The sequence below is a fragment of the Pinus tabuliformis genome, chromosome 7, assembly GCF_031772625.1.
Source record: "Pinus tabuliformis cultivar Carrire ecotype Pingquan chromosome 7, CPIR1, whole genome shotgun sequence".
NCBI classification, from domain to species: Eukaryota; Viridiplantae; Streptophyta; class Pinopsida; order Pinales; family Pinaceae; genus Pinus; species Pinus tabuliformis.
Genome location: NC_142293.1, coordinates 1,454,615,452 through 1,454,687,540, shown reverse-complemented (window position 1 = coordinate 1,454,687,540; position 72,089 = coordinate 1,454,615,452). Strand labels below are relative to the sequence as shown.

Below are 72,089 nucleotides of genomic sequence, written 5' to 3'. Positions count from 1 at the left end.
ATATAATTAATAATAATAGTAATTGAAGTCGAGGTTGAAAAATTATCAATTCACACAAGTGACTCGTTGCGTGGTTGATGTAATGATCACAATCACTTGAATTGTCTTGAATTCTAAAATTGCAATGCCTCATAATATTATGATAAGTATAATTGTTATAGTGCCCAAGTTGTCATAATAATTGTCCATAACTACATTTCCCACCTTCAATAATATTATTCTTTTACATATGTAAATGTGTATCTAAATCATCTGCATTAATAGAGATTATATTTATAGAAAGAAGGGTTTACCATGAACCTTTTCATATTTATAAATGGCTTAGACTTTCCTTTGTTGTACTTGTATATTTTTTTTCAAGTTGTGAGACATAATTTCATGTATAAACAAATAAATTAAGATTTTTTAAGATGAATTTTATTGTTGAAAACATAATGGCAAGTGCAAATTATTCTTCCCAATTATCTCAGATAAATACAATTGAAATTTTGTGTTTTCAATTGGCACTTTAAAATTCTCTCAGCCTCTTTAATTTGATGATTAAAGACTATGATAGACAACATTTTTTTTTCTAGTTAAGACTAACCTAAGTACCTACGGGGATTCGAACCGGTGAGCTATCGCAAAGAGTGCCTTAACAAGACACCCATTCACCGTCAATCCAAAGCCCCGTGGGCGACTATGATAGACAACATTATACAATAATTAAATTTGTATTATTCCAAGATTTTACATTTTAATTCAGAATTTCAAGTTTTTTGTCTATTATCACCAATATCAAAGCCATGCCCCACTCCATATTTAAAGTGACTCCTCACTTGCATAGCTCTCACCAGTAAGATACAATTTTGTGTTTATATGAGGAAACCTTTCAAACCAGTTGATGAGAAAAGAAGGAAAATGTGTAATTCAGATCGATGTATTTTTGCAATAACATTATATAATTAAGTAGATGGATAAAATTACCAGTTCATTTGTCTCCAGTATATTTCAAATTTGAGCTCGTGTTTGTATAAGAATATCCCACTCCAGCAAGAGACTCTAGAAAAAGTAAATTTGCCACTGCTAATTTGTTAATTTACCCAAACGAATGGTTATGTAAATGAACAATAACAAGATAACAAGATAAATATTTTTTTTTCTAGTTAAGACTAATCTAAGTACCCACGGGGATTTGAATCGATCACCTATGCTAGGAGTGCCTTAACAGCGCACCCATTCACCGTCAATCCAAAGTCCCGTGGGCATAACAAGATGAATATTATCCAAGCATGAAATTCTAATTTTTATTGGAGATTTTGGGAACATTTAGAATTTGATGAAAATGAGCAGAGTTAATTGTTTGACGTCGTTTTTACTTTTATCTGTTGATTTTTGAAACATTACTTTTTCTTTTATCTATTTTATTTTGAGATATTTTTAAAACTCAGTAAAGTTAATTATTTGACTTAGACTTTGCTTTTGCTTTTATATATTTAATTTTGAAACATTTTACTTTTATATATTTAATTTTAAAATATTCATAAAATCTATAATAAAAAAATTTATCTTTCTAATACTCATCATTCCATAGTACTCATCATTCCAAAAGCACATCAATTTCCTAACAGGGTTTCAATAACTTACATTTATTTCATGTGAAAGGATTCAAGTGCAGACCGACACATGTCTTGTTTATTTGATATGTGCCTATCTCTTTTGATTCTCCATAGGGTATTGATGAGCATCCTAGACCTACAATCGAACAATATTATAATTATTATCGCCATAATTTAATAACTCATGCTATGTTTGCATGCTATGTTTATTCTTTAAATTGTCATTGTAAATAGTAGGAATAATATGGCTCATTTATGATTAACAAGAAATAAATAGATATGAATATTGATTCTTATTTTAAAGTGCTTTATGATGGGTTTGACATCACTATTGTTTACATGTTCATTTATAAGGAATTTAGAAAATGGAGCAAAATAGACATGAATGGGATGTAGCTATCAAAGGAACCAAGAAAGTGTTCACTTGTCTTGCTAGTGATTGTGTTGGGATCGTGAGTTGATCTAAATTATCTGGCCTTAATCATCATCATGCTATCATACACAATCTCCCTCCAATTCCTCCATGTCAAAGAGGTTGCGTAAGAGATGCAAATGCTAAATGGGCTGCCAAATCAACAAGTGTGGTTAAAGGACAAAATGCAAAAAGAAAATATGATTTAGATGCAAGGTTATGTCGTGCACACCAACAAGCATATAAAATATTTGCCAATACATAAATTATTTTAGCTGTAATTATTTATTGTTATTTATGTGCATATTGTTTTTAATAATATAAACTTTTTGTTGTGGACTAAATTTATTGAAGCTTGTTTTCGGAGTTAGTTTCTACATTTGATCAGCTTAGTGATACTTCAAAGCAAAAAAATTGTGAAAAAATTCATCGTTGCCATCAGAGTCTACCTCGTAGACATATGGACACAATGAAGTACATAGATAATGCTTTAAAATGGAAAGTAAGGACGACAGTTTCCTGATGATGTAAAGGAAAAAGGATTAGATGGGAATACCCATATATTAAACTTTGATGAAACTAATAATAACAATGAATACATAGTTGAGTCCACTTTTTTGCATGTATTATTTTTAAAGACATTTTAATATTAAATGATATTTACTTTTACTATAAATTGTATACTAATTTTCAATTGTTATTGATTTGCATAGTCTAATCAACAAAATTCCCTAGACATATCTCCATATAGTTTGGTTGCTAATTATAGATCCATAGACTTGGATATACAACAAACTTCAAGGTACCAACCATTATGACACTCACCAAGATTTCAAGGGGTTATTGAAACACTAAGTTTTTAATCCATATAACTTATTCCACAAAAACATTAATATATAAATCGTTATGTTTTACTATAATGATGTGATGAGAAATGGATGTTCTATATTTTATATTGTTATCCTTGATTTGTGTTGATTATATATATTTAGCTTTTTTTAATCTATATGTTGTTCCTTATTTATGATGCAAGTGTTGCCTTTGGAACTAGTGCAATCAATGAAAACCCCACAAGATGGTCAAAGTCTTATGAAAGATGAAAATGAAATGGTTCAAATACTACAACCATATCACGTCCAATGTCATAATGTAAAGAAAGTTTGTCTATTTATTTATCCATAAACTGTTGTGGATATTCCACTCGAAAGTTCATCACAACATATATGATAATAGTATATTAAAATTCTGAATTTCTACACTTACAATTTTATTAAAACTATAAATCTGTAAATTTAATTGTAATTAGTGCATGCATGCAAATGGAAATTATGCATAAAAATAGATAACCACAAAATAATATCGCACACGCATAAGATACAAGATATGTTTGGGAAACCCTTTCGAGAGAAAATCTAGCTGAAAGGTGAGGTTGCTTCACTCTCATTCTTTGTTTGGAATTTTGGATGCAAGTACAAAGAAGTAAGGCATGTGGCTCGTGGACTGATATAGTGCACAAATCCTCCCTGTGTGCTCTACCTCCTATCTCTCTTGGATATCTTTTCTCAGCGATGGAGCAAAATGATTTGGAAAGGATGGAATGTCTCTTCCTCCTAGTGGCCCAGTTATAACATAGCCCAATAGCCTAATAGTACTTAAATTTGACTACATAAACTCGAGTTACAATCTAGCCTCTACTATAATATTTTACATCACAAACACATGTCTAGTCCATTTTACATGAATAATGGGGGCTGACGTGACATCTTCCCAAATTATAGGTGTGAAAATTGGAAGGTCAACTTCCAAAGGGCATAACTTTTTCATATGGACTCCGATTGATGCGCTTCTTACGCCATTGGAAAGATCTCTTTGTGTAAATAGCATAAAAAAATGTGGTGCTAAAGTGGCAAAATTTTATCCCCAAAAAATGTTGTTTGGTGCCTCAAAACGCTCCTGGAAGGTTTCAGACCCCGTTTCACCAAACTGGGTCCCACCAGTAAAAACAATCCCATGAGCTGATTCATCCACTTTTTTGAGTATGAATGCATCGAAATGGATGACAAAAAATATAATGATCCAATCTAGATCATTTATACTCTTATAATATTATCATATTTTTACATTTAATTCTTTTTGAGTCACATACTTATATCTATGTATTATCTAATGTTCAGAGTAATGAATATACATCTCCCAAAACACGTTTTCACATATATGGTGGTGGAAATGTCAACAAAAATCACATTTTCCTCAACCATTGCAACATTCATCTCGACTTCAAGATAATTTAACAGAGGTAAGCTATATACCATATATCTTAGCTCGTAATAACATTGACACAATTTATTATAATTTGAAACTGCATATCTAGTTAATACATTGTCTTTTTGCTTTCCATACATGGTCCCCATATTTTCATTATATCTATGTGGATTTTGATATTTATTGATAATGTTGTAATTTTGACTAAAAGCAAAAAAAAATGAGCGTTGGTGTTATGGTTAAAAGGACAAAAATCACACAAAAGGACTTGAAATCATGTGGGTTCAAGTCACACAAACAATACATGGAGCATATATGCTCAACTAAAATTTCTCTCACTAAACCCACTAGTTTTTCTACTTTGAAGTCTAAACATTCCAACAAGTTTAAAAAACTTGGGCATCACTAGTATTATAGGGACCTAACATGCCCCTCTCCTTCAAAAAAGTGTTGTCCTCAACGTTTGAGTAGTTTTGGATGCTTCTATATAAAATTCTCATCCTCCCATGCGGAATCTTCAGCACATAAATTATTCCACTTGATGAGATACTCTGAAATGGATCGATTTCGTAGTTGTCGAGTTCTTGTTTCTATGACTGCTTCCAGTTCCAATATAATTTTTCCTTCCTCGTCAAATTCTGGCAATATTGTTTGAACTGGGAGCTTTTCACCTATAACCTTTTTTAAACATGAAACATGGAAAACTGGATGCACTCGAGAAGCTACAGGAAGCTCCAATTTGTATGCCATAGTACCAATCTTTTGCAACACCTTGTACGGACCATAATGCTTTGGTGACAATTTGTTATCCTTCTTAGCTTGCTTGAGGGATATTTGTTTATATGGTTGTAGCCGTAGGAATGCCCAATCACCTACATCAAAACTTCTTTCACTGCGATGTTGATATGCCTGTTGTTTCATTCTATTCTGCACCAACACAAGGTTATCCTTTAAGAGTTGGAGAACTTGTTGTTGATGCTCGATGTGATGTTCCACTGCTTGAACCTTAGAATTTTCTCTTAAATATAATGTGATGGATGGTGGCTGATATCCATAAAGTGCCATAAAGGGGGTCATTTTTGTTGCAATATGGAAGAAAGTGTTATACCACCATTCAGCCAGAGGCAACCATTTGACCATTTGTGTCTGTTTATCATATACAAAGCAACGAAGATATCCTTCCAAAAATTTGTTTACTATCTTCGCTTTCCCATCAGATTGAGGATGATAAGATGAGCTATGAGCTAATTGAGTACCAAGACAAGAAAATAATTCTGTCCAAAAAGTTCCTGTAAAAATGCGATCTCTATCACTTACAATAATCTTTGAGTTTCCATGTAGCTTTTGAATTGTTTCCATAAATGCCGTAGAAACTGTACTGGCTTTAAATGGATGTAATAATGCACAAAAGTGTGCATTCTTGCTAATTCTATCAACTACCACCATGATGACACTCTTTCCCTCAGACTTGGGTAAACATGTGATAAAATCCCTTGAAACCTCCTCCCAACATTGGCTTGGAATGGATAAAGGTTGTAATAGACCTGGTGTCTTAATTGTTTCAGCTTTATTTTGTTGGCATACCAAACATTCTGCCACAAACTTTTGAATATCTGATTTAAGGCCATCCCAAAAAAATTCCTTCTAAACCCTCTGGTAACTTTTTAAAAATCCTGAGTGCCCTCCTAAGGGAGAAGCGTGCAATTCTAGAAGAATCTTTTGTTTGAGTTGGGAATTCTTACAGAGGTATAAGCGATCTTTGTACCATAACGAATCATTTTTCCAGCTAAATGTATCAGATGTACTGGAATATTATTGTAACTTTCGAATAAGTTCCCACACTTCTTCATCATTCTTCCATTCCTCCCTTGCTTCGTTTATCCAATCTGGTTGGATAATAGAAATGGCGCAAAACAATGCTTCCACATCCTCATCCTTTCTTGAGAGTGCATCTGCCACAACATTTTGCTTCCCTTTTTTGTATATGATTTCAAAGTCATAACCCAACATCTTTGTGACCCATTTTTGTTGTCAGAGGATAATATTTGTTCTAAAAAGTATTTAAGGCTATCATGATCCGTTTTTACCTTAAAGTGTCTTCCCATTAGGTAGGGTCGCCATTTCTTAAGTACATGTAGTATTGCCAACATTTCCTTCTCATAAATAGCTTTGTGTAAATACTTTCCCTTGATTGGCCTACTTTCAAAAGCAATGGGTATTTCATCTTGCATTAAAACAACACCAATTCCATTTTCGGAAGCATCAAATTCCACAATAAATGTTTTTGTGAAGTCTGGTGTAGCTAAGACCGGTGCTTGGCACATTGCCTCTTTAAGATATTCGAAGGATTTTGCTGCTTCTGGAGTCCATGAAAATGCATCTTTCTTCAACAATGTTGTTAGAGGTGTTGCTATTTTCCCATAATTCTTAACAAAGTTGTGATAATACCCTGTCAACCCGAGAAATCCTCGCAAATGCTTTATGGATGTGGGAATTTCCCATTCCTTAATGGCTTTAATTTTGCTAGGGTCTACCTTAACTCCTTCATGAGATACAATATGACCCAGATATTCCACCTCTTGTACTCCAAAGAAACATTTGGATCTTTTTGCATATAATTGTTTCTCCTCCAATAATTGTAGCGCCTTGTCAATGTGTTCAACATGATCCTTCAAAAAATCGTTGTAGATTAGTATATCATAAAAAAATCCTAACACAATTTTTCTAAGGAAGGGTTTGAAAATGGAATTCATCAAACCTTGAAATCAGCGACACCAGGTGCTACATTTTCACCCAAAATAGTGTTACTCACTAACATCTCAACTTTCAATACATGTTTACAGATATTTCCATTCAGGGCCCAATTGCAATTGGAGAAGGGTAGATTAAAACCCTTATATATGACATTTTACCAAATTTCACGAGTATCCTTATTTTGACTACAAGCCCAATAATCATTACTCTTTTCATTAGGCACACAATCTTCATTTGGGGATTTCTTAGCTTTACACTTGGATGAATTCAATTGTCCCTAGATTTTTCTGGGTCGTACAAAACCAACTTCTTTTAAACGGTGCATATGATTGTAATAAAATACAACCTTTGTCAAAAAAACATAGATTAACCAATCAACCCTTCTATGGTAGGCATTGTTCTTCTCACATAGATACCTTCCCTTGATATACCGATGGTGCGATTCAATTGCATTGTTCGTATCCTGATTGGAATGTGGAAAATTTCTCTATGCTTTTTCCCACATATTTGTAGAAAGAAATTTATTAGTTACATATTAATAAGTATACATATGACATGAAAAATAGAGTCATTAAAACCACCAATAAGAAGCTTACATATTTTTTCGTTAGCTAACCAAGTAGTTATAAAACATTCCAAAAACCTTTTTTGTTCACTGAATTCTTCAAATAAGCTTTTAACTTTATTTTTCACAGATTCATCATCTTTACACGTGTGCATGATTTCTCCTAAACCACGAAAAATGTGTATTTGGTTTTCCCTCCCTTGGACCTTGTTTCCAACATTCTTCAACCATGCATGACGAACATGCCACACACAAAATAATACTTTACACTTGATTGACGACCTATAATAACATAATTTTTAGAGAGATTATACATTAACAATATTTTTTATGCCTCTTATAAAAATAATAAACACATCACCTCAACGCTTCAATTTCGGCAGTAGCATCATCTGTGATGAAGGCAAGAACATGCCAATCTGGTCGATTTTTGTTTCCAATTACAAATAAGGCCAACATCCATTTAGAAAGATCAACTATAGTATTGCGTGATGATATCACCCAAGCTACTGGAACCCCATTGTGATGTTCATCGAAAACCATTAAGGTGTAAAGTTGATACTGCATTACAAAAAATGTGCATAATTATATTTATATAAGATACATGCATTAATATGAGGATAAATAAATGAATCAGATTTAAGATAAATATATACTCACCCCGTACTTATTTGTACTAAAGTTTGAATCCATTGAGATAATATTATTGTGAGAGTATTTAAGCATCATTGAACACATCCACTTTGTTTGTATGCCTATGATAAAAGGGATATTTTCAACAAGATCTTGTTTTTGGTAGAAGAAAAAACTCTCTGGGTGTTCCTTATACCAGGGTTCTACACTATTTGGATCACTTTGATCTTTAACATACTCTAGCCTTATGGTATCATTGTAAATGTTAAATATATATTTTCTTGTCATGTATGTATCTCAAGATATCCCTGTGTATAACTCACCAGATCCATCCTTCATATCAGAGATGAACTTGTCCCATATCATTGTAACATTAAAACCTCTTTTAATAAAATGTTTGACACTAGATCGCATATCCCTTGTTAAATGTGGTGCATAATTGAATATCATGGGCTTACTGATTGCATCTGTCCCATGACAAATAACATTGGATTTATTAATATGCCTACATGCAGTATATATCATCACAGCATCATTTGGTCTCATTTGAAGTCATCGCACAAAGAAGTGACATTGGAAACCAACTTTAATACTTTCATGTTAATTGCGGTTTGTCTTTGGATCTGATGATGCACTCCTAATTCTCCTTTTCGACTGTGGACCATATGAACACCAATAATTGTACGTAAAAAAATTACTACAAATTAGATATAATATGCATATCTTGAAAAAGCATATAGAGACTCACACAACATACTCCAGATATGTTGAGTAATTGGTGTGTTTGATATCCTCTATTATTTTACTTCGATGATTCTGAAGAAGAAATTGAGTGGGTGCACTTTCATTTGATTCCTCTCCACTTATGAAATCATCAAGTCGACAATATGGAATAACTGCAACTTGGTCCCCATAAATCTCTGTCCATGTTAAGTCTTCTGCTGAAAATTGTATCATATCTTTAGAGTCTTCAACTTCGAACTCATTAATCCTCTCCCACTTAGTCATTCTTAAAATACCTATACAAATTGCAGTGAAAATAATTTAGTTTGAGTAAATATTATGGTCTTAATCAATGCATAGCGTACTAAGCATGGAAGTCTCATTTTTAGGTAAATATTTTATACATTTCACGTAAACCACTTTGGGATTAAGTAATATTGAGGGGATCTTAGATTGCATTGTACGATAAGTAAGATCATAAGATATTGGGTCATTAATAAGCTTAAATATTTTTGACAAATCTAGACTAACCATGTATGACATATGAATTCTTTTTGGATGTGGTGCCACCATGTTATTGTCAAGGGGCGACTTGTGATGAGTCACTGAGCTGGAAGGGGTCAAAGGGAACTGCCTAACACTGACACATGAGATGGTGCGCTAATGGGTCCCTTCAAATAGGGATGAAAGGGAGAGACATAAAACCTCTCCCCAACAAACCCCCCAATATTAAGAGTAAAACCACTAAAAAACTTTGTGAATTAAGACAAGAGGAAATCTCCTCTATTAAATCTTCTTTGAGAAAAAAATACACGGTGGTGGTGACTTAGTAATGTTATAAAATACGATAGGGACTCAACTAGGATAGAATAGGATCAACTAGCTCAAAAAGACAAGACTCACCAAACCACACATCATTTTGCAATCTAGTTCCTCTAGCTAAAAGCCAAAGCCTAAACCATCATCCTTGAAGAATAAAGGGTGGCATTGATTTGCATATATATTGATCAAAGAATTATTCCTCCTTAAAGCATCCAAGAAGTTAACCCTAGATAGTTTTTGGATACCTCCTTCACCCACTTTAGTATTAGAGCCAAAAGAGTGTTCAATGGAGTAATGTGAACCATACGCCTTATTTTGAAAACCAAAGTAAAATGAAGCCTTCAAAACTTCAAATAGTGCACAAGATTCAACATAATTAATTATTGAAATATCAAGAACCCAAAGAAATGCACTTTCAATTAATCCTATAGGATCTGTAATAACCCTTGTATCACCCACCAGCCCACTTTATAAAATGATAATTAGTGACTTAAGAAAATTAGTAGAGTTTTTAGAATTTTAATTAAATCATTAATAATTATTAATGGTGAGGAATTAATATTCTAGAATTTTTATGTTCTTTTTGTCTTTATAATTAAATTGACTAATTAAAAAAAATGCCACATAACCAAGTGTGTTAGACTTGCCTTCGTTAATTTGCACCTAATCTACCCATTAGTACCATTTTTCTACCCATTAGTTCATTAGTTAATTTATTAATTTTCTAAGTAATAAAAATCATTTTTAAATAATAATAACATAATTCAAAAGCATAATATAGTTAACAATTAAATATTAACATATAAGGCCTCATGTGTGAGATAAACAACTCTTTCCATACAAAAATTTCACTACTTAATTTATAAAATAAAAGTATACATATCTTCCGCTCCTTTATATTCAAATATAAAACATATAAAATAAAAAAACACGTAATGTTTAACCAACTTATTGGAGTTACAATTAACTAGTAATAATTTAATAAAATAATTGATTAAATATTTAAAATATTTAATTATTAAGGAGTTTACAATTCTACACTTAGGGATTCAATTATGTCTCAAAGGTGGAACGGTCCTTCATGCTGGGTGGATCCATTTAAGCATCTTTCATGAGATATTTGGGAACAATCACTTATACCAACGATTGATGGTCCCAAAAAAAATAATTAGTACAATTTCCATGTTTTGTCATTTAAGAATGAAGCATCGAATGACTTTAAGTTAGTCATCCTCATAATATCATTGCTCACCCTAGCTTACATACTTAATATTAAACAATGAACCAACTTAACATAAGCTGATGCACCCTGCATCTTTGCTTTATTAGAAGAATAAGTTGAGGCTTATTTAGCCTAATAACACCCGTCTTTTTTAATTAAGTATATTATGGAGATTCCTTTACCAGATCTCAAGGTATGTGGTTAAAGATAATGAGTCATTGAGAAAGGTAACTTTTAAGTGTAAAAGCATAGGTTGACGCTTCTCGAGTCTAATAATACCCCTCGTTTTTTACATAAGTAGATTAGAGAGGTCTTCACCATGAGATGTCATGGTATTGAAAGTTGAGAATGAATTGTTCAAAAAGTAATATTATGTTTAAGTTATTGTGAAACAATATATAAATTATTGTAGATATTCACCTGAAATAATTTATTATAGCTTACATTGTCATTTTTGAATTTTAATTTTGTTTATTATTTTATTATTCAAATATTTAAAAATAATTTAAATAAAAAATAAATAAATGGAAATATTAGTTATATGATTTAATAAAAGATGTAATTTAATATGATATCAGAGAAATCTAATTAAAAAGTAGACTTATATTCTATTATCTTTTATTTAATTATGAAACTATATACATACAAAAAAACGAGTATTTACTACAGAGTTTTTTTCGACATTGTATTCTAAATGGTTCTTATGTTATGCTCTTAAATCTAACTCTTAAATGCTCTACTCAACCACGAGACAATACAATGCTAGAAAGATGGAACCCCCTCTCTTTCTAGTGACTTGGTGTTTAACATAGCTTGATAATGATTTTAGATTAAGGTTTTCACATGTCTCAACACTTCGTTAGTGTTAAATACATAGAAATATTGAAACCCATAAAAGAAAAAATGTAAATGAATATAGAAATCATATAATTTAATAAAAGATATAACTCAGGGGATGTCATATCAGAGAAAGCTTAATTAGAAGGTGAGGCTTATACTTTACTCTTTTTTATTTAATTATGGAAATACAAATACAAAGAAAGGGGTATTGACTATCGAGTTGCCTATAACATTGTTTTCTATATGGTTGTTGCAAATTATCTTTCCCCTTTGTTTTGATCTCAAATCCCACTTCTAGATGTTGTGCTCAACTATGTTTTAATACAATCCTAAAAAGATGGAACCGCTTCTCTTCCTAGTGACGTAGTTTTTAACATAGCTTGGAAACTATTTAAGGTTTAGGCTTTTCACATTTTTCAAGCCACTATTAGTGTTAAGGTTTTGGACCTTTTAGGATCTTCTTGAATGTCCACACGTGACTAACTCCACATATCTAAGTAATGGTGTTGATGCAACATCCACTTGGTACCATCGTGTGAACAAGTTAGCTCAACTTGTGGGAGGCATAACTTCTGCATATGAAATTTAAGGTGATTTTCACATTGTTTGAAAGCTAGAATTGGTGTGTAAAACGACATTAAGAGGCAGAGAGCTATTCTCACAAAGTTTTCACTCATTTCATATCCCAAAATAACTTTAGAGGGCTTTAAATTCTAAATCTCAAAATTAAGACATATCATAAAATATGTCACAAAAGATAATTCCTCCAATTTTTCTACCCAAAAAATATCAAAATAAATAACAAATTATCCAATAATTCATTTTAAATCAATGAAAAAAAATGTTTCTTTTCAATTTTTATTTGTACAATTTATTTTAATGTATATTCCGATGAAACAAGCATTGGAATGTTTTGTGTATCATTGTCTTGTTATTCTTAATATGAAAAAGTAAAGTATTTATGTATTCTTAAATGGAATGTGTGTCACTTTTGTGGTGAGCAGAGGAATATGTATAAAAATAAATTACATACATAAAGCAAAATCAAAAATAAAGTGTTACTTTCCCTTTAAGTTAAGCTATGTGATCAATCAAACAAGGAAAATAGTTTTAGTTTGTTTTGTGTATGATAGAAGGTCCTATGAAGACCTATTTGTCCTTTCCACTGTACAAGTAAGTGGGCCTTGAGGAGATATCTTTTATGACAGGCACTGGGGCTACGTCTCGAAAGAACTGGTGACGCTTCCAACAACCAAAAAATGACGGGTACTAGGGCTACATCTCGAAAGAACTGGTGAGGCTTCTAGTAGCCAAAAAATGACGGGTACTGGGGCTACGTTCCGAAAGAACTGGTGACGCTTCCAACAGCCAAAAGAATCAACCAAGGTATTGAATGAGGCTTTAGTGCTTCCCACACCTCCACCTATAGGGGAAGATGCCCTAAAATTTGGCCAATAGGATACCTTCTTCTCACGGAGGCAGTCGATTCTTTAGCTTCTTGGTAATCGGTTATCAGTACCGAGCACTATATAGGTCAAGTAGCCCCATATAGTACCGCACGCACTGATCCTAAGCCGAACCCCCTCTGAATCGAGTCTCTGTGTTACCTGGGTAGTCTTTTCCATGGGATGATTGAAGGATTTGAAGCACCCTAAAAGACAACTTCTATGTTTCAAAATGTAACATGACCATGGCTACTTATTGGATGCCTACCCCCAACAGTCTTAACCTAAACTAGAAACTATTTTGTGGCCCATATGGGGAAATTTAGTTTGTTCAAGTTATGATTGCTTTTAGGTGTCATCCTTCATTTATGGTGTGAAAAATTAAGCTTAAATAAACTAAGTACAAAAAGTTTTTACACTTGATTCCCTTTGTTCAAAGTTTAGAGTAGCTTAGTGTGTGTAGTGAAATGTGTTTGTAAGTGACAGAGTGAACATATAAAGTTTGTAGTCATGTGGATATGTAATGATCCTTTACAAAATCGTCTACTTACACTAAGTTATGTTTGTTCCTTACCTGCAAATAAAATAATGTGTGGTTGATGGGCCACTTACTTCCTTCCTATTACACTATGTGAGCCTAAAAAGGGAGATGGAAAACTGAGTGCTTTGAGAAAGATTTCAAATGCAAGCCCAAGATCGTTTAAAAGATGCAAGGGAAGCGGGGGCTACTCCCATTCTTTAATAACACCAGTTCCTAGTCCCAATGCTAATGAAGTAAAAATGCTTTGGTTAGTAAAAAATATGAGTGGATTATGGGCCACTTACTCCTTTGCTAATTAAGCTATGTGACTTGCGTAAAATAGCAAAACAAATTGAAAAAATGTGTGGATTATGGCCACTTACTTTTCCCCTTAATTAAGCTATGTGTGAAATGTACAAATTTTAAAGTAAAGGCTAAGTAATTGCCCTACTAATACTGATTATTAAAACAATTTGAACTATCTAGAAAAAATTGTAGAGGTGAAGGAAATTCACTAAAGGTTGCCAGTCAACCACGAAAGAAAAATTACAATGATTGTTTTTGTTCTCTGTAAACCATGGGGTTAGGCTCTGCATAAGCGAGCCAACTGTGTGTCAATCTGCTAGAAAATGATAAGTGTTAAGCCAAATTATAGATATTAAGAGTGAGAATGATTACAAGCAATATGCATTATCAATGTTCAAAATTTAAACTTATATGATTAAGGAACAATGTATTTTATAAATGATACTATACTATAAATAATTTAACTAAAATTTACAATCTCACTAAAACAAATTAGTATTGAAGAACTAAAGGCAAAATTTATACATTTATCATAAATTCAGTTAAATTAAATGACATCCTAAGCAATAACACAAGGCCCTGTGCAAGGAAATTAAAGTACAATATAAAGAAAAATCAACGTACTTTGCAAAATAAATGTAGAGATAAAAAATTATACTAATTATATGCTATTAGTCAATCCAAAATGCATTATGTAATATCCTTTTCTCAAAACTTTGGAAATGAGTGGATATTTATGGTAGGAATGTAACTCGAATACAAAAGAGGAATAATCAAGAAACCAAGTCTACTAGAACCATTGTCCATACCAAGTGAGTGTTGGAAAGAGGCCATAATGGATTTTATTACAATTATACCAAAGTATGAAGGAACAAATTTCATTATGGTTTTGGTGTTTTGAGTCACAAAGTATGTCCACTTTTGTAGAAAAGAAGCATCAAAATGGTTTCTGAAAAACAATCTGCAAAGGAAGAAAATCGCTATCAAAGTAGAAACCCACCATGAAAAGCGCTGCAAACATGATGCGCAGGAGACAACTTTTAGAATAGACTCATTCACCCCTTATTGCTCACTCAACTTTATTGTGACACAAACACGTAACGCATAAATATCAAAAGTAAGGCAAAAAGGAAAAAACATAACGGTATGATGTCAATATATCCATAAAATTTATATATATATATATATATATATAAGATAACTATCTTCGTCAATAAGCGAAAATTGGATAAAGTCACCGGATAAGATGACTCATCAATAGTATAATGATATATCTTATATATCATTAAATCAATAAATCAGAACAAGATCCAATAAGACCCATGGATAGTTGGTTCACTCATATTAATTTTTAAGCAGAAAATATTCAAATAAAAGAATTATATTTTTTGAGGCCTAGTTTAAAGAGATAATTTTTTAGTATGACCCATGATGAAATTGTAATGTTCCATCATTTAAATTATATATTTAAATATGATATAGATTTAATACATTAAATTTTTTATGATATATTCCATTAAATAAATTCAATAATCTCAATTTCACACACTGAATTAAAAAATATTAAAAAACAAAAAATATGATTAAATATAAAATAAATTTAATGCATCAAAAAAATTATTATGCATTCCATTAAATAAACTTAACAACTTAAAATTATAATTATCTCAGTTTCACAAACTGAATTAAAAAATCTTAAAAAAATAACAGCATTAAACTACACTTCATGTTAAAATTTATAATGAATTATATAAATATCATTAAACTCATCATAGAATTTAAGTAAAGAATTAAAAATTAAAAGAAGAAACAACTCGTAAAATCTAATAACTTTAATAATTACCTTTTTAATTTTTGACTATCCCTTGAGAGTATTTAATGGAGGAGGAATTGCACACTATGAATCCTTAGTATCCTATCCATGTTGGAGAGGGAAAAAAAAAATTCTATTCAAATTTCTAGCATTTTTCTATTGATTGCTCCTATTGATGGGGATGAACAAAAATGAGTCTAATCCTATATCCAATATAATTCTATGTACAATATTCAAAACTGTCAATGTAAGAAGTGTATGTATGAATTTGGGGTTATACTTTGAAAAATTGAAGGCATTGTTCTTTGTCTTGTAAACTTCACTTGATTTGTCTGTAGATCTTCCAGTGTACCATCCACCATAGTTGTAGAATTTTAGTGCCAATAGTAACCCAAAAATGTCTTTGCACCATCCACACTAGAGAAATAAGGTGGTTCAAAATATGTCTGACACAGGGCATCACAAGCACCTAGATATGATGGACCCTTCATTTCAATGCTACCCATGGCTGCTACTACCAACTACTGATATGAGAAGAAAAACCTTTTCACCGCGGCTTCTATTGCCTGGAAGGCCAACATAACATGTATTGTTGTAGCATGATAAGCACCTGAAGTGCTATGTGAGGGAAGTCCATGTGAATGAAACAAATGCATAAGTGCCTCCTGGAGCCTTGGTCCACCCTTTGGATCAACCTCAACACCCATGACTTTGGGCACCAAATGCCTTAGTTCCTTGCATGCATTTGTAAGGTCTTTGAGGGGGGCAGACCGAAGGCAATATGCACCTGCAGGCGTACTGGTGCTGCTAATTGCCAACTGGTGTTTAAGGCGAAGGAAATCATTTGGGTCCATCACTAGAAGCAAATTCACAATTTCTGTGAGCATCTTCCATATCCTTTCAACCATCCAACAGTCTGCGGATGCTCCTATGAAATCCCCAGAGTCTATTCTTTGATATATTTTGTGCAACAATTCTTGGCCTACAAATACCCAGGCCTCAAAGATCTGGAGGACATTGCAAAGTGTGGCATCTTCTGGATTATGGAACTATTTATGTTGTTTTAAAGAGTGCAAATATCTTGGCTTGCAGATTCTATCATATTCAAGAATAGGCTTACCTGACAGATTTGGTTCCCCGAGACCTAAAGTGAAGGGAGTCCTCTGCATATGGCCTTCAATGGCAAGCCATATTCTAGAAACCATAGCTTCAACTCTTTTCCATGTACCCAAACGAGGAAGTAAGCTCTCTTCACTTGTGCTGCTAACCACAGGTAGAGCACCAGGTCTCTGCCATACCTCATGGGAAACTTTCGTAGCAAGAACACCACTACTTACTAACAACTGAACAGTGGGAACCTGCTTGTCATCTTCACAAATCATTGAAATCAACTCAATCTGGAAACCAATTAAGGATTCAAGCCTTCTCTTCCATTCCTCTTTGTCAATGTAAGTCCTTGTGTCACAGAGGACAGATGAAACAAACTGAAAAGTAATCTCCAATGAATGTAAGGCAACCTTTACCAACCCCTCTCTAGACCAACCAGGCCATTCCTTGAATTTCCACATGGTACTGAGCTCGGGGAGATGCACATACTACTTGTAACCCACACACTCCATGGGGGAGGGCTCGAGTCCAAAGGCAAAATAGGATGCCATTTATTTACAGGACATATTTTTTCCCTGCAAACAAAACCAGGAGAGTAAAGACACCGATGCTCTGCATATACCATAATCTAAAAAGGACAACATAATAATATATATACATGCATATATGTGTCTGAAATACACACCTCAACTAATGGGTATATCAAATATATATAAAAGATTCCATTTTCTTAATATGCCTTGACAAATAGGTGGCGAATTCAAAATGATGATTAGAAATGAACAAATAGCCGAATAAGGCAACCTAGGGATATGGCAATCACTTTTAGCAAAACTTAAAGTTGAAGAAAAGAGAATATGAATAACATATTAGCAAAGGTGTTACCTATACTTGTTGACATGGACAAGTCACTAAATCATTACCCCAAATTAATACCTTAAATGCAATTTTTATGGATACAAACCAAGGTTTGGTTAAATAATTGAATGGAATGAACTATTGTGTACAAATACTATATCAAGATGACTACACAAATAATGTGTTGAGAAACTTAAAGTTGAAGAAAAGAGAATATGAATACAATATTAGCATAGGTGTTACCTATGCTTCTTGACATGGACAAGTCACTAAATCAATGTTACCCAAGATTAATACCTCAAATGCAATTTTTATGGATACAAACCAAGATTTGGTTAAATAATTGAATGGAATGAACTTTGGGGTACAAATACCATATCAAGATGAACACACAAATAATGTGTTGAGAATGTGTTACTTAATAAATAAATGTATGTAATACTTATTGTGAAAATGGTAAATGAAGAAAGTGTCCAAAAAAAGAGTGATAACAATAAGAATGACTACTATTAAAAAAATTGAATAAGTCAGACTCTGTTATTTATTTTAAAGTAATATGTTGATGTAATGAAGAAAATGACATGCTAAGAATTGACATTTGAGAGGCACTACACTATATCAACAGCAGAGGGTAAGACTACCACTTTTATCTACCGGGGAACTTTTAGTGTTGCGTTGAAAGGAAAAAGAAAAATCCGAGACACATAATTAAGCTACGTTGTAAAGACAGTATAGCCATGTTGAATAGGGTAAGAAAACAGAGCTACCTTAAACTCTACTCGTGTATGACCAACGCGTATGGAACATTTGAATCAAAATAAAGATATAGCAGTACTACTGAGTACAAACTCTTGTAATGACAAACACATTAAATGATTCCTGAACATATTATTATTGTAAAAACAGATAGTATAGGCAGAATTGATGCCTTTGTGGTCTAAAATGTATAATGGAACCACGGTAATGGGATCTTTGTCAATTGGCCTAACCATTGAGTTTATGATGATGTTGTTAACTTTGGTTGAGTGCACATCAATGATTCTTGTTGGGTCGAGATGCATATTGATGATTTTTATTGGGTATATGAATAACAATGGACAAAGTTCATGAGAAAGAAAATTAATAAACAAATAAATATTGAAAACTAATTACTATAATAAGTATGAATGTAAGGAAAATTGGACGGACTAACCTAGTTGAATTTCTATGCATTCTTACTCAGACAAAATTACGTTGAAAAAGCAAGCAGTTACTAAGGAGAGACTACTTGAGAAGATGAGAGTGAAGATTTTATTCACAAAGCTTACTAAGGAGAGGCTACTTGAGAAGACGAGAGTGAAGATTTTATGCACAAAGCAAATCGCACCCAATTTTGACACGTAGGAAACATCGAGCATGATGTTTCATTCAAGGAGAAGATGTAGCACTTCTCAGTGAAAAGTAAATATTTGATTTACTTTTACTACAGTAACTTAGTGAATGTGTAGAAGCCAGATGTAAAGTTTTTTATTTATTTATTTGTTTAAAAATTGTTATTTGTTACTACAGTAACTTAGTGAATGTGTAGAAGCCAGATGTAAAGTTTTTTATTTATTTATTTGTTTAAAAATTGGTTATGACTACCTATGTAAAAAAAAGTCACTAAGCAAAAATTTTTCTTTTTATTTACTAGATAGTTGGGACAGTTACTCCCACCCCTAGAAATAAATTATCTCAATTGAGAAATGGTTGGAAAGAGAGATGAGAGGAAAAATCCCTGGGGAAGACTTGAAAATGTTATTTTGTCAACAGGGCCTTGTTGGAGGAAGCGCAAAACGTTGCAAAGTTATTCTTGAGCTAGATTATAGACCAGTGGAAACCTGCAAGAGACTGAGAAATCTATAAGTTCCAGGATAACGCTTGAAAATGGACCTTGCTAGGTCACTGTCCATAGCTGTTGTGGAAATGAAAATTGGCTTGAGGGGAGAATTGACGAGATTGTTGTTCTGGAAATGAAAATTAGCTCGGGGAAATTGGACGAGATTTCGGTTCTGAATGGTTGGGTGGAATGACTTTTCTCCCTGTGGATCGCAATTTCCTGGACAACCTGCACCTTAACAGATAAGTATTTCCATTTTTTTATAAAGAAGTTATATATTTCTTCTGTAATTGTTGTGGAAATTATGTAATTACTAAAGAAAGAGTAAACTCTGTAATTACCGTGGAAAGAGAAAATTCTTTAAGGTTATTGAATGGAAATTACACATTTGAATAATAGAAGTAAATGGTAATTCCTTTTTGTAATACAAGAGTATTGAGTTACCTACAAAGTTTTTGTCATGAGTCACAATATTGTCTGGATGTATTACAGTAATTTTACAGAATGATTGGGAATTTTGTAAAAGGATCTGCACGTTAAACGAAATTCTGAAATAATGAGCAAACATTATTTAGAAGTAAGGTCAAACCGTGTTGGTATAATTATCTATATTATGAACCTGATTAGTTCCCAGGCCATTGGTTTAGTGCCAGCAGCTGAAAAACAATTCTAAGTCTATCTCTATAAACTAAAACAAGTCCGGCTATATCGTGAATCTTTAGAGTTGATAGTAACTATAAAAATGATTGAATAATTATACTACAACAGGGGTTGTGTACACAACAGATTATGCAAAAATAACCAAAATCTGTCCTTGGTTAAAAGGAAAACAGTAAACATGTGGTCGCTACAAACATGCAAATAACCATCAAATTATACACTGATAGATGGATGAATAATATGTAGCATGCTAGCATTTAGTAAGAAGGTTTTGGAAACTACTACCAATACAAGAAATACATATCTAGAAAAGACATATGCCAGACATGCAGCCATTGTGGCCACACCTATTTCCAACTCTATAGATCCATTAATGCAGTGACTGGAGTAACGAACCTGGAGCATGGAAGAGAAAAATATGTCACTGGCTCGTTCCAAATTGTTTAGAATTAGAAAAGGAGTTGCTAGGCGATACAAGTTGCAGCCATTGTGACAACACCTATTTCCAACTCTATAGATCCATCAATGCAGTGACTGGAGTAACTAACCTGGAGCATGGAAGAGAAAAATATGCCACTGGCTCGTTCCAAATTGTTTAGAAAAAGAGTTGCTAGGCGATACAAGTTGTAGAGGGCTTAATCCCTATCGAAAAATGATTGTAATGAACCTCGGAGGCGGATGGGAATTGGAAATAAGATAACAGAAACCATGATAAAGACACTGTCAAGCCGATGGCTCAGAATCTGAGCCTGTCTTCTTTGAAGATGAATATTAGTTAAATTATTCTTATATTATGATAACAATTTTATTATGGACCGGTCTTTACACATTTCCATAATACATAAAATTAGGATTTAAGACCCTTTGATTCTCGCTTAATTCTCGCTTAAAGGTCACAATCTATGTCCATTTTAACCATTTAGTTTAGTGGCTTAGATTTCCTTTATGAGCTCACATTCCATAGTCAATGTATCGTTGCTATAAGAAGTTTCCTTTATTCCAAATCGAAGAAATAAAATTTAATATCAACCTCTGTGTCCTGCAGTCAACTCTCAGAGATCCTGCAAAGACAAATATGTACAAAGGTGTTTCAGCGGCATACACTGTTATCATTTTAAGCTAATGGATACTGCATTCGTGGGCAAAGCCTGAGGTTTTGGGTTATAACCTCTGGAAAAGGACCAACTTCTCATTATAACTCTCATTAAGTAATAAGTGATTAGCTCCTGATCGATGAATTCTTACTCAATAAGATAAAATATTGTTCGATTTCTTTGGTTCCAAATAATTTTCCTATAACACTATGAACTTATCAGAAAGTCTTGTTTTCTTATCAGAAAATGGATCCGTCCGGAATTAGTTTCTTGGATTGGTGTTTCGTTTATTGATCAAAATTTTTAAAGGGTAAATTTTAGAATATTTTTGAAATTTAAGTAAGATTTCAAAATAATTTTTCAAAATATTTCAAAATTTATAATTAGAATATTTTATTCTTAAAACAAATGGTATCTTTAAGATATCAAAGTTTTCCATATAAATTATCATAACACTATGAACTTATCAGAAAGTCTTGTTTTCTTATCAGAAAATGGATCCGTCAGGAATTTGGATTGGTGTTTCGTTTATTGATCAAAGTTTTTAAAGGGTAAATTTTAGAATATTTTTGAAATTTAGGTAAGATTTCAAAATAATTTTTCAAAATTTATAATTAAAATATTTTATTCTTAAAATAAATGGCATCTTTAAAATATCAAAGTTTTCCATATAAATTATCATATAAAGTTTTCCATATAAATTATCATTTCTCTTTGGAAACATGCCAGTTTTTATTATATTGTTTTTGAGATTGGTGTTTGGTTTCTTATATTGTTTTTGAGATTGGTGTTTCGTTTCTTGATCAAAATTTTTACAAGGGTAAATTTTAGAATATTTTTGAAATTTAGGTAAGATTTCAAAATAATTTTTCAAAATATTTCGAAATTTATAATTAAAATATTTTATTCTTAAAAAAATGGCATTTTTTTTAGAAAAATTTCGGTTGCTATATTATGAGGTGAAAAAAAGAGTCAAATCTCTATACATACAATACTTTCTGGATATCTTGGATCAGAGGAATTACAAAATGGGTCCCTTCCTTGATCCTTGTTCTAGTAGTTCTGCCTCTAAAACTTCCTAAACTACTGTAAATCCTAACATATTGCAAAGACCAAAATTTACAGCTACACAACATATTTAATCTATTTCAATATGACTGATCTGCCTAGCCGTGGACTCTTCCGGATTTGGGTCTGGATCCATCTGTTTTGCACTGGAGGAGCTGGGGGCATCCTTAATCTTTTTATCCATCATGTACTGTAGGATTGCAATCGACTCTTCTGCATGACTACAGCGATTCGCCAAGTTTCTGAACTGCTCATGGAGAGAGGACACTCTGTGCAAAAAAAGATTAATTTCTGCCCTGTATTTCTCATTAAGTATCCTATTCTTCCATTCTTGCCTCCAAACTTTTGCCCTGATCCTCCAAGATGCGCTGCTGCGCCCTTAACTCCTCAAATTCTGCTTGAAGGTCTGCACAATGGAGGCAGTCTTCTGATAATAAAATAAATAATAAAAAAAAATGCATCTTTAAGATATCAAAGTTTTCCATATAAATTCTCGTTCTCGAAATTTATAATTAAAATATTTTATTCTTAAAAAAAGGCATCTTTAAGATATCAAAGTTTTCCATATAAATTCTCGTTTCTCTTTGGAAACATCCCAGTTTTTATTATATTGTTTTTGAGTTTTTATTATATTGTTTTTGAGATTTTTAAATGTTACAAAGGTCTATGAAAGAAATAAATAAATTATTTTAATGTGGCTAAAGATAGTCTATGGGACAAATTACTTAATAAATTATTTTAATGTGGCTTACTTCTTTCATCTGCTTGATGTATCCGCCCTTTTTCTGTGAAGTTTCAAAATAAATACTTAACTATTACAACTAAAAATTTGTTGACTTATGAATATTATTAAAAAGTTTCAAAATAAGTACTTAACTATTACAACTAAAAATTTGTTGACTTATGAATATTATTTAATAAAATTTTGTTTTGTTTTAATTAATGGAAATAATTAAAAAATCAATCTTAACAAAAGGTGTACCATCATGTGGATATTTTTTTAATAATAATGTTGAATTGGTAATAATCTATTGAAATAATAGGAATAAAGTTTAAAATTAATTCATTGATTATCACTATAAGACCAAGATGTATCTAATAGTAAAAGTATTATGTGGATATTTTTTTAATAATAATGTTGAATTGGTAATCATGTATTGAAATAATAGGAATAAAGAATAAAGTTTAAAATTAATTCATTGATTATCACTATAAGACCAAGATGTATCTAATAGGAATAAAGTTTAAAATTAATTCATTGATTATCACTATAAGACCAAGATGTATCTAATAGGAATAAAGTTTAAAAACCAAGATGTATCTAATAGGAATAAAGTTTAAAATTAATTCATTGATTATCACTATAAGACTAATAGTAAAAGTATTTAGTTTTTAGTTTTATCACAAAAAATTAAACATATTTTTAGTTTTTAGTTTTATCACAATAAATAAATTAAAAAATATAAATTAAAAATTAAAAACTAAACATCTACAGCTAATTCAGTCTCGTTGAGACTAAAATTCAAAAAAAGAGCCTGAGCACAAATAGCACACAGAGATTAAACAAAGGGAAACATCTTAAAAGTGAGGGGAAAAGGAAACTTGAAGAAATGAGACTGAACCTGAGTGATGCCATAGTAAACCCCTCACTACGAATCATTTTCTCAAAACAGCGACGTGTGTCATCTACGAGGAAGGCAACCTGTTGGAGATGGGAAATGGCGTGTGTCCTCTCTGAGTAAGGCAACCTGTTAGGACATGGGAATTGGGGTGTGTCCTGGAGCAAGCTGTTGGAAATGGAAATGCATGACCGCGTGCATTTCAAAGGAGATCGAGGGCGAGGGCGAGGCTCCGTTATGATCATCAATGCATCAATAATTCTGCAACTAAGGCTACCAAATGCAAAGCACTCGAATGTGGCGAATGATCAGTGGGTGCTTTAGATTTGATTGTTTCTCGTGTTTTTTTTTTTTTCCTGTTTAAAGACTAAACTATTGTATTAAAAAGAAGAAAAATATTTACAAAGAGGATTTAACCTCTGAGGGTGCATTAGCCCACCCTCTATCAGATAAGCAGAGCAAGTGCAAGTGACCACCTGTATTACAAAATGAGACCCCATCAAAATAAACAGCAGCAGGCAGAATTGTCAACCCAGTAAACCAGAAGCTTGCAGCTTGCTGCTTGGTAGCAGCATTACAAAGGAGAGGAGTAAGGTGACCGTCACATTCCAGAGCTCTGGAGACACCACGAGCTATGAAAGGTCCCAAACCCACTGATAAAACTTCAAAAGCTTAGGAGGACGCCAAGCACATTGTAGAACCACCTCTGAAGAGCCCCAAAACATGAAAATTGATCAAAAAAAGATGCTTCAGATATTAAGCCTTCGAAGGCTCACCTTGAACACTTTCATTGGCATCGTGCGGGAGAGGTAGCAAATCAAGCATAACTCCATCTCCAATGTCTTCCAATCGAACTCCCGGTGGAAGAACCGGATACAGATGAGTGACAAAACTGTCAGCAGGAGCACAGGGAATAATGTGGTCCGGAGGAGGAGCCGTTTGATTACCAGCTTCTTCATTACCTTCCACGTCTTGCATCTGAGCCGAAACTTTTAGGGAAACTTTTTCCGAACTGCTGTGGGAGGCGCTAGCTCTCTGGGTCCGAACTTGCTCCTCACAGGCCGCATCCGAGCAGACCATTTCCTCATCTTCCTCAGAAACAATCACAGTAACAATGGCTGAAATTAGCGGCTGATTGCGCCGGCACTTAAAGGTGAATCTGGAGGTGTGGATTGTTTCTCGTGTTATATAAGCCTGGCATCACCAATTCACATTTGGAGTAGTCTACCTAGGCTGTAGAATGGCCCGTTTTCCGGCACCGGCCGGAAAATCGTCCAGCTCCGGCTACCAGTAAACGCTCCATCCTCTACCACCATCTCCTAGCTCCGCCACCCTCTTTCTCCGCCACCCTCCCCTGACAGCGTTGACATTCCCTGACAAAAAAATCCGAATTCCGCCTGACATCCCTGACCGATCAGCGACGAGCTGGAATTCATGCGGGGAGTATCGAAATGGTCTGGAGCGCGCAATTCCGCTTTTCACAACACTTCCCGCTCTGCTCTACGATTCCGCTGTGCTAGGCTTACCGCTCTGCAGCTCGGAGGCCAGGAACTCTTCAGCGCGCAGGTACCCTTCGCTATCAGACCCAACAATTACCTCATGCATAAGGATAAGGGACCCGTGAAATTTAACCCCTGCTACAAACTATTCTTTTTGAGGTCTAGGTTTCTGAATTGTCCAAACTACCAGTCGCAACGGGTGAAGCGGTATGCGTCTGGGCAGCCCTAGATGGGGAAAAAGGAAAGGTGGAGAGGAATGGAGGATCCATGATATCCAAATCCCCTTCCAACATTCGCACCACTGTTCCCATGGAAGGCCTCAGTGCCCAATCGCTCTGAATACACCACAGTGCCGTCTTTATCAACCTAGGCGCCTCATTCACATCTTCTGTCCTTTCCAATTTCAATCTGCTGTCCAACAATGCTTCCATTTTCCCTTGTTTCGCCTTGCTGAAAGCAATAGAAGGGAAAAACCAGTGCTCCGAATCCTGAGAACTGTCCACGTTTTTGCGCCCGCTGATGATTTCCAGAAGCACCATCCCGTAGCTGAACACATCGCTCTTGGAAGTGATTCCGACTTCATAAAACCACTCGGGCGCCATGTACCCCAGCGTCCCTCTCGCTTGAGTCACCACACGGCTTTCTATATCTCTGTCCATACACTTCGCCATGCCGAAATCGGAGACCTTCGCTTTGAAATTTTCGTCCAGCAGAATGTTCTGAGGCTTGATGTCCAGATGCAGAATGCAAAGCCTCGAATCCTCGTGCAGGTAAGCAAGTCCCCGGGCAGTCCCGACCGCAATCGAATATCTGGTTTTCCAATCCAACTGTTTTTTTGAGCCAAACAACCATCTATCAAGAGACCCGTTGGCCATGAATTCGTACACCAGAATTCGATGTTGCCCTTCAACACAAAGACCACGCAAACTCACAAGATTGGAATGATTGATGGAAGATATGGTGGCCACTTCTGCACAAAATTCTCTCTACCCCTGTCCTGCCCTGTCGCCCAGACATTTGACGGCCACCGGAATACCATCACTCAATTTCCCTTCGTATACTTTCCCAAATCCACCCTTTCCAATCTCTTTTCTAAACCCCCCTGTGGCGGTCTCAATATTCTTGTAAGTGAAAATTGTAGGAAGGCTAGTGAGATTCTTCAGATACTCTGTGTCTAATTCATGGGTATCTTCCTTACCATGAACATGAACAGGAGATTGTTTTTTCAGATGTTTCCACAGAACAAAGAAAATCCACACAGCATATATGGGAGCCAAACTGGTGATGTAGAAAACACGATATCGTTGATCCAACAGGGGAATGATAACCAACATCGAAGCCAGGCTTGGCAACGCCAAAGATAATTTTAAAAAATTGATCTTACAGAACCTCAAACACTGCACCAGCAAACACTGCAAATTGCAACACAAATCCTAAGGGCTGCCCAGTTGAGAAGCAACGGAATAAATAATGCAGATTGTTCAGTAGGCGTGGCCAACGGACATTGTTCCCATATTTTATGGCCAACGGATTGTTAATGTTTACTTCTGCCATTATTCTAGGTTATTTTTTTGGTGTTTGTTTTTCTTTTCTTTTCTGACCAGCTGATCACAACCCTCCATATCAATTTGGTGACAGTTTAGGTTGTGACTATAAAAATAGATTATTATTATTATGTGTACCTGATTTAGTGGGTTACCTGAAAAGTTGGGACTCCCTTGTTTTGCAATAGCATAGCATTCCTAGCTAGCCATTTGGCCCAAGAGACCACACAAGGTGGTGCCCTAACAGACTTGTCTTCCATCCAATGTTTCAAGCAATCCTCAACCTCAGCCTCATCCTCATCACATTCATCAACAGAATCACTGTCAAATACATATTCACATCCATCACTCCTTGCAGACAATCTACCATCACTCCCATCCTCTTCTCTACAAGCCTTCTTTGATCTTCCTGCTCCTACATAATCTCTAAAAATATTAACTTTTCTCAAACCTGCTTTGAGAGCAGAAAGCTCCTCCTTTTCTGACAATGGTTCTCCATCCGAAGGTGATGATGGCATAATAGTTCTATTAACTGGGTCCATTACTTCCTGACCAGTTCGAAGCTCCACAAATTGAGAGCAACCTACACAACACAAGATGAGGAATGAATGACCAAGGATCTTTAAAGGACTCCAAGGAAATTTTAGCTACAAAGAAAATACAAAAAACAGAAACAGTGTATGTATGTGTAGATGTTACCAAAGGCTTTGGATGCATGTCTAGATGTTAGCAAAAGGTGCACACATACCACAGGGAAGGGAAGACTTACAGTAAGTGCTGCTTCAGGTGCCATTCCTCCAGTAAAGCAAGATACAGGAATCTTGGTAGTTTTGATACTATTCTCCATAGGCAATGCATACTCCCCGAGGTTGAGGGAAGTTGTTCCTATAACAGATGGCTTGCTCTTTGATTCTTGAGTCAAACCCTGCCAATTTGAAACAGAGCATATCAAAAATACTAGAATATATGATCAAAAATTATTCATATGTTGTGTTGTTCTATTTGATGCCACATAATTTTCTCTCTAAGAGTCTTACAATTGCGAGATGGCAAACATATGAGATTCTAGAAGACTGCTTCTAAGTTTTATACATTTGGATTGTACACCTATCAGTTTGACAAGTAGCCTTTTGTGAATAAACTAGAGGATCTTATACAAGAAGCATTGAATGTTTTCTTGAATGTTGGGAATCATCCTGTGCTGATTCATTTAATATTGTTGGGTGACAGAGAATTGGCTTTAAAGTGTCTTTCCAGCCAAGATAGTAAGATGCATGCTGGGCTGTTGTGGGAGAGGTTTAAGATTTGGGAGGTAACCGACTTTGAATATTGATGATCATTGAGTCCCTCAATTCGGAATGTGAACATTCTCACCTTAATGCCTTGTTTCCCAACTCGGAAATTGTTTAAACTGGTGCATTGTTCCCACTGGGATTGAACACATGCAAGGAATCCAGGGGCATTGACTAGGTTGTAGATTTGTTGCTAGTGGACATCACCTACAGAGGCTGGTTGTAGCCATTCATGTACAGAGCATTGTCTTGGCATCTCAAAGCCAACAAATTGAACCACTAGAAACAGAACTGGATATGCTTAGAACTGTTTTGATGAGTGGGGTGCTCCATTGTCGAGAACTGGCCTTGGTTTTCATAGCACTCAAATCAGTAAAGTCTTGAAACTAGACCAGAACATAGAAAAGAGTTGCTGGCCACCATAAGCAAGTAACCAGAAGGGTAATGCATCACACAAGCACAACCAACCTCATATGCCTTCAGAAAAATAGTGAGCAGAGGTTACATCCTGTCCATACTCTATAACGTTCAATGCTTACATAAATACAAGTTTGTAGTTTTATAAAGTACACAAATAAAAAATATGTCCATACCAAGCAACACATTTGTCTCCTTTACATAAGAAATCATGGTGCTGTCCATGCTTTTGAGGCCTTCCTCATTCATTTGTGCTTTTTTTCAAATTGTTAAATTCATATCTGTTACATATGTCTTACTTGTATCTTCCTCATTCTTTTGTTATCACTCCCAAATATAAACAATGGTTGAATTCATGTTTAATTCATGGGTCTCTATAACGTTATTGTACGTAGGATGGTTACTTTCTGCACACTTATTTGATGTGAGCACTTCCGTTTCATTGTCCATTAGGAAGAAATGTTTGTAGCATTTTATTTCCTACAAGTCCCTTCAGTTCTGTTCTTTTCTGTGAGATGAATGATACACCTTTCAATGTTTCCATGACATGGCTCATATATGTGCTACCCAAAGAATAAGGGTATGTTTATGAGTCATTAATTTACAATCACAAGAGGGTTTTCAGTGCATAGAGTTCCACTTTTACTTGGGCTGTAAACTCTGAGGGAGCACCACTCTTTCAAAACAAAGGAAGAAATTCTCACATAATCTCGTCGGCGTTGTTAATTTGTTGTTGAGCAACAGTCAAGCATTAAACCAGCAAGCTCATAAATAACATGTTGACAGCTACATAAACAACTGCACATGTCAACTGGATATCAAACAAGCTTGTCAAGTCGCAATAAAAGCATCTTCATTAATAAGACCACTGACCAAGTTCTTCTCTGAGCATCACACGACCCATCAATTTTCCCACGGTAATCAATTTAGTTGTTTTTCTGCTACTTTGTTACTCTGGAGAAGTGTATTTTTTCTATGTTTTCTAAGAACAAAATTTGGACAACCACACCGGTAAACAGGGCCTCGTTACATTTAATGTGTTCCATGTGTGGAACGTCAAGGTCAATAGGACTTTCACTTATGTAGTTTTCTACCAAAGCCTGCTCAAATCTAAATCAACTTTACAGCGAGTATTCCAAGTTGTAGCTAGGCCACAGACCAAAGGAGTACAAGGATTTTCAATTATGTAATTCTCTACCAAAGCCTGCCCAAACCTAAATAAGGATAAGCCTGTTCAAACCTAAATCGTCTTTACAAAGAGTGTTCCACCTTGCTGGTAGACCACAACCAGAGGACTGCAAAGACTTTAAAGTACACGGATTTTCAATTATGTAATTCTCTACCAAAGCCTGCCCAAACCTAAATAAGGATAAGCCTGTTCAAAGCTAAATCATCTTTATAACGAGTGTTCCACCTTTGCTAGTAGACCACAACCCAAAGCAGTGCAAAGACTTTAGCTTTTGACCACAACCCAAAGAGTGCAAAGACTCTATCTTTTGACCAAAACCTGGCCAAACCTAAATCATTCTTTACAATAAGTGCTCCAACTTGCTGCTAGACCACAATCCAAGCGAGAGCAAAATTCTATTGTTTTATTATTTCTCGAAACTATGGAATATTCTGATTCTCAATAATGAGTTTTCTAATATCTGAATCTAAAAGAACAAGAAAAAAAGTGATTTCACTATTGAATTAACAAACCATTTTATAAAATCCAAATTCCACGGTATCAGAATTTTGACTCAGTGTTCTAGCGGACATCACCTACAGAGGCTGGTTGTAGCCATTCATGTACAGAGCATTGTCTTGGCATCTCAAAGCCAACAAATTGAACCACTAGAAACAGAACTGGATATGCTTAGTACTGTTTTGATGAGTGGGGTGCTCCATTGTCGAGAACTGGCCTTGGTTTTCATAGCACTCAAATCAGTGAAGTCTTGAAACTAGACCAGAACATAGAAAAGACTTGTTGGCCACCATAAGCAAGTAACCAAAAGGGTAATGCATCACACAAGCACAACCAACCTCATATGCCTTCAGAAAAATAGTGAACAGAGGTTACATCCTGTCCATACTCTATAACGTTCAATGCTTACATAAATACAAGTATGTAGTTTTATAAAGTACACAAATAAAAAATATGTCCATACCAAGCAACACATTTGTCTCCTTTACATAAGAAATCATGGTGCTGTCCATGCTTTTGATGCCTTCCTCATTCATTTGTGCTGTAGATGAACCCTCCTCTTGTCAATTAATGAGCTGAACAATTAACTTGACACTGCTTCATTGTGCACTATGACATTTTTATCTAACTTATTCGGAAAATGAGGAACTGATGTGATTCATCTCAATGCAAAAACTTATAAGATTCGACAAACCCTTGTTCAGCATTGAAATTGATGATAGCATTCCATGTTATTAATTATCAATATGTCTAATATTTTGACCCACATCTATGTAGATTTATATCAGAAAAGCTTTATAATCATGATTATTTAGGGATTGCATTAACTCCAGACCTTAAATGGAAGATAACAGTCATCTTTTGCACGAATGTTGAACATTCCGAAGTGCTACTCATGGGCAATTTTCATTCCACAGGTAGGCATTTGACGTGAAAAAAACATTCCCTTAGTGAGCAATGAATTGACATTGATTAAATTGACTTGCTGCTTTACTTTCTTGTAGAGATATCACAAAATTGGTAATATTGTAAGACATGAATTAACCAAGTTAAACAACAAGGAACACAAATGTTGGTTAATTTATTGGTTTAAATCCTATACACTTAATTACCAATTTCCGGGTGTAGACTTGCAAAACATCAAAACATAGCACTAGGATTTCTGCAGTGATATTTAAGTTGAAAAAATAATTAAGCATCTGAATAACATGAATCTGAGCAATTCCACATGAATTCTTATTCATTAAGATTTATTCAAATACTGAAGACTAATGTTAAAAAGGTATGGCTAATGTGAAGTTAAACACGGTAGAAATAGACATGAAATCATTCATACATGAATCTCTAAAAAGTCAAAAACTGGGCATATAAGAATGTTTATAGCGAAATATATTAATCTCAAAGTCTACAGAAATACATAAGGATTTTTTCCAAAAATTCCCAACCTTATTCTATTACAAATAATTAAGTATACACACAAATACAAATGACAAATTATTATTAAGTCTTGTTGGAAATAGAATTATTAAATAATTAAAATAGATATGATATTCCTTGTAGAGTATCTCGTTTTGCTTGAGCTGGAGTCAAACCCCCTTGTTATTTGTCAGAGACTGCCACTTGTTTTCAAATGCAATGAGGCTACCTTTAATTCAAATGTAGAAAAAAATGTTGCCACATATATTTAAGGTTTTGGGTTTGATCTCTATGAATTTGGATCTAATACCTTCCTTGTTGATTTTCTGCTACCATGTGTTTTATCAATTGATGATTCATACTCTTGAAATATGGAATTGTTGATTTCATGCCTTGATGCCCTGGATTAATGCCATTAAATTTGGATTTGATTTCTAATTCTTGTTTCTTTTCTTTGAAAACCTATGCTAGTTGTTATTAATCTCTTATTTTTTACTACTCTGTCATTTTCCTTTGAAAATGTCAAATTTACCTCTTGAATGTCTATAATAGTCCCAAATTGGCTAATCCCTGCCTTGAAAACTGGGATTTGACTAAATCCATGTGATCTTAATAACTTATCTTCGTGCCTATTCCAAAGTATGAGAAAAATTGGGAATGAATGTCTATATAATTTAGGCAGGCACTTATATTAGTGTTCCAAAACTTGTAGACTTGTTTGCACAATGTTCATATAAGTGGTGGGGTTATTGAGAGACATAATTATGGGATTCCATCCTTTAATCATAAGTGTATAGTAGATTGCCATTTACCCCACTTGCAAGTTGTTGGCTAGAAAGTGACTATTTCAATCCACAATCATACAATTCTCATGAGATACATCCCAAACAAAAGTACCAACGCATGAACTTCAACCAATATTTCACAAGTATTGAAATTGGATTTTCCTCCTTTCTGTGAGAGATTGTCAAGAAGTGATTTTTCTTGCGCAACTATACTTTCATTTACATAGGAATTCAAAGTACACCAAACCATGTTAGATGTCTGAGGTAACCAAACTCTATTTTAATATAGATTTCTATACCAACATTTGCAGTACATACAATTCCCTCCAATTAATCCCATGTATCATATTTGAAAATTTCACATTACTTAAATTACCATCAAGAGTTTTGTAGCTAAATTATTCTCTGAGCCACTAAAAAAGAAGGCCACGGTCTGAACAACAGAAAAAAAACTTGAGAGTGAAAGAGAGGTATGGGAGGAGGCACAAGAGATAAAATTAGTAATGTGACAAACAAATTTACACTATCAATTATAAACACTAACCATAAATATGATTAGCCTCCAACAAAGATCTATAAAGTGAACTAATTCATATGTAGTCTAGGAAATATTCATTGAGTGTTTGAAATCTATATGCTTTGGTGTTTGATTAGAATCAACATTTGGGTTATTTTCCCTTTCCTGGAATATGATAAATCTCCAATAGGTCCATGTGTTCTTCAAGTGAGTGATCTTAACATTTGGTCCTTTCATTTGACATTTGGATGCTCTGATCACATTTGTCACTAGCTACTTTACCAAACATTTCATGCATATTTGACGACTGTCAACGCTGGAGATCTTCGCCAACTGGTGCTCTGTCCTCGTGCAGGCTTTAGTTCTACAATCATAGAAGAAGCATGGTTCTCTGTTGAGAAGAAATTCATTGAAGTCTAGTGGTTAACTGAGATCCCATACGATAGAACTCAGAAAGCTACTTATTAAGATGTACTCGTAAGAAAAGATCTCAAAAACTAGCATTCCCAGAAGGCTACTTATTAAGGTGTACTCATAAGAAAAGATCTCAAAGACAATCATTCCCAGAAGGCTACTTATTATGCTGTACTCATAAGAAAAGATCTCACAAATAAACTGTATATAACACTGTGCATAAAACAGCAAGGCTAATGTTGCTCATACCTAGGATTCTTCAAGTTGAGGAGTTGGATGTTGCTGATGGGTGAAGAGCATGAACATCAGGATCAAGGAACCAAGTTAAACAACAAGGAACACAAATGTTGGTTAATTTATTGGTTTAAATCCTACACACTTAATTACCAATTTCCGGGTGTAGACTTGCAGGATACAAGCACTGTATATGCAGAGTTTAGGGCATTAGTGGCTTTATAACTTATGCTACAAACAAATGACAAAAAACAATTTTAGGGAAGAAAAATTTGGCTGTAAGTTCTTATAATCCAAAGCAAATAGTTTATATTCTATTTTCTCTATCATATTTGCAATGCAAGGTAATGCCAAGTTGCCAACATTAAGCAATCAACTAGATACTCATTACAGTGAAAAATAAATCAGTATGTTGATGTAAGGTTTAGTTTCATTAAGTTATTGATTCAAATCTTATGAAAAGAAGTAGAGCCTTTATGTAAATTATTTAATTGTGGAGATGTTATTGATTCAAATCTTATGAAAAGAAGTAGAGCCTTAAGTATGTAAATTATTTATTTGTGGAGATGTTAATTGACAGAGAAGTGGATTTAAAGTGTCTTTCCAGCCAAGATAGTAAGATGCATGCTGGGCTGTTGTGGGAGAGGTTTAAGATTTGGGAGGTAACCAACTTTGAATATTGATGATCATTGGGTCCCTCAATTCAGAATGTGAACATTCTCACCTTCATGCCTTGTTTCCCAACTCAGAAATTGTTTAAACTGGTGCATTGTTCCCACTGGGCTTGAACACATGCAAGGAATCCAAGGGCATTGACTAGGTTGTAGATTTGTTGCTAGTGGACATCACCTACAGAGGCTGGTTGTAGCCATTCATGTACAGAGCATTGTCTTGGCATCTCACAGCCAACAAATTGAACCACTAGAAACAGAACTGGATATGCTTAGAACTGTTTTGATGAGTGGGGTGCTCCATTGTCGAGAATTGGCCTTGGTTTTCATAGCACTCAAATCAGTGAAGTCTTGAAACTAGACCAGAACATAGAAAAGAGTTGCTGGCCACCATAAGCAAGTAACTAGAAGGGTAATGCATCACACAAGCACAACCAACAACTAAGCAATCAACTAGATACTCATTACAGTGAAAAATAAATCAGTATGTTGATGTAAGGTTTGATTCAAATCTTATGAAAAGAAGTAGAGCCTTAAGTATGTAATTTATTTATTTGTGGAGATGTTAATTGGGGTATCTCTAGCTGTTGGATGGAATGACCACTGTCTTTCTAACTCAGGATTTATTTTCCCTACCCAAGTTCAAATCTGAGCTAGTGACATCATAATGAACTATAATATCTTGCTAAATATTCTTGTATTAGCTTCTAGCTTTCTAAACTCTAAAATAAATATATTTATGACATAACTTGATCCTGCAACTTCACTCTAATCTTTCCAGTGAAGAAAACTGATCTTCCCCCCTCATTCAAGCAAATTGGAAGTAAATCCCTTTTATGCAATTGGCTTAGTAAATCCCTAATTCACTTCTAGAAAAGTGCGCCCAAGGTGCTTTCAGAAGTTTCCTAGAATAGAGAGCCTCACTCCTAGACTAATGCACACTAGTCTAAAACTGGTTACCTCATCTACCATGCACTTTTCCTATAAATTGATAACAACAATTAAAAAATAGAAACAGTGCCTAAAACAAGGATGTCTATATTTTCACTATAAGAGATGAGACAAATTGAAGAGGGAGCATGCATAAACCTCATTGACATACCATTCAAGATTTCCCACCCCAAGTAGACAACTATCTATTATCTATTGGATGAGGAGGACACATACGTAAAGAAACCTTTCATCACTGATCAACAACCAACTAACAAATCACATAGCATATCAATATCTCTCCAGAAACAAAGATTTGAGAAGGTGTTTGGAAGGATCAGACAACATCATAATGTATTGATGATAATCACAAAATCATGAACGAGTTACTTTTTTCAAAATACATTTGTCCATGTACATGGAATATATTACATTTGTCCATAAATTTGTCTCCCATACAAAAAACTGTAATCATTGCATGTTGGGGAAAAATAAAATATTAATAGGTTCTTCTTTAGTGAAAGAACCATGCTATGATAGACCCCAGAAAAATGATAACAACAACCCATTCACACAATGGGGATTTATATTGATGGTGATCAATGATTTCTGTTGCAGTGGATGGTGATCCTATATCATATTTGGCATCTACATATGTGCTTAAAAATTCTCTGGACATTATATCAGTGGACATCTTTTCAATATCTGCAAAGTGATTGATGGTAAAATGTTGAAATTGACAACTCCAATTTATTGCTTCCTTATGAAGAGGTTTTAAATTGTCCTTCCGAACCCGATAGATGTCTTTCATCTGATTACATATCAACTCCGAGTTGGTGAAGACTTCAATATCATTGACATCATGTTGTTTTGCCTCTTTTAACTCTTCAACAAGGGCAATGTAATATGCCTCATTGTTTGTCATCATTCCAGGCACTTCTCTCTTTCCATGAAGTAAATGATTTGTTGCCATATTGTAAAGGACGAATTTAATAACTGCTTGACCTGGATTTGGAAAGCAAGACACTTCAATGCATAAATGCCACTTTTGCACCATTTTTTACACTTCAAAAACCTGAAAAACAAATAACAATAAATTCATGTTAAACAAGTAGACAATTATCTATTTCCTAATACTCAACATGTTTTTCAATCATATATAATTAAAAAAAACAGATAATTTGTGTTCATTTACACTGCAACACTTTTAATACTGGCAACTATTCTGCAAAAAACACATTTAGCAATCACCACTTTATATAGATGAAAAGCTCTTTATAGGACCCAAATACATCTATGAGTTTTAAAATAAATGATACTCAAGGAAGTGAATATTGTATGCAGTTCCCTTATTTTTGGATGTTTGAATAGGAATAATTCTGATCATAGACTAATTCACATCATTCTTTGGTGTGTCTGTTGATAGTAAGTACAGATTCCCTTATTTTGGGATGTGTGAATAGATTAATTCAGATCACAGTGAACATATTGCTTCATTATTCTCAAACATTTCTGTATATTAGTCCCCTCACAAAGGTACCATTACACTAAGGTTGGAGAATTATAGTGTATTATGGTGTGTCATAAATACCATCCTGTACAGCATCATCATTTCCCAACATTCTTATTTTTGAACCCTTGAGGCTTCTTATAAAATTGTTTTGCCCATTACCCTGTTTCAATGGTTGGAAGCTTTATTGATTCAGTTTCTTTGTGCCCAGTATTTGATAGCAGAGAGTTTCAATTTCTATGTGTTTCTATGAATTTCATGGAGAAGGATTGTTAGACCAGATTAGTTAGGTTGAGTGGCCTGTATAGAGGTGATCGTAGAGAAGTTGCACTCAGAATTGCATTGAACACAAAAACTAAAACTCAAAGCCCTGATTGGCATACTGAACAGCAAAGGTACATCTTGTTATTCCATTGCCCACTAACTGTTGTGCAAGCTACACTGAAGACAGAGATCATATTTTCACCTAACGATTGAAAGTGCACTAACATGCCTGCAAGTTTCAAAAGATTTGGAAGGAATTACTATTTCGCTGATGCTGCAGATGCAAGGAAACAATGTTGAGGATTGCTTGAAACATTAGATGGAAGACAAGTCTGTTAGGGCACCACCTTGTGTGGTCTCTTGGGCCAAATGGCTAGCTAGGAATGCTATGCTATTGCAAAACAAAGGAGTCCCAACTTTTCAGGTAACCCACTAAATCAGGTACACATAATAATAATAATCTATTTTTAAAGTCACAACCTAAACTGTCACCAAATTGATATGGAGGGTTGTGATGAGCTGGTCAGAAAAGAAAAGAAAAACAAACACCAAAAAACAACCTAGAATAATGGCAGAAGTAAACATTAACAAATTGAAAGATGGGTGGTTTTCGTGGGGCCTCTCAAGGAAAACTTGGAGTATGTGGGAGCAGGAGGCATACTATTTATTCAGGAAAACCATATAGATTGATTTGAAGACTGCACTAGGTGAAGGTACCATTAACTGTGGAGAGATGAACTGTCTATGGTTCTTGTTAAGGGTTGCTATTGAAAGAGGGGTAACAAAATTGCAGATTTCTTAAGAGCTGCAAAACATCACATTTTTGTACCAGGTAAAAGAAGACAGATAAGGTTCACACTGTCAATGGCCCTAATGCTAGCAAGAGACCACAATATCTAAAAATTCCAAATTTCAATGGCATTCTTTTTATTTGTGGGTTTATTATTTATTTTTCTTCTGCTGTGTATTTAGCTTTTATCATCACTGCCATAAGCAGTTTTCAGAACTTGGATTTGCTTTGCTACTTTGTCAACTTCAATCGAATCAATGAGGTCAACTCCCGGTGAAACAACTCGGTCAAAAAGGTCCACTGGATCAAGGGAAACTGTCTCTTTCTTTTGGTAAACTATCTCTGGGACTGGGACTAGATCTTAAACTAGCACCGATGCTGGCTCTGAAACGAGAGGATCTGATTCTGCGGGATCAACTTGAATGAACCGGTGGGTAAACTTCTGTTCTTTTTAGGCTATCTCTTTGCCCCTGCTACCTCTGCCACTTTAGATGATGCTACTGTTAGTGTGGGACTGGAAATGGGCGAGGTGATGCAAGGCAATTGCTTAAGGTAAGCTACATAAACAACTGCACATGTCAACTGGATATCAAACAAGCTTGTCAAGTCGCAGTAAAAGCATCTTCATTAATAAGACCACTGACCAAGTTCTTCTCTGAGCGTCACACGACCCATCAATTTTCCCACAGTAATCAATTTAGTTGTTTTTCTGCTACTTTGTTACTCTGGAGAAATGTATTTTTTCTATGTTTTCTAAGAACAAAATTTGGACAACCACACCGGTAAACAGGGCCTCGTTACATTTAATGTGTTCCATGTGTGGAACGTCAAGGTCAATAGGACTTTCACTTATGTAGTTTTCTACCAAAGCCTGCTCAAATCTAAATCAACTTTACAGCGAGTATTCCAAGTTGTAGCTAGGCCACATACCAAAGGAGTACAAGGATTTTCAATTATGTAATTCTCTACCAAAGCCTGCCCAAACCTAAATAAGGATAAGCCTGTTCAAACCTAAATCGTCTTTACAAAGAGTGTTCCACCTTGCTGGTAGACCACAACCAGAGGACTGCAAAGACTTTAAAGTACACGGATTTTCAATTATGTAATTCTCTACCAAAGCCTGCCCAAACCTAAATAAGGATAAGCCTGTTCAAAGCTAAATCATCTTTATAACGAGTGTTCCACCTTTGCTAGTAGACCACAACCCAAAGCAGTGCAAAGACTTTAGCTTGACCAAAGACTTTTTAAAAGTAGCTCCTGTACCAGGGCCTTGCTTCTAATGGTGGGAGAAAACATGCTTTTTCTGCATGCCTTGTGCATGTAAATGAAGTTGAGTGCTAATTAGGATGTGCATCTATTAGATCGAAAATATGTTTGCAAATTTCTTATTTGACATATGTTTGCCATCTCGCAATTGTAAGACTCTTAGAGAGAAAATTATGTGGCATCAAATAGAACAACACAACATATGAATAATTTTTGATCATATATTCTAGTATTTTTGATATGCTCTGTTTCAAATTGGTAGGGTTTGACTCAAGAATCAAAGAGCAAGCCATCTGTTATAGGAACAGCTTCCCTCAACCTCGGGGAGTATGCATTGCCTATGGAGAATAGTATCAAAACTACCAAGATTCCTGTATCTTGCTTTACTGGAGGAATGGCACCTGAAGCAGCACTTACTGTAAGTCTTCCCTTCCCTGTGGTATGTGTGCACCTTTGCTAACATCTAGACATACATCCAAAGCCTTTGGTAACATCTACACATATATACACTGTTTCTGTTTTTTGTATTTTCTTTGTAGCTAAAATTTCCTTGGAGTCCTTTAAAGATCCTTGGTCATTCATTCCTCATCTTGTGTTGTGTAGGTTGCTCTCAATTTTGTGGAGCTTCGAACTGGTCAGGAAGTAATGGACCCAGTTAATAGAACTATTGTGCCATCATCACCTTCGGATGGAGAACCATTGTCAGAAAAGGAGGAGCTTTCTGCTCTCAAAGCAGGTTTGAGAAAAGTTAATATTTTTAGAGATTATGTAGGAGCAGGAAGATCAAAGAAGGCTTGTAGAGAAGAGGATGGGAGTGATGGTAGATTGTCTGCAAGGAGTGATGGATGTGAATATGTATTTGACAGTGATTCTGTTGATGAATGTGATGAGGATGAGGCTGAGGTTGAGGATTGCTTGAAACATTGGATGGAAGACAAGTCTGTTAGGGCACCACCTTGTGTGGTCTCTTGGGCCAAATGGCTAGCTAGGAATGCTATGCTATTGCAAAACAAAGGAGTCCCAACTTTTCAGGTAACCCACTAAATCAGGTACACATAATAATAATAATCTATTTTTATGGTCACAACCTAAACTGTCACCTAATTGATATGGAGGGTTGTGATCAGCTGGTCAGAAAAGAAAAGAAAAACAAACACCAAAAAAACAACCTAGAATAATGGCAGAAGTAAACATTAACAATCCGTTGGCCATAAAATATAGGAACAATGTCCGTTGGCCACGCCTACTGAACAATCTGCATTATTTATTCCGTTGCTTCTCAACTGGGCAGCCCTTAGGATTTGTGTTGCAATTTGCAGTGTTTGCTGGTGCAATGTTTGAGGTTCTGTAAGATCAATTTTTAAAATTATCTTTAGCGTTGCCAAGCCTGGCTTCGATGTTGGTTATCATTCCCCTGTTGGATCAACGATATCGTGTTTTCTACATCACCAGTTTGGCTCCCATATATGCTGTGGATTTTCTTTGTTCTGTGGAAACATCTGAAAAAACAATCTCCTGTTCATGTTCATGGTAAGGAAGATACCCATGAATTAGACACAGAGTATATGAAGAATCTCACTAGCGTTCCTACAATTTTCACTTACAAGAATATTGAGACCGCCACAGGGGGGTTTAGAAAAGAGATTGGAAAGGGTGGATTTGGGAAAGTATACGAAGGGAAATTGAGTGATGGTATTCCGGTGGCCGTCAAATGTCTGGGGGACAGGGCAGGACAGGGGCAGAGAGAATTTTGTGCAGAAGTGGCCACCATATCTTCCATCAATCATTCCAATCTTGTGAGTTTGCGTGGTCTTTGTGTTGAAGGGCAACATCGAATTCTGGTGTACGAATTCATGGCCAACGGGTCTCTTGATAGATGGTTGTTTGGCTCAGAAAAACAGTTGGATTGGAAAACCAGATATTCGATTGCGGTCGGTACTGCCCGGGGACTTGCTTACCTGCACGAGGATTCGAGGCTTTGCATTCTGCATCTGGACATCAAGCCTCAGAACATTCTGCTGGACGAAAATTTCAAAGCGAAGGTCTCTAATTTCGGCATGGCGAAGTGTATGGACAGAGATATAGAAAGCCGTGTGGTGACTCAAGCGAGAGGGACGCTGGGGTACATGGCGCCCGAGTGGTTTTATGAAGTGGGAATCACTTCCAAGAGCGATGTGTTCAGCTATGGGATGGTGCTTCTGGAAATCATCAGCGGGCGCAAAAACGTGGACAGTTCTCAGGATTCGGAGCACTGGTTTTTCCCTTCTATTGCTTTCAGCAAGGCGAAACAAGGGAAAATGGAAGCATTGTTGGACAGCAGATTGAAATTGGAAAGGACAGAAGATGTGAATGAGGCGCCTAGGTTGATAAAGACGGCACTGTGGTGTATTCAGAGCGATTGGGCACTGAGGCCTTCCATGGGAACAGTGGTGCGAATGTTGGAAGGGGATTTGGATATCATGGATCCTCCATTCCTCTCCACCTTTCCTTTTTTCCCATCTAGGGCTGCCGAGACGCATACCGCTTCACCCGTTGCGACTGGTAGTTTGGAAAATTCAGAAACCTAGACCTCAAAAAGAACAGTTTGTAGCAGGGGTTAAATTTCACCGGTCCCTTATCCTTATGCATGAGGTAATTGTTGGGTCTGATAGCGAAGGGTACCTGCGCGCTGAAGAGTTCCTGGCCTCCGAGCTGCAGAGCAGTAAGCCCAGCACAGCGGAATCGCAGAGCAGAGCGGGAAGTGTTATGCAAAGCGGAATCGCGCGCTCCAGACCATTTCGATACTCCCCGCATGAATTCCAGCTCATCGCTGATCGGTCAGGGATGTCAGGCGGCATTCGGATTTTTTTGTCAGGGAATGTGACAGCGATCAGCGATGTCAGGCGGCATTCGGATTTTTTTGTCAGGGAATGTCAGCGCTGTCAGGGGAAGGTGGCGGAGCTAGGAAATGGTGGTAGAGGATGGAGAGTTTACCGGTAGCCGGAGCCAGACGATTTTCCGGCCGATGCCGGAAAACGGGCCATTCTACAGCCTAGGTAGACTACTCCATTCACATTTTGCACAATTATCCTTCATCTTTATAAATGGAAACTGAGCTTAGAATGACGCACTGCTTGGATTTGAAATGGAACCTTTAGAGTTGATAGTAACTATAAAAATGATTGAATAATTATACTACAACAGGGGTTGTTTACACAACAGCGTATGCACAGACAACCAAAATCTGTCCTTCGTTCAAAGGAAAACAGTAAACATGTGGTCACTACAAACATGCAAATAACCATCAAGTTATACAGTGATAGACGGATGAATAATCTGTAGCATGCTAACATTAAGTTGTAAGAAGGTTTCGGAAACTACTACCAATACAAGAAATACATATCCTATTTCCATCTTTTTGGAAACTACTACCAATACAAGAAATACATATCCTATTTCCAACTCTATAGATTATGAGTAACGAACCTGGAACGAACTCTATAGATCCATTAATGAGTAACGAACCTGGAGCATGGAAGAAAAAAATATGTTTACACAACAGCGTATGCACAGACAACCAAAATCTGTCCTTCGTTCAAAGGAAAACAGTAAACATGTGGTCACTACAAACATGCAAATAACCATCAAGTTATACAGTGATAGACGGATGAATAATCTGTAGCATGCTAACATTAAGTTGTAAGAAGGTTTCGGAAACTACTACCAATACAAGAAATACATATCCTATTTCCATCTTTTTGGAAACTACTACCAATACAAGAAATACATATCCTATTTCCAACTCTATAGATTATGAGTAACGAAATATGCCACTGCCTGGTTCCAAATTGTTGAGAAAAATATGCCTCTGCCTGGTTCCAAATTGTTGAGAAAAGGAGTTGTTGGGCGATAAGGGCTTAACCCCTATGGAAAATTGACTGTAATGAATCGAAAATTGACTGTAATGAACCTCGGAGGCGGATGGGGAATTTGTCTGGGGTATATGAATTGAATGCCAGATACCGCACAATGTATGATGAATGGGCCAATACTGGATGTATGAACCAATGTATGATGGATGAATGTCATCGGCTCAAGCCAGATGATGTTGCCTATCGTCGCAGGTACTGTGAGGGACGGCCACGGCGGGTATTGTCAAGATGACGTCAAGGATGGGTTGCGGAGAGTTTCAGGAGTTGGCGGGAGATACTGTAAGGGAGAGTTTCGGGAGTTGAGTTTCAGGAGTTGCAGCAGGTACTGTAAGGGAGTATTAATAGATCTATAGAGTTGGTATTAACAGATCTATAGAGTTGATAATAGGCATTGCCAAACCTCAATCATCTCGGTCTTGTTACTGAATACGACTTCAAGGCTTAATGATGCGCAGAAACAACAATAATGGCTAAAAATATAATACATAGATCATCATTCCAGTACAAGAATTCGTAAGTACATATTTTCAAGTATGTTGATTGGGATTAGAACCATCCCAAGGAACGTAAGGTCAAAAACTCAATAACCGGAGTTTCTCCGGCTGGAAGCACATGTTTGGGTGTTAGATTGTTTATGGGGTTATTGATGACCAAATTCATGCCAATATGGTGATATACAAATACATGAGTTCATTTATTGTTTCATGTAAAATATTTTTACAAACAAAATTTCCAGGTTGAAGATCGAAATTCAGAAAATTGGCTCAAATAGAGCCTAAAGCCAATATCCAAAAATCACAAATAAACTTGAAACATTAGATTCAACCTGAAAATAACGAAAAGACAAACAAAAAACTGAAATAGTAGATTCTTCATCTCTGGATCAAAATCATCAAGCACGAGGCACAAGTACATATGGGAAAATATAGGGTACAGATTGGTAGGTGGATCATTACAATATAAAAGATAGCAATGACTACGAAAACATAATATTTGAAGTAAAGTATTTATAGCAGAGGAGTCGAATAAACATAGCATTTTGTACAAAGATACTTCACAAGTTATATCTTGTGAAAAAAACACTAGAAAAACATGCAGATGAAGCTCTGAAACACTATATTCAACACAGGAAAAAACTTCTAAATTTAAATCAAGTGGCAAAGTTGGCAGAGAAAAACAAATTGGCAATGAGTTCTATGCATTAATTTAATTTAGAGTAAAACGCCTGAGGTTCAACTTACAAAGAGATTCAACTCGTATAAAACAAAATCACTGGACCACCATGTCTGACTATTTATTTTTTTCTAATGTGTTTACTGTTTTCTAATGTTTTTACTGTACCAATCTGGTCCTAACATTACATGGTTTCCAGAAATAATATTTCTTTCATACGTTTCACTAAAGACAAAAGGTTTTGAACGATCATGTCTTTTTCAAACTGCGCGACAACTAAAATTATGACCACCATTCATGGTCTGCCCTCTAAATATCAACCTGAAAACGTAAATAGTTTTAGAGCGGGCATACACCATGTGTTACTTTCCAATTCTACCCACCATTCAAAGTCTTCGTTTTCATCTCTAGATAAAAATGTAAACATTGGTAGATTAAAACATACCGCTTTTTTATCTTTTCAGTTCTACCCATTCCATAATTTGCTCTGCACTGTACCATTTCCAGTATCTTTGCTTCCACCAACTGTACAAAGATAATAAATATGCATTAAAGAGAAGGCCAAGAGAACAACCAATTATCATACGAGAAAGGCGTCTTACCTGGATCTCAGAAGTCCCTGGTACAAACCGCCATGGCGCCATGGGTTCCAGAAATGGAACGATGAAAAGCTATGCCGATTCAAATGATAAAATAGGAGTGAAATGAAAGGCACTCTCAGTCAGAAAGATATAGAGGGTAGCGTGTCAACAATCTTGTAAGTCACACCTCCACCGCAAAAACTTGCAGGCGTGCCACGCCACTGCCGTGTGTCATAGTCGATGTCCTTGAAACACGGGCGATGTGATGGATATGGTTTGGGCTCCTGATCTCTCAACGATTTTAATAATATATCAAACAGAAACTATTTATAAAAAACTCAAAACCTAAAAAAAAATTCGATTGCACTCTTTTTAAAATATCCAAATCACTGAGATTTTCTGTTTTCTGGATGTTTAGATTTTATACTCTGACACGAATATTATTGTGCGACAGGCAACTGCATCCTCGAAATTTGAAAAAGCTGTTGAATATCCAGATTCAACTTGCCATGAAATTAATAGTCAGGCCGACGACTGCGTACTCCAAATTTGAAAACTAGCGTACTCTACCTATTTGACGATTTGATTCAATGAATTTTGTATTAAATCTGTGAAGAAAAGGTTAAAATTATCATTTTGAATTGTAATTAAGTATGAATTGAGTATTTTATAGGGTGTGAAAAGTTTTTTATATATTTAAATGATAGTGTAAATAATTTAAAAATATAGTTTTTTCTTATAAAATTATATTATAAACAATAAAATAATTTAAAAAGACAAACATCAAATAGCTAAATTGGCTTATGCATAAATGTATGGGATATCATTAAAACACAGCACGCTGAGGTTTAAGAATTAAAACACGGCAAGCTGAGAGATCATATGAGATTGCAATGTAATTAAGCACATCTTGTTACAGAAACGCAAAAGAACAAATGCACGTCGGTGAGAAAGCAAGGCGACAGGCCGTACATGAATAGCGATGACCATTGATTTTGCTGGATATTGGAAATGGCTCCAATGAAAACCTGACAATCGACCATGTGAAAATCCAGCGTCATTCTCTTAGTGACATCCCTATTCATACGGCAGGTCATAAATTCCATGCTATAGGGATTTTAATGCCTTATAGTATGCCCTTCCATAAATTCCATGTTATAGGGATTTTAATGTCTTATAGTATGCCCTTTTAAGGCGTTATAGTACTTCTTTTTATTTATGACCATAGCCATTTCATACCATTATAATCGGCCACAATAAATGTGGTTTATTTTATTAATCTTAATTAAAATAAATAATTCAATTTCATATATTTATTTTTAAAAAATTATAATAGGTTATATCTTTATCTTATTTTGCTATATTTACACATTAAAATTAAAATATGTTTTTTAAAATCTAGTTTATTAATTTTATAAGTTTTATATATTTATTTTATTACTTTTAATTAAAACAAATTAAATTGATTAAAACAAATAATTTAATTTTAGATATTTATTTATTAATTTTACTTAAAATAAATAATTATAAAATAATATTAAGTATTTCTATATTTTATTAAATTTTAAAAATTTTCATATATTTTTCCTTTTTATTTTAATAAAATACAAAAATATTATATTTTATTATTTTAATAAAATACAAAAAATTATTATATTTTATTATTCTATAAACATAAAATATGGGATTTTCGTAAAAAATTTTAAAATCTAATTTATTAATTTTATATATTTATTTTATTAATCTTAATTAAAATAAATAATTCAATTTCATATATTTATTTTTAAAAAATTATAATAGGTTATACCTTTATCTTATTTTACTATATTTACACATTAAAATTAAAATATGTTTTTTAAAATCTAGTTTATTAATTTTATAAGTTTTATATATTTATTTTATTACTTTTAATTAAAACGAATTAAATGGATTAAAACAAATAATTTAATTTTAGATATTTATTTATTAATTTTGCTTAAATAAATCATTATAAAATAATATTAAGTATTTCTATATTTTATTAAATTTTAAAAAATTTCATATATTTTTCCTTTTTATTTTAATAAAATACAAAAATATTATATTTTATTATTTTAATAAAATACAAAAAAAAATTATATTTTATTATTTTATAAACATAAAATATGGGATTTTCTATTGGGTGTAGAATATAAAGTGACAGGTTGTTCTATTAAGACAATTTGTGGTTAAAAGGTCACTTATTCGAAATTTGGCTTAAACACCCTTGGATTGTGGCTGCTCAAACCACAGGTTAAACATGCTAGTCATCTCAAAACTCACATTGCCTAATAAACAAACAAAAAAACATAAAATTTATAATTTATACATATCAATCATAGTTTTTATATATATATAAAATTAAAATATTATTGGAAAATATTAAAATAAAATTATACTAAATATTTAATATTTTAAAATAAAAATGTGTTACATTATAAAAATAATAATAAATTTATTTTTTGAATATGAATAAATTATATATATATATATATATATATATAATTAAAATTTTGTTGAAAAATATTAAAATAAAATTGTATTCAATATTTGATATTTTAAAATATTAAAATAAAAACTTTTACAATATAAATGAATAAATTAGTTTAAATTCATTTTAACTATTAATTTATAAAATATTTATTAAAATTAAATAAATTTAAAAAATAAGAAAAATGATTATATAAATATTTGATATATATGGACTAAATATGATGTGTAATACTACCAATGAAAAAAAGTGGCATACCATGAACAATAAGTTGTTAATATTGATAAAAACACTTAGGTCTTCTTGTGATCCGTGTTTCTTGGGGGGCGGGGAGTTTCTTTCTTTTTTTGGGTTCTATTTTTCTATTGTCGGATTCTCGCATATTTTACTTTCCAATTTCCATGTCACTCATCTCAGTTTAAGTCTTCGTTGGCATTTTTCTTCTCGAGTTTATTATGGATGATGAACTATTTTATTATGGCGATGATAACCCTTAAAGTGGGCATTCATACCCATCCCATGAAGATTTATTTTTATAAAGGATCGCCCATTGGTTTCACCTCCCATTCACATGATAGTGGAAGTGTCTCACTTTCCTCAAGGCTTATTTAATTTGTCATCAAATCATCCAGATAATGCACAACATTTGGAGGTTCCATGCCTGATTCCTTCTGCTAAGCATGCTCCGTCTCTGGATACAGCAAGCCCTAATCACAATAAGCATCATGTGACAGCCTATAAAGCAACGAAATTCAAATATTTAAATGGTAATAGAGGATGATATTCCCCTTTGATACATTCTACAACTTAAATGTATAGGGATCTAATTGGTCGGTTTGCTAGGAAGGTGGTTAAACCTTCTTCTCTACCACACTTGATCGATTCCAATTGGGTTCTTATTATCAGTGTTTTATGCAATTCCACATATTTCCTAAAGCTTAATTATGTGGTATCCTCACTAAAGTAGATGAAGTGAGGACTCTCCTATCCTCCGACTAATGTTGGTGAAAATCTAGGTTGATGCTTCAAAAGTGGAATATGGATTTCGACGCTTCGCTTAGCCCCATGTGAATGAAAAGAAAATGGGCCCTCCTCACATATTTGTCAACGCCATTCTAGAACAAATCAGTTTTGGAAAAAATAGGAAATCATATTGGCCAATTTGTTTGTTGGGAGGAAGTTTTCCTTTCAAAGCAAGATGGATGAGTGGCATGGAAGTAAGTGGAGATCAACCCCAGTGAAGGTTTCCTAGAGGATATTGAATTGGTATTCAACGAGGTTGCATGGAATCAAAAGATTGATTATTGGAAGTTGCTCTTCCATTCTTTTCCTTTCCATGAGGTAGGTCACCTCGTCTCTAATTGCACAAGAAAGAAAAATTCTAATCATCTAAAAAAGTTTATATTAGGAAACTTTTGAACATGTAGATTGAGGCCTCAGGACTGAGGGAGAAGGATCCTTTGGATTCCAAACTCAAAGACAATGACGACAATCATCATCCCTCCTTAGGTAAGTGGTTTCACACCCCCTCATTTTTTCCTATAAAAAATAATGATAAAATTCTTCATGATGGTAATATGCTTGAGAAATTTTCCAAAGTTATGTCCCTGATAGCAACGTCTCTAGTGCCTTCTATTCAAGGTCTCTCCCTCTATAAAATATTTCTACATGTCAAGGAGAATGATGTCTTTCCAAATCTGATTTTTCCTTATGGTTCCAACTCTTCATCCAACTCTTGTGGGAAACCTCCTTCTGTAGATTATAAGGTCATTCGTTCCTCAAACGAGCTCTATGTTTCTATTGACCTCCATGTTAAGTGAAATTCTCTCTATTCATCTTCCTTGACGCGTGAATATGTCTCAGCGTCTAGTGATCTAGCCATGGATGCTCCTTCTGTTATTCATGCCAATCACAAATCCTTGCTTTCTAAGGCCCAATCTAAGGTTAGGGAAGACATTCTAAGTGGAAAAAATACCATAATATCCAAGTTTCTTAGATAAAACGCCCCTCCCATGAAGGAAAATGAAGGTCTTGTCTCTGAATATTAGGGGGTTTAGGGCCAACCCCAAAAAATTGACTCTAAAGTGGCTCATTCGAGCCCACATCTTGGATGTTATAATGATTCAAGAAACTATGTCATCGAGTGCCTATGTGGTTTCAATTTTAGAAATACGGTGTAGAAATTAGACTTTCTTCTCATTAGATTCAAAAGGTTTTTTGGGTGGCTTTCTTATGGCTTTGCGGCCTGATCCATCGTTTTACTTTTATCGATCTCTTCCAAACATATAGCAATTGATTTTGTTTCAAACTAACTGGAAGAGGTGAGTCATCACATTATTCCAATTACAAATTCTTATGATGCATTAATGAAGTCAAAATATTTATTTGACTCACTCTCATAATTGGAAGTAGTTCATAAATTAGACCTATGATGCATGATGTGGAAGCCATTGGAATTAAAATGGACATCCCTATCATAGCCTTTGTCAAGGCCCTCTATCCTACATATTATCACTATCTTCAATCCTTACAAGTTAGTTCCCAACTCAAGGATGATACTTTTGACACTCTTGTGGAGGCGTTTGCAAGAAGGGATAAAGCTTTTGGGAAGAGGAATATAGCTTATCAATCCCATGAAGAATTTGTGTGCCTTGCACAAAAAGAGAGGAATTAGTCACAATATTCTTCTAGAGGAAGATTTGGTAGAATAAGACATGGAAGGAAGAATAACAGAGACAATGGGGATAAATATCATCAAGGAGGAAAAGATGATCTCCATTATATTTGTTTAAAGATTTATAAACCTTGTGTGATTTAGTTAGCAAACATTTGGATAATATTTAATATGTCATTGAAAATAAAAATAAGAATAACAAGTTGGAAAAATGAATGTGTGTTTATTTATGTAGGTTGATCCAATAGGTTTTTCAATCATAAGCTAAAACCAAAGAATACAACTCATTAAACATGTAGAGGAAAACATGTATATCCACTAATTATTTTTTAATATATATTCCTATTACATAAATTAATAACCATGCATAGTGAAGAAGGCATATGCCCTTTATGCAAAACTTACCAAATGGTACCTAAAATACCATATGGGGTCAAGGACACCAGAGAGAATGCATGTGTCATGGTTGGACACCTTGATCATAGTGCCTAAAGCCTACAATATTCATTTTCTTATGTAAGGCTCTTATTTTCCTCTTCAACCATGGCTTAGGCCCTTAGACCCCTCACTACTATCCAAAACCAATTAATTGTAGCCACTTTCCACTTAAAGGCTAAAGATCTCATAAAAAGTTCGTATGTGGTGTTTCAATTTATCTTTCATCATGCTTAAGCCTTGGAAGCTTGGATAAATTCCTAAGTCCCTTTTTATGCTTTCCTAACCATTGATAAGTTATAAAGACCGATCATGGTTACTAAAAGCATCATAATATCCCATGGTAAAGCACTCATATTTTAGACTCATGGTTATCAATTAGAGGTGTTTTCCATGTGATTGAGACTAGCAAGCATCATTTTGGGCATAAGGTTGTTATTGTTAACTCATAACCTTGGTTGGGACTATAGACCCATTTTTGATGCATAATTAACCTAATCATGGTGTCCATTAGACACTTGGAAGAAAATTGTATCTAGCAAAGGTCTAATGTGGTGGTTCAAGGACTTGCCCATGGTGCTTGAGGCTGATAAGAAATATTTATGGCTAGATGTTCTTATTTCCTTCCCTTAACTACAATGATAGACTTGAGACCCATCAATTATGCCTAAGTATAATGTGTTAATCGACTCAAATGTGAAAGAATCCCTATAAAGAGCTTAACTCAATGTTTCTAGGTGTTGTTCATGGTGCTTGATCTCAAGAAGGTTTACTTAGGGGGGTCACTATTTCCCACTTGACCATGCATATACCTCAACATTTCAACTACAAAATGACTACTTATGATGCTTGTATCCTACTTAGAGGTGAGAGAACCCTAAAATATTCCTACATATTGGTTTTTGGTTTCCTAAAATGTTTGAGCCTAACATATTTTTCTTCAATACCCCTATGACCATTCAAACATCTCAAGATGAATGGGTATATAATGAAGCTCCCTTTTGTCTAAATACATTGGAGCCTCCCTTGTAAGAAGTCTCTGAGAACAAAAGTTTGGGAAAAGCTCGTGCAAAGTATAGAGAAAAAAATATATTGTTGGACCTTTAGGACACTCAACCTTTCTATTAGACTTACCTTTATTAAATTACTTTTGCAAGCCATCCTTATGTACCTATTCTCATCCTTGGCAACCCCTAAAGCCATTCTAGAAAAAATAAGAAACATACAGAGATCCCTCCTTTGGGGGGAGCTAGAGAGTAAAAAAATGGGCCCTTGTCACCTAGGAAAATTATATTATCCTAACCACCTAGGGGGCCTACGACTAAGCGACCCTAAAATTCTCACTCAATCACTAGGAGCCAAAACTTGGTGGTGGTGTCTTAAAAACCTGGAAGCTTTATGGAGTAAAGTATGGAAGGAAAAATGCATGCCATGAACAAACAATAATCTGTTGATTTGGATGGGGGGTGGAATTGATGGATCTCATCTTCAGAATTCAAGCTCACAAGTTTTTGGAAATCAGGCACATAAATTTAACCCTCTTTTGGTAGGATTCCTATAAGAAATGGACCAGTTTGGAAAAAGGAGAGTTTAATTAGCTAAAAACTTGTTTGATATTGCAAGGTGGAGTCGCGGTCCAATAGTATTGGGTATAACCTCAATCTCAAAAACAATGGAGGCGGTGGGAGAAGTGCACACACTAACCATTGAAGATAAGATTCGAAACACAAGGAACCATCACAAACGAACTAGAAATTGGAAGAATTAAAATACAATCTGGGAAAGATATCCTCTACTAAGGACATTGGCCTAAAGGATATTTTAGCTTCAAGGAGGCTTACATATAGTTAGTTGGCATAGAAGGACACCCCAACAAAAGTAAATGGAAAAAGCTATGGAATCAAAACTCTGGCCCAAGGTGATCCATTTTCTTTAGATTCTCATGCAAAACAAGATATTAACTTGAGACAATCTCCAAAAAAGGGGTTTTCAAGGTCCAGGTAGACTCTAGCTTATGCTGGAAAAGCATAGAAACAACTGAGCATCTACTTAATAACTATAAATTTTCATCATAAATATGGAATTGTTTGGCCATAATTTTTAGATGATCAAATTGGAATGGAACCAATATCCATGTTACACTTTAAGAATGTAACTTTTGGCCTTTTACAAGTATTACAGTGAATAGAACATTAAATTGGTTTCCAGGATTTATAATGTGGGAAAGATGGAAGGAAAGGAACATAAGAATATCCAAATATTAGTCATTAAATCTGGACACTATTCGAGCTCCATAATGGGAAGGGTAAGAGAAGCAATCCTCACAACCCCTTGGTTTACACAAGATTGGGGATGTAGTTCCAAGGAATCACGCATTCTCACACTTTTTGGGCTCAACCAATCCTTCATAATTTTTTAAGCTCCACAACCCCAACCTATTCCCTTAAGTCCTGATAACTGGAAACCACCTCTATTGGCTTCTTAAAACTAAACTTTGATGAGGCCTCTAGGGGTAATCCTAGCCTTGTTAGTTTTGGAGGGGTATTTAGAGATATCATGGACAAACTACTCACATTTATGTGGGAAATATAGGAAATTAAATTAATAATGTGGCGAAACTCTCATTCCTGGAGCAAGGTATAATAATAGGCAAGCACTTTAACTATCAAAAATTGATCATTGACGGGAATTCTAAAATTGTTATCCTGTCAATTTTTTGATCTGTCATCACTACATTGGATCAAACAAATTCAAAAAATTTTAATCAAACAAACTCAGAACTGTCTTGTTATGACCAGAGAAGAAAATGCAATCAAAACATAGTGGATGACAAGAGAAAATACCACACATTCTATTAAAAAAATTAATTTTCCATGAATCCATTGAATCAAACAGATTCAAAACTCTTTAATCAAACAAGTTCACAATTGTCTTGTTATGAATAGAGAACAAAAGGTGGAACAAACATAATGGATGACAAGAAAGAATCCTAGAAGAATCTGGGCATGTTGAAAAGTCTCAAACGCAAAATGGAACTCATCCTCAACTTCCTCAGTATTACAAATTAAGAAAATTTGTTTATCCCAAGGTGTTTTTAACTCCACAACTCATGTCAATACTTATTAGTCAACTGAAATGTATATCATCATTAAAAATCGAGACAAACAAGTGGATTAAATATGAGTGTCAAGTGTAGATTAAATTGTTGAGCAAACTACAACCTAATTTGAGCTAAACCTTATCTGTATAACTTTCTATCTTTTCAGGCATAAGTTAATTGTAAGGAGGTTTACTATCAAGGCCCCTCTCTAAGGATGATTTTTCAAATACAAGCCTTGAACAAGGAGATAGAAACTATGAAGTTGCCAAAAAACTGTGAGGCTTTTTCTTAACGAATTTGATGATTATGGCTCAGACCGAATCAAAATGAGGTTTATGTAAATGAAAATTGAGCAAAGCAGCTATACTTCACCCTTTTGTTTGCAAGAACAAAAAAATACTTTACTTTCATTACTTAAAACAAAAGAGGTTACAAGTAGCATAGATCAGATCATCAACAACAGAGAGATCAATGTCCAACTTAAGTCTTCCTTCCAGGGCAGAGTTCACCAAAGAAACATAGATAACAAAAAAAGACATCGTTCACAAAAATTGAAAACAAATTAGACCAAATTATAGTGGAATTTGCAATGTCCAAGGTACCCCAGGGAGTGGCTCAAAACTGTTGAAAGACCAAATCATAAATTCTAGAATGGGCAAGAGATATTCAGCTGGGAGGCCTGCGAGTTACCCATGTTATATCTCCTCTCATTTGTCTCATTGAGTTCTTTCAAATCAATCACTCTGCACAACACACCAAGATGTTGCAACATGGATCTTCAGAAAGTCTAATACCTCTAATAGGAAGGTTGGGGCAGAGGTCCTTATAGAGGCATAGCTAGCCATATTGCAATGCATATTTATATATGTGGATAAAATAGAAGAAACCAAAAAATATGGCGAAAAATACTACCCTCGCTGAACTATAAGCAACGCAAGATGACAAACTAAGGTGAACCCTAAAATCTTCCTAGTGAGATGGAAGTAATCATAGAATGTGCAATGGATTAGGGCCCAATTACTACCTTCGGGTGGGGGATTTGACAACTTTTGAAAGATCAAATGAACAACCTTGAGAAATATATAAACCCCCAAAGAAAGTAGCGCTTTTATATGTTTATTTTCTGCCGAAGGCGCGGTCAGGGCCATGGAATGTCGACAAAGAAGGTTTTTAGGATCCAAATGACTCATTCTTTTTGGTCATCAGGCTCAAAAGATGAGGGTTCCTCAAATTTACAATGACCCACAAGCAAAAAAACCTTGCAAAAATTATAGTGAACCTCAAACATAAAACCCTAGAAAAATTACACTGAACCCCAAGAAAAATTTCAGTGAACCCCATTCAAAAAAACCCTGCAAAATTTATAGTGAACCCCAAGCAAAAATTATAGTGAACCCTAAGCATAAAAACAAGGAAATATTTACAATGAACCCCGAGCAAAATTTACAATGAACCCTATGCAAAATTTACATTGAACTGTAAACATAAAAACACTAAAGAGCACAAACTTCCCATGGTTTGAATGTGTTTAAAAACATAGAGTTAGCAACTAGTAGGAATGTAATCCTACCAGACAGTCATCGACGAAGCCACCAAGCTACACAAACCATGTTGCATCAGTGTTGAAGACCTCAACCCTTCGCGACACCTCATCTGCGAACCCAACCATTCTCACTTGTCGCAAAAATCACAAAGGTGTTAAAAATAATTGCAAATAAACCAATGAAAATGCCAGAAAAATTCACAAACAAGAGAACTTGACCTCTAAAAAACCCACTGGAGTGCGAAAACCCCATGTCCACCATGTCCATTGTTGAGCTGATGGAAATTTGGGGCTCGGTCGACAATGAACGACTGTACCAAGCGCTGGTGCACTACAACCATGAAGCAACGAGGCATAAAAAATGAAGCCCTAAATCACAACATTCAAACCCATGAATCCCCCACAAATTGCTTCTCTCAGCACACAAACCACTTCTCTTAGCAATGAAACCAGTCGAGCACAATCACCCAGTGTATGTTGACCAACATCAAGGCATCGATCGAACAACAATGGGCAGAAGAACGCCCACACACCAACCCCAAGCAAAATAACACAGCCTTCCAAATGCAGTAAAAACTAAACCCTAAAAGAGGAGGAAAAACATGAGAAACGAGGCAGGTGTTAATTCCCCAGCTACCACGACAAGTGGGATGATCTGTTAGACACGTGTCGTACAATCCATTCAATACTGAGATGATCGTTTGATGTCATGGCAGAAAAAAACACGCAACAATTGATGTCCTTCCCCTAGTTTTTTTTCCTAATGCAACTCTTCTCAGACTCGCCTACTCTTTTTTCAAATTTTGAAAAATAATTGAAATTAAAAATGAAAAATTAGCAGTAATAGCATGGCTGATGGGATTTGAGCGCACGTAGCCGGTCACAACGTGGAACTCTCCCCACTAAAGCAATGATGAAGCACTATACTTTAATTGGTCCATATGTTTATGAAATGAATAACTAATTAAAATTGTACTTGTGTCACCAAAATGGGCTTAGCGTGACATCAATGGATGAAAGTACACTATAGTTCATTTATGAATCATAGTGGTAGTAAAGGTATTACTAAAAACATTGGTTGTATTTTTGTATTTTTTTTTTTTATTATTTAGAACGAGAATTTTTATTTATTTATTTATTTTAATGGTGTAATTTGTAAAATTTATAAATGAGATTATAGGACTCTGTTTTTTACATTCTATGGGTATTTGGAGAAGCCTAAATGTATATATTTTGGAAGCGATAGCGGTAGATGTAAGATACACTTGCTTGAAGTAACAAGTTTTTATATGTAGATTGGGCGAAAAACCAAAAAAATTTCTACAAGGGTTTACTAGTTGGAGGATATGTGGAAAAAAAAATTAGTAGGTTTTTTTGATGCGAGTTTATGTTGTTTTGAAGCTTGGAGATTTTTATCTCTTGGAAGAATGGTGTCAGAACAAAAATAATAGAGTAGAGTTTTTAGTTTTTTTGGGGGTTTTATTTTGTGCAAGGTGACTTGGAATTGCTTCTATATTAGAGTAGAGTTTTTAGTTTTTTTTTGCGGTTTTATTTTGTGCAAGGTGACTTGGAATTGCTTCTATGGAAATTTTTAGAGATTTCAAAGAGATTATAGATTGGGTAATGAAGACATCAACATTTGGACTAACAATGCTCATAAACTAGATGCATTGGATAAGGTCAATGTTAAAAAAATTCAATTTGTCATTTTCTCATAGGGAACATAATTATATAGCAGATTCTGTGTAGAAATATGCAACAGGTCACCCATGCAAATTATTTTTTTTGAAGATAGTTTTTGTCTAGAAAGATTAGATAGAAAATAATAAATTATGATTTGGGTGAGTGACTAGAAGTAGAATGACATATTTTATGTAAAAGTTAAATATACATGATCTTTTTCCGAAAATAGTTTTTGTCTAGAAAGATTAGATAGAAAATATAAAATTCTGATTTGGGTGAGTGACTAGAAGTAGAATGACATATTTTATTTAAAAGTTAAAGATACATGATCAAGATATATAGTTTAGAGAGAAAAATGATGCCTACCTATTTTAAAAGAAAAGTGGGAGTAGAGAAAATAAATAAAATATTGATTAGCAAATCTCCTAGAATCCAGCTAGGAGATTTCTGTGATGGTTTAAAGGATATTCAAATGTGGAACATGGAATCCATGTTCCAGTAATTTATTTGTGATGGTTCTATGTTGTAGAATCCATCTGAACCATAGTATCCATTTAGGAATTTCAAAAGCTCTTGAAATATGAGTGTGGAATTTTAATGTTCTCATGAAGAATATCTACTTGAATTTTTTTAATATATGCTTGATCATATGTTTTTTGGTTTGCCAATTTACTTGTGACCTGCTTTTAATAGAATTTTGTGTATTTGATTTATCTTTTGACTCCTCTTGGTTTTTTAAATTTTCAATGGCAGATTGGCATTGTATATTTTTTTAAAATCAATGAATATCCTCTTTAGAATTCATTTTCAAAAATTCTCTTTATTTACTAGTTGTTCATACATTTAAATGGATTAAAATTTACTAAAATTTTAAAATTAATATTTTTAAGTTAATTAAATTGATTTGAATTTATGATATGTTTTAAAAGTTTTTTGAGTATATTTTTTTAGTGAAAAAGGTTTAAAATCTAGTAAAGATTTATTGGAATCATAATATTGATTTGTAAACTCTTTCCAATCAAAATGTACTAAAGTTGTTAAGATGCTAAATTTATATAGTCAAAAATAAATTTTAAATAACAAATAATCAAAATTTCACAAAAAAAAAATTATTTACCCGGATTCCAACCAAAAAAATCCAATACATTTAATAAAAATTATTTTAAAATATAAAATTGAGAAAACTTATTATGATAAAATATTTTATAATATTAAATCTATTTTTATATAATTTTAAAATTATTCAATAAAAAAAATTTACATTTAAATTTTAAAATAACCATTAAAAAAATTAAAATCAAATATAACCTCTCACAACCATAACGACCAAAACATGTATAGATATATAACAATTCTATTTCTATAACAATTCTATTTCCATGATATATTAAAACACGAGTACTCAAACTTTAAAAATCATTTGCAAAATTACAAATGGTCCAACTTAGACATCTTATGAACCCATGAACCTGTAAGAGTTTCAGCAGACATCATTTAAAAAAAAAGCAAAACAATTTCGCATTTCGCCAGAGTTTCTTTCAAAGATCTATAGCAGTTGTTTCTGGCTCTCAGTATTTTCTCTCTCTTATGTTTGAAAAAATATGTAGAAAGCTCTAGGATACTCAGCAGTTTTGCCAAAGCAATGATTAAATTTTTCCTCCGAAACCGAGACTATGCAGTGTAAACTTATCAAGCATAACCGAGACTATGCCATTGTAAACCTCTCTGGCAGAGCAGAAAATAAATGGTATTCACAATAAAATAACTAGTAGTACCCTTTACGTGCCATTACCCGTAAATGTAAACCTGCAAACGCATAAGACAAAAGATATAATAAATGAAAATGTGTGATCTCTGGAGGAAGTAACTGCGCAAAGTTACTGAGAAGAAACAAACTCAACAAATTTAAACAAAGAAAAATTTCGATGAAAATATATTGCACTGCGTATGTAGATATATATTCTAACCTCAATAGTTAAACTTAAAGAAAACCTCAGCGGCTTTTGGGCATTTGAGTACAGAGAAACTACCGTTCCCTCCATCCTGATAAATCTTCATCTCCAGGCATTCACGAAGGTCATCGAGACTACTGTTTGGCTGCCGTGGGTGAGATGAAATATTTAGCAGCATGAGAGGACTTGGTAGAATAGCTGTTGTATATCTTGCTGCGCCTCAGCGTCTTCGTGCAACTGTTGCAGTGAGTGCAATGTCTGAGAAGTCCCCAGCATCTGAAAAGCAGTGCTACCACCGCGCTGAGGATTTGAGACCTTGGCATCGCCTTCGCCATGAGGGCCACCGACACTACCAGACCGCATTTCGTTACACCCTCCAGAGAGCAGGACGGGCAGCCTTTTGCTGCACCCTCCAGGCGGTCACAGTTATAGAAATTAAATTTTTGAAAGCGGGCTTTCAAATTCAAATTCAAACTAATATGTCAATTAAATGCGTACGTTGTATATCCTGGTATATCCTGTATCGTATATGCCAGCGTTCCTACGGACTGGTGGTGGCGGTGGCAATCAAGGCGGAGGCGGAGGTGGCTCGAATATAAATTCAAATCCGTAACATGCATGCATAGGTCGTCACATCTAAGATGGGCCTCCGGATGCATAGCATGGTTTTATGTATGGTGGATGGCGGCTATCCATTTCGTAGTACTATCAGACACTGTCTTACAGACATTAAATACCCAATAGCATGGGATTTATTGGTTGCCTATTTATACATATTTGGTACGGACATATTTTTATTTTAGTTTGCCATTCCGGCGAAAATCACTTAATTGTTCATGTTTGGTTTGTATGTAGGATTTTATAAATTATTAGCAGTCAAATGCATAGTCTATGTACCCTGAAAGTATTAAGGGTGGTTTATTTACTCGATGTTTTTGGAGGTTTTCAAGTTTTTGGTTAGAATGGGATAAAATAACAGTTAGGTCAATTTTTTATATATAAAATTGCAGAAAGTTTACAATTCACATTAGTAATTCCATCTAAACAAATTAGGAATATATATATATAGAAAATAAACACTACATTCCAACCAAATAAATTAAATCAAAAAATATATAAAATAGGCACTACACATTATTATCATAGAAGAAAAACAATCACTTATAATAAAATTAGTAAGATGGCCTGAGGCTACAAATTCATATTTCTAAAAAATTTGGTAAGTTCAGTCCATTTATCTGTCACCATTGTTTTAACATTTTTGTTTCATCACACCTCCACAATAGCACCGATTTCTGTCTGACACTCTTTCTCTGCGAGCAATGTTTGCTATGCTATTAGGTATTTAATGTCTCTATGATAGTATTTGACAGTACTAGATTCCATGCTAACCATACAGAAAACCATGCTATGCATCTGGAGGCGCATCTGAAATGTGACAAGCTGAGCATGCATGTTACTCCATGTTTTCCGATGGCTCCATATTTCCGAGCAGGTGGAACCTGGAATTTATGCAATAAATGTACATATGCCACGTAGCATTGGTTTGCCATATAACTGCATCTACTATGAAATACGGACGACGGAAAATCGATGGAATGCGAGATACAGCCATACAATTGAATTTATATTTACCGCTCGAAATTTGAAATTATATTTACCGATTAGCCAATGTTTTCTTGCAACTGCTAGTTATTGTTTCCGTTATGAGAGACATCGAAATGGCTTAGGTTCTGCAGCAGGTCGAGCCGAGTGGGTATCTGACCACTGAGCCTGTTACGATTCGAGCTGTGCGCGCCACAGTGTCGGGCAACGAGCGAGAGCCAAAGGTATTCACCTGTGAATCTATTGTTGAATAGAACGATTATGCGTAGAACCCGGCCGGTCATGCAGTTGATAATCAGGTTCAAGAATCTCAGATGTTTAAGCTACGTGAAGGTATTCAGAATGGGGTCGGAGAGTTTGTTTTGGGACAGGTCGAGGTCCCGGAGTGCGGGGAGGGTTTCCAACTCTCGAAGAACCAGGTCACTCAAATTGTTTTTAAGGAGATACCACGAGTGAAGGCTTCGCAGTTCGCTTAATTTTACTGGTAGAGTCCCCGAGAGGCCTAAGGATGCAATGTCCAGGTATGCCGATCTTGGCCATGTGGCCTTTTTGGGAAGGGGATTTTGCTAGAGAAGGAATTGTAGATGAGCTCGACACGCTCCACATTGCGGAGTTTCCCCAATTTCGAAGGGAGAGCCTCAGTGAGATTATTGCCCACGAGATTAAGAAATGTGAGCGTGGCAATAGAGCCGAATGAGGGTGGAATTCGTCCTTCGAAGAAACTCCCCTCCAAATTCAGACGTTGAAGAAGGGGCAGCTATGCGAATTCTGTGGAAAGCGGCCTGACGAAATTGTTGTTGTAGGCGTTGAATTCCATTAGTCTTTTGAGCTGCGAGACGCCGACTGGAAAATGTCTGAGGAATTCGTTCTGGCTGATGTCCAGCGATTGAAGTTCGCTGAGATTGAAAATGGCGGGCTGGAACTGGCCGAAAAAAAGGATTGGTGCTCAAATTCAGAGTCCTGAGGTCAGATAACAATTAAATTTGAGCTGAAATTACCCCGCCAAGTTCCTTGTTGGAGAGATCCAAGCCATTTATCACATTGTCGCTGTGATCACATATGATGCCTAACCAGAGGCAAGGATTCAACGGCCCTTGTATGCGGCCCCAGTCTTTGAGACTATCGGATTTACTGATGATACCAGAGTTGAGAGCTAAGAGCGCCCACGTCTCAATATTGTGAACATTATTATTTCCCGAAATAACAAACTGCATTACACATAGCACAAACATCACAATAATAGCCAACTTTAAAGCAATCATAATTTCTGCTCTTCAGAGAAACTACTGTCGACGGAATCACAGTTCTTTTGTGTTCACCGCAAGAGTGAGCAGGTTCTTTTGTGTTTAGCGCCTCCACGTGCAAATGCCAACGCTGCAGAGGGAGAGGCGCAAGTTGATTGCTTTGATTGTAAGCAACTGGTGCATATCATGTATACATATTCTTCTCCATCGCATTCATTTGAATGCATTTCTTCTTACTCACGCAAATATTGCAATTGCAATTATTCTGGTCCTCATCACTGACCCAGAGTAAATTAGTTTCAATCTCTTCATAAAAGCAATGGATGTCAGGGCTGCTGCTACCATGGCCAAAGTTAGCGGGGTTGTCCATGGAGCAGAAGGTCTGTGCAGGTTATTGCGCCCTCTTCAAACAAACTTCGGAAGATCAGTTTGTGAGACGTCACAAGCTAATTCCCAAATTCAGTACAGGATCATATTGAAAAGAACTGTTGTTAAAGCCACGAGATCTAGTGAAAACCAATTTGGCTTAGGTACTTTGATCTGATCATCTAGAACTTTCCACTTTTCATAAATAAATATTTAACTAAGCATTACTTCTATGTCTAGCCGTCTGTGGGTATGAAATCCAGATTATAGTTTAATGTTTATTTTCAAAAACACTTCCATTGCCAGTGCTCGAAGTAGAGTGGACGCAGAGATGATAGTGTTGAGAAAACGGATTCAGGAGTTGACGATGTAAGAAACAAATTACTTGCCTCCACAACACTGGATGAAGTGGGAGAAGGAGTGGCCCGTTACTTATGCTTCAGACATTTGTAAATTTCTACTATGGTTGCAAAACATGTTGATTAACACCAGACCCATCTTTGCCATCATTGCTTTGGATCTGATATTGTTGAGCCTCCTTGTATTCGTGTTGCTTCTCCTCTTTCTAGTCCTTCGAGTATCAGCTCCTCTGATCGCATTGGCTATGGAATTTGTGACCAATTTATTACATGTGTAACACTGGTATACAAACATGTATATACATCATCCATATGTTTCGTGAACACCTGCTATTGGTATTGATCTAAATCAATTGGCCACACTGGTTTTCTCTTTGCAAAACACTGTCTATTATGGAAGTTACAGAAATACCGAGAGACTCATGATAAGGCTCGTATTTTTTAATACTATGCAAAAAATTTGGATGTATGACATACAATCTCTGCATAACGACTGTAGAATATCTTAATTCTAAATTCATAAAAGGATTGAACGATGAAATCCATTGACGATGGATGCACGCTTATAATCTCTATATATCTTTTTTTTTGCTAATGCAAGAGTCAGACCTTCTATTTCATTAAACAACAAATAAAGTACATAAAATACAACAATCTCGATCGGCCGTAGACCGAGGAGAGAACTCAGCAAAACTTGAAACTGGGCCCAAGGCAAAAGCCCCGCCCCCTACAACCAAACCTTACAACTCTCTAGAGAAAAATACAAGAAACTGGATTCAGACCCGAAGAGGAACAAAAGTGCCAAACTAAAAAGTTTTCAAATCCGCACAACTCCCTTACTTGCGAATCAGTGGAATGAGTAATAAGCCTCTTCCCGCCAAGAACAAATTGCTTCCCGCCATTTTCCTAACTTGCTTCTTAAATCTCAACCGTCGAACCTCCCCACTCGATCCAACGGTTATGGCTAATATCGCTATGCGAAGCAGTGCAACGTTTACCATGAGGACCCACCAAAATGCTTGACCAATCTCATCCATAGATCTGCCTTGCAAGATCTGACAGTTGAGAGTCATATCGCACCCGCCTACATTCACGAACAATAGCGTGCGATAAGGGCGGTATTCCTCCCGACCCCACCGCCACGTGGAGCATGCTGAATGGAATCGCTCCCGAAATGGAAAAACTGCTTCCCGCTTACTAGGGCTGCGATCACCGGAAAACCGCTTAGTCCACGGTAATGCGAACAAAGAGGAAAAACCCCTGGTTTCGCGACCTCCGAGAGTTCCCGACTCCCGATTGCTCATTGCATCTACCCTTCCTGAACTGATGTGACCTAAAGCAACCACCAACCTGCCTGTTATCCAAAAAACCAAATCACCCGCTCTATTGCAACTGGAAACTGCAGTGAACATATCAACCCGGGATGCGAAGGTTGACCCGACTGTATGAAAACCGCTAAACAACCCTCAAAAGACCCAACTGTGAACAAACCCTCAAAAGACCCGACTGTGAGCAAACCACTAAACAAAAAACTGCTAGTCATCTATACCCCGCCTCCATGGCTCTTTTCATAAACATTGTCTTATCTTCATCTACTTGGTCTTGACACTTCGCTTTTAATATATTCTGAGGTAGCTCATGCCAGTTCATCGCCACCCTGTTATCTGTGCAGATCACTCCTTGTTTGGCCAGAAAATCTGCCAGTTTATTGGCCATTCTTTGCACATGTATAAAACTGATTGTTCTCAGGCACTGGAGGTGACTGTGAATCCGTTGAAAGACCTGGATCAGCCTCCAGTTTCTTGAGGCTTTTTCTGGCTTCGTACCCCAGCTGATTCTCTTGACCGAGTTAATGATTAACTCTAAATCAGCTTTAATGATCATATTTTAGCGGTTATCCTGAACCAAGAACTCTAGACATTGATCCATAGCCATTAATTCTGCCATGTTGTTGGTGGCTCTTCTTAAATGGCAATAGAAGATGAACATAATACTTCCGTTTTCATCCCTTAACACCCCTCCATAGCCGGTCGTGCCCGGATTACCTTTTGAAGCACCATCAATGTTGAATTTCAGAAAACCCTTAGGGGAGGATGCCAGAAATCTAGCTCAGGATCCAAAATTGAAACTTTCCTATCCAAGCCCTGAGGAATAAGTCCCTGCAACTCTAGCTAACAGAGAATCCTCAAATCTGTTGCTGAAGGTGGATTCGTAGGGAGATTTCGAACTATAGTGCCAACCGTCTCCTTAAGCTGTTTTAGGATCAGATCATAAAGGTAATGGGAAGGTTTCTTAACATTCTTGAAGATTCTATTGTTCCTTTCCTTCCAGACATTCCAAATAATGAAGCTTGGTGTAAGGGCCCAAGCTGAACGAAGAACTTCATTATCCAAAAAGTTTCTTCTCCAGTTGATAAGGGTATTGATAATACTCCCATTGTCCCTGTCAGACTGTTGGAAGATGAAGACAAAAGAATCCCATAACCTGGAAGTGAAAATGCAGTTATTGAGAAGGTGCTCCATAGTTTCCTCTTGAGCTTCATAGAGCTGGCATCTGGAAGGCCCCAGGACACCCCTCTTCCGAATGTTATCCCAGGTCAGAATTTTCCCATATAGAACCAACCACATGAAGAGTTTAATTTTCATCCAACCTTGATGCCTCCATAGATTTTGCCAAATCCTATCCGGAGCATGGGAATCTAGTTCAAGGAGTATGAGTTTTGATTCTTTGGGATTAAAGGTACCCTCATTGTTGTTGCCTCATCTTAGCTGGTCATGCCCCCCTGTTACTAGAATGTTCCTTTGTTCTAACCATTTCATTAGTGTCTCAGCCTTAGCTTTCAGGGGGCTGTCATCTCTGAAATCAAATTTCCTCCAATTTCTCCATTTCCCTATACTGTTGTTTTAATCCCAAAAATCCTTAACCTTGGAAAGTCCCTTAGTATCTGCCTCTGCTTTGAGGTCCTCCAAATCCTCTTTTAACAGAATAGGGTCTTGTTGCCATCTATCCTCCCAGAATAAAGCTAAGTCTCCCTCTCTAATTTCCCAGAAGTTGTTATCTTGAACTAAGCCCCTATTTTCCCAGGCTTTATTCCAAATGTGTGATCCCTTTATATTACCATCCATCCTTATGTGGTCATTATCTTGCCATGAGCTAGCATATTTTTCTTTCCAAATAATAGCCCATTGAGCCTCTGGTTCTTTTATCCAGCGCCACCATAATTTTGCCCCTAAAACCTTGCTAAGAATCTCAGGATCCTCCAATCCAAGACCCCCGTGGTTTTTGGGTTTGCAGACTTTTTCCCAGGCTACTAAGGCCCATTTCTTCCTTTCTTCCCCCTTGCCCCATAAAAAGTCTCTTTGTATGTTTCTCAATTGATGCGGGACTCCTTTAGGAGCTAGGAGAGCTGAAAGCATAAAGACTAGGATTGATTGAAGTACAGCCTTTGTGAGCACCAACCTACTAGCCAAGTTTAAGGATCTCATAGTCCATTCCCTGGTTTTATCGTGCAATTTATTAATCACCTACTCCCAGATGCTCTTGTATAACGGTTCAACAGTTAGAGGAACTCCCATATATTTTGAGGGGAGAGAATCTCTTTGAAAGCCCATAATTCTAGATATGTTCCTCTGAATAGCAATATTAGTATTGAAGAAAAAAATCTTAGATTTGGAGAGATTAACTTCCATACCTGAAGCCATGGCAAAGTCATTGAGGATTTGTTTATACGCAAGAGCTTCTTTGACTATGGGGATTCCTTGTAGCATGGTATCATCAACAAATTGTTGATGAGTCAAGGCCTGTCCATTGTCAGAGAGTTGGAGACCTTTGATTTTGCCAACTTCTTTTGCATGCTTGATAGACCGACCTAGTCCTTTCATCATGAGGATGAAGAGAAATGGAGAGAGTGGATCACCCTGCCTAAGACCTATAGAAGGAATAAAGGTCTCCGAGGGAGAACCATTGACCAGAATTGAAAAGCCGGAAGAAGTAACCAGAGCTAGGATCCATCTCACCCAATTGTGATCAAACCCGAAAGCAATAGGAACTTTCCTGATATAGGTCCAATTCAGCTTATCATAAGCTTTGGCTATGTCCAATTTCATGATCATTCCAACCTTTCTCTTGCTAGTTAGAGAGTGCACCACTTCATGTGCTTGAATGATGTTATTAAGAATTTGCCTTCCTTCCACATATCCAGATTGTTCCACAGAAACTAGGTAGGAAGGAGGGGTTTGAGTCTATTGGCTACAACTTTTGATATTATCTTGTAAACCACATTGCACAAAGCTATTGGTCTGAACCTCTCAGGGGTTTGAGCAAGCTCCTGTTTAGGGATCAGGGCTATAAAAGAGGTATTCAGAGCCTTCAAAATAGTTTTGTTAATTTTGGAGTCTTCTACTACATTTAGAATATCCCGTTTGACAATATTCCAGCAAGCTTTGAAGAAATCAACATTGAAACCATCTGGGCCTGGCGCCTTACCATTCTGCATTTCTTTGAGTACCCCACTAACCTCCTCTTCAGTCACTGGCCTGTAAAGGTTGAAATTATCCTCTCTAGACACCAGCCTGGGTATATGTTTAGTGAAGTCCCTGATGGAGTGTTCTCTATCATAACAGGTTTCCTGTGCTATGCTTTGAGAGTGCTGAACTAGAACTGCTTCTATTTCTTCATGAGAATTGAGAAGATTTCCTCCTCCGTCCTGGATCAAAGAAATCCTGTTATGAGCTCTATTCGCCATGGTGGATTTGTGGAAAAATCTAGTATTACATTCTCCCTCTTTTAGCCACTGAACTCTAGATTTTTGTCTCCAAAATATTTCCTCTTGTTTACATAAATTCTCCCAGTGTTGATGATATTTGGTGACTTGATCACTTCTGACTTTATCAAAGCCCTCCATGATAAGGGCTTGGTTGAGTTCCTGCATTTTACCTTAAACAAATCTTTTCTCCTAAAAAATATTGCCAATCTTTTCTTGTTCGAATCTTTAAGCCGGAGTTTGACGTGTTTTAGTCTTTTATGAAGAAGGAACATTTTGGTGCCTTGAACGTTTAAATCTTCTAACCACCATTTAGTTATGTTGCTGATGAAATCTTTGTGGGAAAGCCAGATGTTCTCAAATCGAAAAGGTTTGTTCCTAGGGGTACCAATGCCCTGAACCTCCAGTTGAACTGGCCAGTGATCTGAGCCTCCAAAGGGGAGAACTCTTGCTACCATTTCCTTGTCATTGAGCATAAGGTCCTCTGAGATTATGAATCTGTCTAATTTTGAGGCCACCTGAGACTCTCCTCCTCTTTTATTGTTCCAAGTAAAGATACCATTACTCGTTACAATGTCCACTAGCTTCATCTTATTAATAAAGGTTTGAAATGCTGAAGAGTCTTTGCCTAGAACTTTGGTTCTCCCTTTTTTCTCCGAAAGTGATTTGATCATGTTGAAATCGCCCCCCAAGATCCAGGGTATTCCTGCATATCTGTCTCTGAGATTCTCCAATGAATTTAGAAATCTAAGTTTATCATCCATTCTTTGAGGGCTATACACATTCGTAACCAGGTAGGTTTCCTTGTCTCCCACAGGTTGAATGACCATAGATAAATAATCCCTAGATGCCTCAGCATCTATTATGCTAATTTTTTGTGGGTTCCAAAGAGTGAGTATACCTCCTGCTATATTCTCTGCTTTGACTTCCAGAAACTCAAACCTATTGAGCCATTTACTATGGATATCTTTTATTTTCTGAATGGAACACTTGGTTTCCTGGATGAAGATCACATCCGGAGCTGCTTGTTTCATTTTGTTACTCAGTAATCTTTGTTTTCTCTTACTACCTAGACCTCTGATATTCCAAGAAGTGAACTTCATAATTAAAGATTGGTAAAGGAGTAACTGGATAGGTCTTTCATCTTACCCGAATCTATCATTAGCTTTCTACATTCCATCAATAGCTCGTTCTTCTTTTTTCTGCCTCTTTTCATTCCTGGGTTTCTGGGTGCTAGTCCTGCTGTGGTTTTCATCATTTTCACTCCTTCGCTTCCCTACCTATCATTGTTTCTTTGTCTCTCCACCCCTTTATTCTGGGTTTTCCATATAAACAGTTGTTGAACTCTATTGAACTCCTCTGGAGGTAACGAGTCTATCCTTTCTCTGGTTCCTTGGTTCAAGAAACCTTCCAAATCTAGGTTCTCTTTCTCAAGAATTTCCTGTAGTTCATGGTCCTCCATTTCCATCTCACTCTAGGTCATTTCATGGTCCATCTCCAGTTCTGCATCACTCATCATAATTTATTTCTGTTTGTTATTATCTTGTGTTTGTTCATTATCTTCTTCTTCCCCCTCCTCCACTGGACTTCCTCCCTTTGCCTGATCTGCTTCTGTTATACCTTTGTCCTCTTCGAGGACTTGAAACCTGTTCTGGCTAGCTTGTTGCCCTTTTGATTTATGTGTCTTTGGCCCTCTTTTGCCTCCTTTTCATTTATGTGCAACCTTGTGGAAGCTTTTGGAATCCTTCTTTGTGTCAGTTTTGCTTTTATTCTCTATTTTACTGAGAGGGCAGTCTCTGAACAAGTGCCCATGCTCGTGGCATTTGCAACACCTGAATAAAATGTGTTCATAATCTACTGTTTGTACTCATTCTTCATCAAATACCTCCAAGATAACCTCATCCGGCATAGCTCCAGAGAGATCCATCTCCACACAAATTCTAGCAAAGGAAGTATACTTTCCCCTTCTAGTGGCCTTAGAAGCTTTGACAAAATGTCCTAACTTATTTCCTATGGCGGATAAGGATTCTGTTTGCCAGTAATCAAGAGGTAGAGAGTAGAGTCTTACCTAAACCGGGATCGATGTAAACGTTTCACGTTCCATAAAAAAATTCATATTCCATGGTCGCATATAGAGACCTGGTGCAACATAAAAGTAGGGCCCTCCTTCAAACACTCTATCCTTATCTTCAATATTTGCAAATACCACAATGAAGAAACCCTTAGACCCAAGATGTAGGTCAATGCTACCTTTTGGTTTCTAGTGGTATTTAATCCACGTTTGTAAGGCTTTTTCAGTGGGCCATAAACCCATGAATTTACAAATGATTGCATATGTCTGCATGTGGTCCTTGTGCACCTGCAGTGCAGGATCATTTAAAATGACTCTGGGAGTAACCGCCGCCTTGGGTTTACATGGTCCCATGTGTGCTTTGTCTTTTGTTCCTTGCTCCTTGTCTTCTTCCTCATTTTCCTTTGTGCCAATATGCTCCCTTGACTTGGCTCCATCCTTTTCCTCTTCATTGTCTCCTTTCCTTCCTTCTGAAGGCTCTCTAACATTTTCCATTGGTTTTTTGCCCCTACCGGCCACAACCTTCTTGTAGGAGAGAGTGGAGCTCCCTCCTTTGCGTCCTTCCATGGAGAACAACGTCTATAACATCCTGTAAGCTTATTTTTTCATCCTGCGCTCCTCCGAGCTCAATCCTCGTCCCCTTATAATCTCTATATATCACTGTACAATATGTCTCCTATTTTTTAACGGTATACTGGGTTAATTCTGAATTTCTAAAAAGTTTAATGATCATACCCATTGACGATTGACACAGGCTTCTAATTATTTCTGCATATCAATGTTATGTACCTCTGCACAATCATGCAATACTTACTATATTTTCTTTTGATAATATTTATTTTTATTTTTATTTAAAACAATTTCACATGAGATTCGTCATTGCTTTTCTATGCACAAAATAGGGACGTAGATAAAGATTTCAACACCATACATATTTTATGTTGTTGAATATTATAAAGATATTTTTGGAGGATAAGGGTCCTTCAATTTGCCATGGAGGATAAGGGTATTTCATTTTGCCCGATGCAAAGGACACCATTTCCTTAATCCCTCAACACTTAGATTGGGATTTTAAAGTGGAGGAATTGTATAGGCATCAAATTTGAAGAGAAAGTTCACATTTCAAATTAAAAGATTAATTACATTTTCGCTTTTCAATGTTCACAAATTAAAATAAATTATTATTTTCATATAAAAATGAAAAATATTTTAAAATTTTATGTATATCTTACACATCACAATTTTTATTGTGTTAAGTTGTGAAGATCTATGAATCTTGCTTAAAATATGAACCTTCAGTACATTTCAAGGATCTTTAAAATATAAACTTTAAGTACATTTCAAGGAGTGCACATAGATGACATTGGTTCCCCTGTATTACAATTTATATAGAAATCACATCTATTTGCTTAAGATCTACACATGAATCAAATGGAGAGAATTTCATTGGATCATTTACTTATAATATATATAGGAACCATATGGAGGAAATTAAGTAGAATCATTTACCTTTTCGTCTAATATGGATATCATTCCTCAATACAATGAAATTGTTTTTCTTTCTTACAAGACTCAATTATTCACATAATTGCAATGAGTTTAAAAAAATAAAAATAAAGATATAGTATTATTTTATAGATATCATTGTAATCTCCAATAACAAAAAACAAAAACAAAAACAAAAACAGAAACAAAAACGAAAACAAAAAACAAAAAAACAAAACAAAACAACTATTTAAAACCAAACCAAGAACCACAAAATTCTCCATAAAATAAATATAACTTACAAGAATAATTTTCCATAAGAATTATGGAGTCAATGATTAGTGCACATGTGCATTCCTATGCATGACACCATTTGTAAAAGAACATAGAACTGGCATTATTTTTAATCAAACAAAAATGTATGAACAGTGAAAATGGGATAATAAGGAACCATAGTTGGATTTAATAAATTTTAATCTCAAATGTTTGTTGTCGTATCTTAAAAATAAATAGACATAAACAAAACATGTTGGTGATATTCATAAATGCAAGAAAGCTAAGTAGTAAATGCAATCAAAGAGTAGGATGTAAGACAATTTGCATTTTTAAATTCAAACACTAAGAGGCTAGGGTGTTGATTGGAATTGAAATTATTTTTATCTACGGATAACAAAAGATTTCATCACCACCAACGTTTTGATCTTCATTTCCAATTAATAAGACACAACTGTAATAAATTATCAAGATATGGAGATAAATTGTTAGAATTCATTTTTCTAATTGTTTATATCTATATATATATATATATATATATATATATATAGATATATATATTACAAAAATAATAACGGTTAAAACATATTATAAAGTAAATTTTATCCTTCAACTGAAAAAATTAGAAATGGTTTTCTTTGGAAATTTGATAAGCAACATTTTATTTTAATTTCATTTATATGGGAAAAATTGTATACCCCTCTATCAGAGGCTAAAGAGTTCTTAGAGGGTAATGATGAATTCAAATTTGAACCTTATATACATACAAACTCGAGTTTAACTAAAATCCAATGCTAGTGAGATAAACTAGAAATACTCTAAAGGAGAAAAAATTGTGGAGAGGAGTTCAGAATTTAGAAATATTTATGGTTGAGGTACTGAAGTATCTCAAGGTTGAGCACAAAATAAATTATACATTTTCCTCATACTAGCCTATTGAATGTGTAT

The 72,089-nt window shown here is 35.3% G+C and overlaps 2 protein-coding genes and 1 pseudogene across 5 annotated transcripts; 1 reads left to right on the top strand and 2 right to left on the bottom strand.

The window, feature by feature from the left end:
• Positions 1–25,839: 25,839 nt before the first annotated feature.
• LOC149253206 (G-type lectin S-receptor-like serine/threonine-protein kinase SD2-5 pseudogene) lies at positions 25,840–26,553 on the bottom strand (annotated as a pseudogene).
• A 6,594-nt stretch (positions 26,554–33,147) lies between these two features.
• Positions 33,148–45,354, bottom strand: LOC149253204 (uncharacterized). Of its 4 annotated transcripts, XM_089456779.1 has the most exons (4): positions 45,102–45,352; positions 44,945–45,024; positions 42,881–42,919; positions 35,751–36,660 (listed from the first exon to the last, which is right to left on the bottom strand). In XM_089456779.1, the coding sequence occupies exon 4, from the start codon at positions 36,640–36,642 to the stop codon at positions 36,100–36,102; it is 543 nt and encodes a 180-aa protein (XP_089312905.1). In that variant the 5' UTR covers positions 36,643–36,660; positions 42,881–42,919; positions 44,945–45,024; positions 45,102–45,352; the 3' UTR covers positions 35,751–36,099. The 4 variants fall into 4 exon arrangements, with proteins under 4 accessions (XP_089312906.1, XP_089312907.1, XP_089312905.1 ...); XM_089456780.1 differs by lacking the exons at positions 35,751–36,660; positions 42,881–42,919 and adding an exon at positions 33,148–33,727 and having other exon boundaries at positions 45,102–45,354; XM_089456781.1 differs by lacking the exons at positions 35,751–36,660; positions 42,881–42,919 and adding an exon at positions 33,153–33,700 and having other exon boundaries at positions 45,102–45,347.
• LOC149253205 (uncharacterized) lies at positions 36,994–40,507 on the top strand. The gene is made up of 2 exons (XM_089456777.1): positions 36,994–39,833; positions 40,019–40,507. The coding sequence occupies exons 1-2, from the start codon at positions 39,756–39,758 to the stop codon at positions 40,457–40,459; spliced, it is 519 nt and encodes a 172-aa protein (XP_089312903.1). The 5' UTR covers positions 36,994–39,755; the 3' UTR covers positions 40,460–40,507.
• Positions 45,355–72,089: the final 26,735 nt, after the last annotated feature.

Excerpts from the sequence above, each read along its gene's own strand:
- LOC149253204 (XM_089456779.1), bottom strand. The coding sequence starts at position 36,642 with ATGGTGCAAAAGTGGCATTTATGCATTGAAGTGTCTTGCTTTCCAAAT.
- LOC149253205 (XM_089456777.1), top strand. The coding sequence starts at position 39,756 with ATGGAGAATAGTATCAAAACTACCAAGATTCCTGTATCTTGCTTTACT. Across the intron at positions 39,834-40,018 it reads CACCTGAAGCAGCACTTACT|GTTGCTCTCAATTTTGTGGA; the intron begins GTAAGTCTTCCC and ends TGTGTTGTGTAG.